The 60,948-nt window shown below is 38.8% G+C and overlaps 2 protein-coding genes across 2 annotated transcripts; both read right to left on the minus strand.

Moving 5' to 3' along the window:
* Positions 1 to 31,563: 31,563 nt before the first annotated feature.
* Positions 31,564 to 41,995, minus strand: foxo3a (forkhead box O3A). Its single transcript, XM_079833924.1, has 2 exons — positions 40,690 to 41,995; positions 31,564 to 35,324 (listed from the first exon to the last, which is right to left on the minus strand). The coding sequence occupies exons 1-2, from the start codon at positions 41,242 to 41,244 to the stop codon at positions 33,954 to 33,956; spliced, it is 1,926 nt and encodes a 641-aa protein (XP_079690050.1). The 5' UTR covers positions 41,245 to 41,995; the 3' UTR covers positions 31,564 to 33,953.
* A 2,711-nt stretch (positions 41,996 to 44,706) lies between these two features.
* On the minus strand, positions 44,707 to 60,668 carry afg1la (AFG1 like ATPase a). The gene is made up of 13 exons (XM_079833751.1): positions 60,545 to 60,668; positions 55,365 to 55,582; positions 55,177 to 55,228; positions 54,965 to 55,066; positions 54,426 to 54,556; positions 54,180 to 54,279; positions 52,560 to 52,618; positions 52,307 to 52,389; positions 49,873 to 49,943; positions 49,556 to 49,656; positions 49,330 to 49,470; positions 49,135 to 49,251; positions 44,707 to 45,190 (listed from the first exon to the last, which is right to left on the minus strand). The coding sequence occupies exons 1-13, from the start codon at positions 60,651 to 60,653 to the stop codon at positions 45,065 to 45,067; spliced, it is 1,410 nt and encodes a 469-aa protein (XP_079689877.1). The 5' UTR covers positions 60,654 to 60,668; the 3' UTR covers positions 44,707 to 45,064.
* Between the last annotated feature and the right edge of the window lie 280 nt (positions 60,669 to 60,948).

The following is a 60,948-nucleotide window of genomic DNA, read 5'->3' on the forward strand; positions in this document are numbered from 1 at the left end:
TCTTGGTATGCTGAAGCATTAAGAGTTCCTTTCGCTGGAACTGAGGGGCCAAGCCCAACCCCTGAAAAACAACCCCACATCATAATCCCCCCTCCACCAAACTTTACACTTGACACAATACAGTCAGGCAAGTACCGTTCTCCTGGCAACCGCCAAACCCAGACTCGTCCATCTGATTGTCAGACAGTGAAGCGTGATTCGTCACTCCAGAGAACACGTCTCTACAGCTCTAGAGTCCAGTGGCGGCGTGCTTTACACCACTTCACGGTACCACGCTTGAATTCACTGAGCACCTGAGAGCGACCTATTCTTTCACAAATGTTTGTAGAAGCATCTGCATGTCTAGGTGCTTGATTTTATACACATTTGACCATGGAAGTGATTGGAACACCTGGATTCAATGGTTTGGAGGGGTGTCCCAATACTTTTGGCAATGTAGTGTAGGTAGGTAAACTGCCGTCCAAGGCCACTCCCACCAATCTGCTATGGATACGCTTTTTCTTCAGTAGGAAATACTACTTTAACTTTCATTCTTTCATAACTTTCATCACAGAAAATCTGAAAAACCTCTGTTTGTAGTCAACATTTCAAACTGAATGACCACAAACAAAGTGTTTAGGCCAAACGGAGGGGGAAAGTGAAAGAAACTGCCCTTCTTTCATAGTGTTCCATTTTACCAAAAGACTAGACATGGTATGAAAAAATGTCCAGTGATAAACCTACCCTTACAATAACTGTTCTATTAATAACCATCAGTTGAACTAAAGTAGGTGGGGATACAAAAATGCGGAAGTATAATTTTTTATGAAAGCCCTGCAGCGGTCAAAAGTTTTTTTTTTTTTTTTTATCCGGCGGACTTTTGCTGACAAATAAATGTGAATTTCTCTGTCCAGGTAACAAAGACTGAGTAAATATTGACATGCACTACCAACATTGTAACGATACACTTTTAAGTTGTGGTGTAAAGGTGAAGTATCTAGTTTCCGCGACACTAGTGGCATTAGAGGAATTACAAAAATACAGCATGCTTCCCCCAACTCAAACATCACAATCAAAGCTCTTATGGGTGCTTGTAAAGGCATATCTCAAACAGGTAAGACTAACTTTTAATAAAGTAGTGTATATAGGCTAATTTCAATAAAAGGTCTAACATACTAGGAATATCTGTAGCTGTGTTGCCATGTTTCCTGAGTAAGCAAATAAGTAGGCGAACACTCTATTTAGAGCAAACGCAAGCATATCACTAATAATAAACCCATCCAACGTATCTGCACCAGGCGCATGTTTTGACATGATGAGCCACAACTGTTTAAGGCTGTCTACAGTCTACACTGGACACGTCAAAGTAAACATTATAAACTGATACATCTGAACGGGTGCATGATGATGATGTATGGTATTGCGTCCATTGTAGCGAATAGTATCACAGTGACCCCTTCACTTTGACATATCCATGACCTGTTTAATCTTTAAAAGTTTGCTTGTAATTCTGTAACCGAAGCTGTAATGCATCAGTCTTGATCCCACACCAGCTAAACACCCTCTGGCTCCGCCTGCTACAGAAGCCACGCCCCAAACTCTTGCTTTAGGTCGAGCTGGAAAGAGAATGACCATTTCGTTTTGATGGTGCCTGGGAGGCTCAATGTTTACACTTTTAAGGGAAGACAACCCCAAAAATGGCAAACAAATAGTAATAGAGTTAAGAGAATGTATTTTAACATTAAAAAAATCTTACTTTACCTTTAAATATGCAAACACTTTTTTGGGCCCCTGTGTTTTAATGAGAATTCGGACTCTATGCCATGTTTATTAGTCACAGATGCATTTCTCACCTTCTCCTCCAGAGCTCTGAACATGAGCAGCACTTCTGTGTAATGAGGGATGAACCACAGGTTTACTAGTGTCTTTCCATTGGCCGATAACAGTCTTCTGGGACGAGGCTGAAATGTCCTGAACAGCCAGAAGCAGTTTTAATTTAGAAAGGCATTTACATTGTGAAAAGTAATGACCATTCATTCCTTCATTCATTCAAGAATTTACTTATGCATTAATGCATTTATTTGTGCATTTAGTTCTGCATGCATATATGTATTTTTTGTGCATCCATTTATGTATTTATTCACTTGTGCAATGTTTTGCATGCATTTATTTTGTCTATTTTCCACATTTTTAACGATACGAAATCGATCAAAATGATGAAATTTACTTTTACATTTTATTTTTCTGTTTCTTTGACATCCTTTGAAACTTGATTGTTTTTCATTCACTATTAAGCGGAACTAAAATGATTTGTTAAAGCTGCAGTCCATAAGTTTTGTCTCTTTACCTTTTTGTCTGTTTGAAACCTGCAATTGCTATTATTTGCGGTTATTTGCAGAATTGCGGAATTATTGTTATTTGCGAAATTATCGTCTTTACATGGGTTGTGCATCGGCACGGCTCCTCAGTGCGGATGAATCTAATGTTTTGAGGAGTGTGTCATTCATCACAGCACCGGTGTGGATACTGTATTTCAGAATCACAGATTCTACGTCTTGGAAGTTTAACCAAAATAAGAATTTTCCCTGCAAAATGTCATCGGAAGAAGCAAGTAACATGTCTGCCACTTTTGTTCTAACCAAATGAGAAAAAAAGCATTACAATTAATCGTGTTACCAATGGTAGACGTACAGTTTAATATTTTGCTTTCGAATATGGAGAATCTCCAGTTGTCACTGATAATAGTTGTTTGGACCTTTCTGGATTACAATCCGCCATCAAAATGATACGTTTAATTATTCCAGCTGCTGTGAGAAAAGGCTATAAATGATCTGCCACCTGCAGCACCTGCAAAAATTGATTTTGGGTCATTTTTAACCAAAAAAGGTTACAGTCTGCAGCTTTAAACTATTTATATTTGTCTACAAAACTAAATATTCAAGCATTTAAGCAAAATGGAACACATATATTCAGAGTGCCTAAAACGTTTGTCTAAGATTCAACATCACATTAAACTGGAACATTCTGTATGCATTTTCTTCTACATGTTTCACCTTGGATCAGGACACAATCTGTCCTCTGACTGCAGGTCTGATCTGGTTTCATTGGGTGTTCCCATCACAAAGTGATTGTCACGGATGTGCGGCACCTCATGGAGCAGCGAGGTGAGACTGTGGCAAAGTGCAATAACCTGCCCTCGGACACAACTCACAGACATGCGCATGTTAAATCTGAAAGAGACACATAGTCACTGCTTGTGCAGAGAATTCTGTAATATAAAGTTTTGGGGGTCATTTCCTCCTTTTATAGAAAATAAAGTGTGGACTAAACATACTTGTGACAGAACTCCAAAATCAGTTTCCTCTTGATCCTGGCAACTTCTTCCTATTGAGAGAAGAATGAAAGAATGAGGAACATTTCCATTTATTGAACAAATAAAATCAGTTTCCTATTCGTGCTTAGTTTACATACAGAGTTTAGCTTCAGCGCACTCATCTGTTCTTTTTTTTTGATAAATGCATTCAGCATTTCATCTCGAACTCCCACTTTCTCCAGCTGAATGGACACAAAAGCACCTGCAAGCCTGAATTACAACAAACATTTCACATGGTGATTCTATACTCAGTTAAAACAAGTCCTAACGTCTATTTTGGAGGAAAAAAATGATATCTTTTATTATATTTATTAAATTATATTTTGCATTATGAATATAATCAAGAACTGCAAGAACAGTAATTTCTGTAATAAACATAAATTACAGGCAAAAAACAAATACGAGCATAATGATAAAACACTGTAAAGTGTTTAAAATCAGAATATCTTTTGCATAAAATCAATGCAAAAAAACGTTTTCATTTTCTTTATGCATGTAGACCTGTTTCTAGTAGCTGAGGCACGTCTCCTGTTTTCAGAGGAAGTAGATCCCTCATGCTGCAGTGGCAGGTCTGTATCTGAGGACTGCTCCAGCTTCTCTGTCTTATAGCACAAGGACGCTTGTTTAAGCGCTCCGATCAGAGCATTCTTCTGAACCACCTGACACACCAGAACCACCTGCAGGTTCTCCAGGCTGGACTGATTCATGAGCTGATGCACAGAGACACAAGGTCAAATGATTGACATGCGGGATAATTATAATGTGCATTACAATTATAAATCATGTGATTACCTGTAGAACTGCTTCATTAGATTGAAAGCTAAATTTGCCAATATGACTCTCATCAAGTTCCTGAACACACAGAGGCAGGCTGTTTGGGACAAACCTATGAAACAGGAGGGGATAAGCTAAAATCAACTAGATTTGACACATTCTAAACAAATGGTGCAAGAAGACTTATTAATGATATATTGAGAAATAGTAATACATATTCGAACCTTTAAAACAACCACTAATTACAGCATTTAGGCTTATACGCATCAAACCTTACACACTACACTGTGTTCAATTCATTGATAATGAGCATGACAGGTCAATATTAGTCCTACAGACTTTTACCTGTCAGCATTCTGTTTGTCGTCCTGGAGGGCGGTGATGAACACGGGAAGTTGCTTTGGAGTCTCTTTCCTCACAGCAAACTCAAACTGCACCGGCCGCATGTACAAATGAACATCGTCAAAGCCCATCACCCTGGCCAGTGATTTATATAATCTAGAGTGACATGACAGAAAGCAAAAGACATTCAGTTGAGGTTTAGATCATTTCAGCTGTTTTTTCAGTCATCATTTGAAGGAAAGATTAAAAATATATCTAATTGTGTATATATATATATATATATATATATATATATATATATATATATATATATATATATATATATATATATATATATATATATATATATATATATATATATATATATATATATATATATATATATATATATATATATTGAATTCAGGTTTTCCAATCACTTCCATGGCCACAGGTGTATAAAAACAAGCACCTAGGCATGCAGACGCTTCTACAAACACTTGTGAAAGAATGGGCTGCTCTCAGGAGCTCAGTGAATTCAAGCGTGGTACCGTGATAGGTTGCCACCTGTGCAATATCACGACTAAATATTCCACGGTCAACTGTAATGGTATTATAACAAAGTGGAAGCAATTGCGCACAGTGCTTTGTTTGGCCTTCAGATTAGCTCAAGAACAGTGTGTAGAGAGCTTCATGGAATGGGTTTCCATGGCCAAGCAGCTGCATCCAAGCCTTACATCACCAAGTACTATGCAAAGCGTCGGGTGCAGTGGGGTAAAGCACGCCGCCACTGGACTCTAGAGCAGTAGAGACGTGTTCTCTGGAGTGACGAATCACGCTTCACTGTCTGACAATCAGATGGACGAGTCTGGGTTTGGCAGTTGCCAGGAGAACGGTACTTGCCTGACTGCATTGTGCTAAGTGTAAAGTTTGGTGGAGGGTGGATTATGGTGTGGGTTATTTTTGGACAATTTCATGCTCCCAACTTTGTGGGAACCGTTTGAGGATGGCCCCTTCCTGTTCCAACATGACTGTACAAAAAGCAAGGTCCATAAAGACATGAATGAGCCATTTTGGTGTGGAGGAACTTGACTGGCCTGCCCAGAGTCCTGACCTCACCCCAACAGAACACCTTTGGGATGAATTAGAGCGGAGACTGCGAGCCAGGCCTTCTCGTCCAACATCAGTGCCTGACCTCACAAATGTACTTTTAGAAGGATGGTTAAATATGATTAAATATTCCCATAAACACACTCCTAAACCTTGTGGAAAGCCTTCACAGAAGAGTTGAAGCTGTTATAGCTGCAAAGGGTGGGCCAACTCCATATTAAACCCTATGGATTAAGAATGGGATGTCATAAAAGTTAATGTAAAGGCAGGCGTCCCAAAACTTTTTAATTTAGTTAAAAATTAGTAGGCAATTTAGTGTATATATAAATATATGTTGGCTTCAAGCTATTTCTGCCCCATCCTTCATTGTGGAAATAAAGGAATGCAGTATTTTTGCTTCCAAGTTTTAATAACTGGAATTTATCAAGGGAAAAAAGATCAAGGAAATTTGAACTGCTCAGCAATATTGTTTTCCGACTCAACTGGGCCAGGTGTTCAGTTTCTGACGCTGATTCAATGATGCGGTGACGGAGTGTGATGAGCTCTAACAATGTGCAGAACATCTTCAGCATTAACAACTGTCTGTCTTTGCCTTGTTTCTTCTCCTGTTCCTCAGCAGATCTCACAACGGACATTCCCAGCTCTCTGACCAGAACAGGATCCTCCATGAACCCACCTGAGAACAACTGAAACAATACAAAACACTGACTATATCAGATTCAGGCATCTCTTAAAGGAGGAATGAACAAGTGAACATTTAACACAAAATTTGATAAATAATGCAGAACAACCTGATTTATTTCTGTTAGTTGATAAATCGATGCCACTTGCTGGATTGAAAATGCAAAACCAGTTTTGCAAACTGCTTTAAGTGTTTATCTTCTTTGCATACTTTTAAAGGGGTCATGAACTGCATTTCATTTTATTTATAATGTTCTTTAAGGTCCACTTATAATGTTGGCAAGATGTTTAAATAAAAAAAAACATCCTAATTTGGAAGTAATTGACTATTTTCTATCATGTTTTTGACCCTCTCGTCTCTTTCAAACACTCTTTTGATAGGCGTGCCGCATTGAAGAATTGGAAGTAAACGCCCACTGCTATTTTGTTCACTGCAGTTTTGCATATTAAAATTTTTAACCTCACTGCCATTACACAAGTGGAATTGTTTTGAAAACTTCCTATGTTCGGTATACATGTTTGACCCAGAGCCTGAACCCGAATCAGAAGACAAACCAAAACCTCAAATACCATGGATACTTCAGTTTGGCAATTAATGAGCTTTATTTATATTTATTCCTAATGTATTGGTAAGATGTTGTCACACTGTAGTTCTTATATTCACTGTTCATCAGTTTCTGTAACGTGAAAATAAAGTGAGTACATATCAAATGATCTGTAACAGACAAGGCAATAGTGACTCATTGTTACCCACACTTGCGACATTACTGTCGGAGCCAATATAGTTGGATTTATAGTATACGTCATACTGAGACAAAATTTTAAACGAGTCGTTTTGGGAGCTTGGTTTCTATAAAAAATTCTGAAACTTACAAGATATTTTTATAGCACAAAGACCTCTTATATGTCAAAAGATCAAGGAAAATGTTATTTCTCAATTCATGACCCCTTTAAATAAAGCATGGATTTTTTTCTTTAAATGCATTCATTTAAATAAAAATATAGTGAGAAATATGACAGTATTGCAGTATTTTCATCAATACAATAAGATTAATAAAGTACTTCAATTTCTTTTACTTTTATTTCACCTCTAAACATTACAACAAGTTTGACAGTGGCATATCAGCTTATTTGAAGCAACAACAAACAACAAAAAGACACATACGTCTCTCTGGATCTGAGAACTGTAGGTGGCACCAGGAGCGGCAAGCATGTGCCAATGACGCAGGGCCATTTTCAAGAGCCTTTGCTCAAGTTTGACTCTCTGAGATGGTGTTTTCGCTCTGTGCAGCTCAAATAGTTCAGTACAGGCCCGTTCAAGACCCTCGTACAGCCGAGATGCCAAACACAATGAGGGGTGTAACTCCAAAAAATACACACTCTTCAAAGAAGGCCTGCAAAGAAGGCACAAGGAGACACCCTAAAACAAGTGTTTTTGCCTTTCATGCTTTTAGATATATATTTAAAAACACATTTGCAATTAATTTTGTGATGTATCCCTTAATGTGATGTCATATTTAACAAGGATAAAAGGTCTGCAATGTTCTTATCCATGCATTAAAATGATGCATTTGGCAGATGATTTTATCTACTTGACTTAAATATTGCATTCAACGGATAAATGTTTTTAATGAATGCATTCCCTGGGAAATCGAACACATGACTTTGGTGTTGCTAGTGCGATGCTCATTATTTAAATGACATTTTAATGAAAATGACAGGAATGACATGTATTGTGCTAAATAAGAAACAAGTATTAAAGAGGCCATATTATGCCCTTTTTCAAAGTCTTGATTTTGTTTTTGGGGTCTACTAGAATTGGTTTTCACGCTTAGATTTTTTCATTATTTTTCACATATTTGACATTGTTGCAGCACCTCTCTTCCCAGTCTGTCAGTGACACTGGCTCCATCTGAAATCACATACTCTCTTTCTTGATAAGGTACTTATTTTGAATAAGTAATTACTTCACGACCGCTAAAAAAGTATGTTCTATCTAGTATGAGTGTGTGTTATATGAATATAATCGGACGTACTACATTTGCCATACTGTCATTATCATGTGACCTACCAGCATCAGTTACGTCGTTCATAAACCCTCTCCGTGGCCTCATGGGATAGTAAAGTGTCCATCCTATGCACACTTCAGATCTCGCAGGAAGTAGTAGGTCCTCCGGGTACTCTTTTATGAGTACTGTGATTTCAGACATACATCTTTTGTCACATAATGTTTTTCATCTACTATATAGTAGGTAAGTATGCAATGTCAGATGCAGCCACTGTTCAGTTCCTGTCTCTGTGAAGTCCCTCCTTCCAAAAAGCACAATGTGCTCTGGTTGGTCGGCTGGTGTGTTGTGACTGGTCAACCGCTTCCAGCGTGTTTAAAAAACGTCATGCCCCTTTCAACACACTAGTAACTCAACTCAACCAGGCCTCGCCCATTTATTTTGCGTATGTCTTTGGCAGGAATTATTTAAATGAGAATTATCGTGACGTACATTCCCGGATGAAAACTCAAGACTACAATCAGGGAGTTCTGGAACAGTGAGCACTAATATAATATGCACTGAAGAATAACTTTCTTTTGTAGTGACTTTGAGCTTTGTAACTTTGCAGACCTTTTACATGCTCAAACTGCAACATTACACACTTTAGTGTGAAAAAGTAATAATAAAAAAGATTTTTAAAAAAAGAATAGGTCCTCTTTAATAAAGTAAACAGTGTAAACATTTTGATCTGTACCTGCTTCCACTGACTGATACCAAATGTTTAGGGATGTAGTTTGGTGGCAGGCCGTATTCGCTAGGACAACCATTCTGTCCCTCCCTCCATATTCTCTCCAGATACTGCCGTTGCTCATCAATCTAACGTTCAGAAAACATCACAGAATAAAAATAATCTGACATTTTGGGTGGGTTAGACATGATTAAACAGCAAATGCTTGGTTACCTGATTGTTCAGCATTAGTTTGATGAGCTGTTGATGGCTATGGAGGCAGACAATTGTGTCCCTGTAAGCTTGAACAAAATATCCAGCAGTAAAATCAATCTGTGGCCTTCTGTGCATGACGTCTGTTATGACCTGAGCCAAACTGAACTGTTCCTCTGGATCTGTGACATGCTGATACGCCTCCAAATAGCAATTCAAGAGCTGTGAATACAAGACGGCATTTTATCATTTGCATACACTTCTGTTAAAAAATGTGGGGAAAATAAGTCATTTGAAAATATATAATATATCATTATATTTTTAGCAATGATACGAAATTGTGAAAGTGACAGTAAATAGATTTATATTCTTTTAAACTTTCTGTTCATCAAATAATCTTGGAAAAATTTATCTCAGTTTCAACAAAAAAACAAAACAAACAAACATTGATAATAATAAGAAATGTTTCTTGAGCAGCAAATCAGCATATTAGAATGATTTATGAAGGATCATGTGACACTGAAGATGCTGAAGATTTAGATTATATTGCAAATTATATTGCAATAGAAAACAGTTATTTTAAATTGTAATAATATTTCACAATATAACTGTTTTTTACTGTACATTTTTCTCCAATAAATGCAGCCTTGTTGAGCATCTTTCAAAAGCATTAAACAATCCCAAACATTTGAACGGTAGTGTACAGTATCATTAAATCTACACTGAATTGCAGTCACACATCACATACCTGTATTTTGTGCTCCAGAAATTCAGTTTCACATGTCCATATGTCTAAAAGTACAGCCAACCGATCCACATCCATTGTAGCCAAAGGGGGAAGTTCTCCTCCAGATCCATCAGATGCATGTGATTCTGACAGAACAGCATGACATGACAATTTTGAAACACAAATTGCAATCTAAAGGTGTCTTTAAACTTCTTAGATATGGCAGCTGTGTCATCGTACTAAAATATGAGCCGCCTCTTAACCCTCTTACTTTTCCTCACCCTCAGTCACCTGACATATCACCATCAATTCCCAAACGATAAAAAAACAGTCCCAACCTACATTGTTTTCTTGTTAAATATCCTTTATCACCTGGAAATTCTTCTGATTATCAAGTAAAATTAGCTGTCATAAGTTTAGGTTTTAATGTTTGCAATATAAGTGAATACAAGACAGATATATAGAACATCCTACTTTTCCAGCAATATATACTATATAGCAAATCCCAGCTGCGTGTTTTTATCATCACAAAATGTAAACTATATAATGGCACAGCTCTATATAGAGTTGGATATATATTATATCCAATCTTGTCTGCATACATATACAATACACTCACGTAAAGTGATATATACTATATAGCAAATCTCAACTGCCTGATTTTTTTATTTCCTTGCAAAATGCAGCTATATTATTGTCTGGCTCTTTATATAAAGTTGGATATATTAGTATGCCCAACTGTATCTGCATACATCCTGTACAATACACTCACATAAATCGATATATAGGCTATGTAGCAAAACTGCTTGATTGCTTGTATCATTGCAAAATGTAAACAATATGAACACCCACCTCTAATTTGCTAAACGCAACTATGAAGATATTAAAATAGTTCACCCAAAAATTTAAATTACCCCGTGATTTACTCACCCTCAAGCCATCCTAGGTATATATGACATTCTTCTTTCAGATGAATACAATAGGAGTTACATAAAAAAATGTCCTGGCTCTTCCAAGCCTTATAATGGCAGTGAATGGCAGCCCAAAATTTTAAGCTAAAATAAGTGCATCCTTCCTTTATAAAAAGTACTCCACGGCTTCGGGGGGGGGGGGTTAATAAAGGCCTTCTGAAGCGAAATGATGGATTTGTGTAAGGTATTTAAAACTTTATGAAGTAAAATATCTGTCACAGATCAGCCAGACTCTCTCACATCCTTCACATAAGTATCACAATCACCCGAGTTCTAATCACCCGCGTCTGCATCCAATCACCTCATCACCACTCACCATAAAACACCAGCACTCACCTTCAGTCAGTGTCTGGGCTCGAACTAGGAATGATCCACTTACCTGTCCTCCACAAATCTTCCTGTGTGATGACTCCCAACGACTCTTACCAACGCGTTGGTTTCCTGGAAAGCTTCTGATCAGTGTTAATTTTGACAGCAAACTTTGATTCAGTTTTTAGTCATGGTATTTTGACTAAAATGCCATTTAGTTTTAGTCATATTTTAGTCACCTGACTTGTTTTTAGTTTTAGTCGACTAAATATCTTAAGATTTTAGTCTACTAAATCTACAGTAGATTTAAGTCTCCTAAAATCTAATGAGTTTAGTTAAATTGTAATACATTAAGCATTTAAGCATTACATAACCGACTGTCACTTGAACTGACATTTTGACATCATTTTGTTTTTGACATTAAAAATACACGAAAGAGAGCTCAATTCACTTTTTTGTTTGTTTTTTAAAAACATCTATATCTAGTTTTTATAGCTTTGTATTTCTGTTTTAGTTAGTAGGCCATATCAGGTTAAGCTAAAGCTTCAAATAAGTTTTTTTTATTTTTTATTTTTTTTTTCAGTTAACATTTATTTAATTTCAAGTAATTAAGTTTTTTTATGGTTTTAGTGAACTATAAATGGACTGCATTTATATAGCGCTTTATATAAATAACCCTGATACTTTATTGAAAATGTGTCAAATACTGGTCTTTCCTCCTGACTATAAATTAAATGGGAATAGTTTATTGTGCAAGCAAAAACGAATATATAATGCGTGACTTTTAATTATAAACAAGCTCGAAATACACATTGACTCTTAATTTGAAATGTCTGCGCCTTGCTATTGCAGTTGCAGGAGCTCATTCAAGTTCAGATGAGATAAAATATGCATTGTTACAACCGTCTTAAACATATTACTATATAAGCATCGTAAAGTAAACATTGTCATTATTCATCAGCATTAGTTCATAAATAATTGCCTGGCATAACTGTGCACTATTCATTGATTGTTAACCGCTCTGGAGCGCTGTATTGGGGATGCTTGCGCCTGTAGAACGCGCAAAAGCGCTGTGTTTTCAGGCAGTTACATTTTCGTCTCGTTTTTATTTGTTAACGAAAATGACACTAAGTTGTCGTCATAGTTTTTGTCATCAAACACTAGTTTTTATTTAGTTATCGTCTCGTTTTCATCAGTGAAAAAGGTTGTTGACGAAAAGTATTTGTCAACGAAATTAACACTGCTTCTTATACTCCAGCCGCTGGCTATCCCGGTACTCCTGAGCTCCTTCCTTGGCCGTAAGACTGATTCCACTCTCCAATCCTCACGATCTCACCCTTCACTGCCTCGAGTTCCCAAATAAAGTCTTCCTGTGTTCATTATTAACCTTGTCCAGTGTGTGTATCCTGACAATATCTAGCTTCCAGCAAAACCCATCAATTTACTTCAGAAGGCCTTCATTAACCCCCAGAGCCGTATGGAGTAGCCTATGTTTATGAGGATGGATGCACTTTTTTTGGGCTTCAAATTTTGGGCTGCCATTCACTACTATTAAAAAGCTTGAAAGAGCCAGGACATTTTTTTGTTATATAACTCAGATTGTATTCGTCTGAAAGAAGAAAGTCATATACACCCAGGATCGAGTCGAGGGTGAGTAAATCATGGGCTAATTTTACTTTTTGGATGAACTATCCTTTTAAGATATTATAAACATTAACATCACGTTTTTCTGTAAAGTTAGTTTGAAACAGTGTGTGTTGTAAAAGTGCTATTCAAATAAACTTGACTTGAATTGTGTATGCTATTGGAAAATGAGTATAATTGGGGTTGGGGTGGCATCTGCCCTGACCTTTACTCCTCTGTATGAAATGAGATGCAGTGAGCAGCAGGTGTTGCTCCAACTCTTGAAGATCCACCAGGGCCACGTCATAGATGATGTAGAGACCCCGCTGGTCCTGCGTGTGGATGCAGCTCCCATCTGTGCTGTAGTAATCATGGAGGTTTTCCACCTCTGGAAACTCCATAAACTCAACACAGTGAACCTAAAACAGAACCGAGATTTACCCTCTCTGCCTTTCACATTACATTGGTTTATTTTTTCCATAAAATTCACTGGGTGAATCTATAAGTAAGGAACCTTATGGTCAACCGGACTGTTGTAGATGAAGTGATTTGATCCAAGAGCTCCAGTAGAGCCATCGTGTCTTCTAGCAGCATTCATCCAGCCCGTCTCCTCCATAATTCTCACCAGATCTCCTCCGACCAACTCCAGACCCGCGGCGTCCATCACCAGAGTCCTCTCCACTGACCGCAGGTAGTTCAGCATGCTCAAACAAGTACGCTACACAAACAAGAGACCAGGACTCAATAAAACACTGTATTTTAGTGAGTAAAACTCTTATATGAGATAGCAGGAGAATTAACCCATGCAAAACAGGACTGTGATGGTACAACCCTGGTATTAAAATGGCATATTTTCAGAAAAGCATTTAAAATGTGGCTCCAGGGAAAAAAAAAGTTTCTTAAAGTAGGGTTAAACTAGTATAATTGGTGCTTTTGTAGGACAGACCAATACCTCTCAAAGCTTTCACATCTTTTATGACAGTTTTTGAATGTGTTTACCTTGAGTTCTCTGATCCTGAGGTGTCTCAGGTAGATTAAAGACTCATAAGCTCCTCTAACTGTTACAGGCTCCTTGGCACCTTCTTCAGCATCTTCATCCTTCTTAAGCAGAAAATCACTGCTGCTTTGACTAGAACAGTTAGGAGGCAAAGAGCTGTTAAAGGAAACTCTAACACACATTACAGACACTGTTCAGAATTTGGAAAATTACCCTTTATTCTTTTTCTCAGAGTGTTTCTGATCTGCATATTTAGATAAATGAGAAGTCTGTCCAGTGGCCACCTGGAGGGAAAGAAGGAGAATAATGTGAACACAAAAAAAAAAATAGACTCATTGCTTTGACGTTAATAAGATATATTTGTATTTTTGTGTATGGAAGCAGCTTGTTTCCACAGGAAAATAAAAAGGTAATTGTGAGTTTATATCTCACAATTCTGACTTTATTTCTTGCAATTCCGTGTTCATATCTCACAATTCCACCTTTTTGTTCCCACAACTCTGACATAATTTCTAGCAATTCCATGTTTATACCTGGCAATTCTGACCTTGTTCTCTCAATTTTCAAGTTTATTCAGTGGTGGCAAAAAAAATTATTAGAACACTTGGCATCTGGGAGTCATCTTATTGGGCCTGGATTTAATTTTAAGAGGAAATTAACCAAAACAACTATTGCCGGAACTACCTGCGACGGAAGGAATCTGCTGGAACATTGAAAATGATGGACTGGCCCCCCTCAAAGTCTAGACCTCAACCCCATCGAGCACATTTGGGGCGAGTTGGAAAATAAACTGGACAGATCTATTGCACATTCAAAGGAAAGCCTTTGGCTTCAGTTGCAGTTGGGATAAGTTCTCAGAGGAAATATATTGACACTATGCCAGAAAAATGTGCTGCAGTAATTGCGGATAAAAACAGTACGACTCACTTGATCAGATATTTGATGGTCAGACCAACCATCTGCATGTTTTGATCATGTTTCGAAAGCAAAAAAATCTTTATTTTCAGATCTGTCAGGTATTCTAATAATTTTGGCCACCACTGTATATCACAATTCTCTTTTTCTCGCAATTCTGAGTTAATATCTCACAATTCTGTCCTTTTCTAGCATTTCTGTTATTTCTCGCAATTCCGAGTTTATATCCCAACTCTGACTTTTTTTGCAATAGTGACGTTATTTCTCGCAAATCCGAGTTTATATCTCACAAGGAGATAACTCACAATTGCGAGAAATAAAGTCAGAATTGTGAGATATAAACATGCAAGTTATAAAGTCTGAAAAAAAGAGATGAAAAGATAAATTCAGAATTGTGAGATACACTATATTGCCAAAAGTTTTGGCTGCCTTCACATGCACATGAACTTTAATGACATCCCATTCTTAATCCTTATGGTTTAATAGGGAGTTGGCCCACCCTTTGCAGCTTTAACAGCTTCAACTCTTCTGGGAAGGCTTTCCACAAAGTTTAGGAGTGTGTTTATGGGAATTTTTGACCATTCTTCTAGAAGCACATTTGTGAGGTCAGCTACTGATGTTGGACGAGAAGGCCTGGCTCACAGTCTCCGCTCTAATTCATCCCAAAGGTGTTCTATCGGGTTGAGGTCAGGACTACACACCAAACTCGCTCATCTGTCTTTATGGACCTTGCTTGCTTTGTGCACTGGCCATGTTGGAACAGGAAGGGGCCATCCCCAAACTGTTCCCACAAAGTTGGGAGCATGAAATTGTCCAAAATGTCTTGGTATGCTGAAGCATTAATATTAACTGGAACTAAGGGGCCAAGTCCAACCCCTGAAAAACAAACCCACACCATAATCCGCCCTCCAAACTTCGGCCCCTCACCAAACATCGGCACAATGCAGTAGGGCAAGTACCGTTCTTCTGGCAAACGACAAACCTAGATTCATCCATCTGATTGCCAGACAGAGAAGCGTGATTCGTCACTCCAGAGAACACATCTCCTCTGCTCTAGAGTCCAGTGGCGGCGTGGTTTACACCACTTCATCCGACGCTTTGCATTGCACTTGGTGATGTAAGGCTTGGATGAGCTGCTCAGTCATGGAAACCCATTCCATGAAGCTCTCTGCGCACTGATCTTGAGCTAATCTGAAGGCCACACAAAGTTTGGAGGTCTGTAGCTACTGACTCTGCAGAAAGTTGGCAACTTGTGCGCACTGTGCACCTCAGCATGTGCTGACCCCGCTGAGGAAATTTCACAACTGGACTTATTGCACAGGTGGCAACCTATCACGGTACCACGCTTGAATTCACTGAGCTCCTGAGAACGACTCATTCTTTCACAAATGTTTGTAGAAGCGTCTGCATGCCAAGGTGCTTGATTTTATACACCTGTGGCCATGGAGTGATTGGAACACCTAAATTCAATGATTTGGATGGGTGTCCCAATACTTTTGGAAATATAGTGTATTTACTAACAACTGAGGCATGAAATGATGCAATATTGATGTGCGCATGTCAAGTGTATCCCTTCTAGTCTTTCCCTCACGGAAATATACGGATTGGCTGTACACACAAAAACGCAAGGGTGTCAGATTCAGATTTATCCACTCTGGGACCCAGTTTCAAAAATATCGGTTTCATGCTCCCAAAACGCCGGATCCGTGTGGACGAACCGCTGATACGGTACAAAACTATAACGATACAGCTAAACGCATCTCCGTGTGGACGGGGCCTGAGAGAAGTCCGAAGAAAGTTGCAATTATCTTTTTTATTTTGTATTTTGTGGCGGAAACAAGCTTCCCTACTTGTGAACAATGTGCAACAAATAATTGTTGACAACAAGACCAGGAACGTGTATTTAAAAAGTGAAGATTTAATGTTGACTTAGAGAATATAATTTAATATTCACACATATGTTCACCTGAGGCATGTTTGTTGTGTTATAAATGCGTCTCCATATATCAGAAGTTCCTTTGAGAGTTGCTGTGCTGATGGATGAAGGATTTGTGGGTTTTTCTGGTTGACAAACAGATGCACTGTACTGATTCAAAGCATCAGTCACTTTCTGAAGATCTGACTCCTTTAGAAGAAAGTGCAAAACAGAACCAGTATAGTAATGTTGGAGTATAGTGTACCGTTGGTTAATGCATTGGCTAATATTAACTAACAATGAGCCATGCATTTGTTGCAGTATTATTTGTTAGTTAATAAAAATACAACTGTTCATTGTTAGTTCATGTCAGCTCAGGTCCATACAAAATAATATTTACTGATACAACTTTTGATTTGATTAATTTATAAGTAAACAATGTAATTAACATTTTCTAAAATTAATACATGCTTTAGAAGTGTTTCATTGTTAGTTCATTTACTGATGTTAACAATGTTAACAAAATGGTATCTAATTGTAAAATGTTACCAATATAATGTGCTCTGACTAACTTCAGTGCGATTGAACTAATACTGACATTAACCAAAGAAAACCTGACAAAAAAGTTTAGTATATATGAAATAATTAATATATATGAGTGGCAAATTCAGCCGTTCACCTCCAGGAACTTGCTGTGCATCTGGAGAAGTTCATCCATTGATCTGAGCTCCTTGAGTTTGGCTATTTGTTTTTGTTGCCAAGGATCTCGCTTTGGTTTCATCTGTGTGTTTCCCACAGGAGGCACAATAGAGCTTAGACATCATATTCCATCACACAGTTCATGAATTATCACATATAAAAGTACTGTTGGCTTGTCTCACCTGTATCTGAGGAATCCAGTTGGACTCTTTTCTGAGCGCCGTGTTCGGACTCTTTCTCCCAAACTTCCTGTCTGCTGCTTCAGTGCTGTCGTACTGCAAGAAGGTCTTCATCTCCTCCTGATTTTTAAAAACACTCGGAAACAGGTAACTAACCTACATAAAATAGAAACAAATCACATTATAAACAGTAACAATTTTCATAAAGCTACAAGAATTCATCATGTTGTAGAATTAATTTTAAGATCTTTTAGATATCATTGACGTAAGTTGATTACCAAACTAAAAAGCTCCATTTCATCTCCAACTGTCTTGATGGTGCTGGAATCATATTGGATGTTGTAATGTGACAGGAGGAAGTCCAGTTGCGCTTTAAAATCCTCTATATTGGTCGAGTGCAAAGGGACCTCTGACATTGATACAAATACCCCTGATGGGTAAAAAACAGAGTAGCTAATCAATAAATGCATGACATGTAATAATATTCAGTTAAAGACCTTTATCTAATGTATATGTCAACTTGTTTAAGGAGGACCTATTATGCTTTTTAAAATTTTAAACTTTCTTTTAATAATAATAATTTGTTACATTTATATAGCGCTTTTCTAGGCACTCAAAGTGCTTTACATAGAAGGGGGGAATCTCCTCAACCACCACCAATGTGCGACGGCAGCCATATTGCGCCAGAACGCCCACCACACACCAGCTAATTGGTGGAGAGGAGATTGAGTAATGAAGCCAATTCTGTATATATATATATATATATATATATATATATATATATATATATATATATATATATATATATATATATATATATATATATATATATATATATGGGGATGATTAGGAGGCCATGATGGACAGGGGCCAATGGGCAAATTTGGCAAGGATGCCGGGGTTACACCCCTACTCTTTATCGAAGGACATCCAAGGATTTTTAATGACCACAGAGAGTCAGGACCTCGGTTTAACGTCTCATCCGAAGGACGGTTTTAGTGTACGATGTTGCTGTGAGCATGAAAAAGTTACAAAGTTACAAAGCCACTCGATAGATAGATAGATAGACAGACGGACGGACGGACGGACGGACGGACGGACGGACGGACGGACGGACGGACGGACGGACGGACGGACGGACGGACGGACGGACAGACAGACAGACAGACAGACAGACAGACAGACAGACAGACAGACAGATAGATAGATAGATAGATAGATAGATAGATGGATGGATAGATGGATGGATAGATAGATAGATAGATAAAAATGGGTTCATTACCAGAAAAATATGCAGGAGATGTTAAATCTACAGTGTTGGACATCTGATCCTCATTCCACTCTGTCGAAGGGAGATAATGAAGAACCTAAAACCAACATATAATAAAAATTGAAACCAGATTGTCCTCTAGTTTACAAACTTCATAGACATTGAGATGGACGTGTCCTCCGTACACTATAACAAAATATTTGATGTAATGTTCAACAAATTACACCGAGTTCGAGGAAGTTAATAATTTATAGCATAAACAACACAAACTAAAAAGAAACGTTGTTCCAATTAATTGAGTTGTGGCCCCAGAACCAGCTATTGTTATACATTTCAGTAATAAACAACAGTTAGCATAGCACATGCAGTAACATTTACTGTAGCTTAGCATGTAAAGGAAACTTAATGAACTATCACAATCATTTCTCAGTGTAGTGTATATCTCCATGAAGCCATCCACAGCCTAACCATGAGAACTACTCTTCAAAATCATACAGATAGCAGAAACATAACCGCATGAAGCACTAACAGGTCTTTCCCTTTACTCAAAAACACATAAAATAACACTTAACTTGAACATTTAGTCTCCTCGTCCAGTTCTATGCAAAGTATGCTAACTAGAAATCCACTGCCCAATTTTCAAAGTTATCAAGTCAATTTCATTGTTATATTTATTTGGGTTGCACTTTATTTTAAAGTATGTGCACTTATAGTGTACTTACCTAAGAAAGTGTTGGTTAATATAAGGTAACTACATGGGTTAAGGTTAGGTTTAAGGGTAGGTTCAGGGTTAGTACCTAGTTATTACCCAGTTATTATAATAGGTACATAATATGTACATGCGGAACAACTTACACAATATTTAATTGATATAATGATACAAATTATTACTGTATGTCAACAGAATTTATCAAAATAATGTTTGCAACTTAAAGGTTGCAATTAAATAAGTAAATTAGAATATTTTAAACATGCATGATACCATGCATTTATTTAAAGCTGCAGTCTGTAAGTTTTTCCTCTTTGTCGCCATCTCTGTTTGAAACTTGCAATTGCATTTATTTGCAGAATTATCATCTTTACGTGGGTTGTGCATCGGCACGACTCCTCAGTGTGGATGAATCTGATGTTTTGAGGAGACTGTCATTCATCTACAACCCCAAATCAGAAAATGTTGGGACAGTATGGAAAACGCAAAAAACAAAAAAAAAGAAGTGATTTCTAAATTTACTTTGACTTGTATTTCATTGCAGACAATATGAACAAAAAATATTTCATGTTTTGTCTGGTCAACTTCATGTCATTTGTAAATATGCATCCTTTCCTGTCATTCAGACCTGCAACACATTTCAAAAAAAGTTGGGACAGTAAAGCATTTACCACTTTGTAATGTTGCCATTCCTTCTCACAACACTTAAAAGACGTTTAGGGACTGAAGACACCAAGTGATGAAGTGTTTCAGGTGTAATTTTGTCCCATTCTTCCTGCAAACAAGTCTTAAGGTGGGCAACAGTACGGGGTCTTCGTTGTCGCATTTTGAAGCGACACATTCTCTATTGGAGACAGGTCGGGACTGCAGGCAGGCCAGTCAAGTACCCATACCCTCTTCCTCCGCAGCCAGGACTTTGTAATGTGTGCAAAATGTGGTTTTGCATTGTCTTGTTGAAATATGCATGGACGTCCCTGGAAAAGAGGTATTCTTGAAGGCAGCATATTATGCTCCAAAATCTCTATGTACTTTTCAGCATTAATGGTGCCTTCACAGAAGTGCAAGTTACCTTTGCCAAGGGCACTGACACAACCCTATACCATGACAGACCCTGGCTTTTGGCTTTTCTGGATGACCCTTTTCTTCTTTGGTCCGGAGCACACGGCGTCCATTCCTCCCAAAAAATACCTGAAATACTGATTCATCTGACCACAGTACACGTTTCCACTGTGTGATGGTCCATCCCAGATGCCTCCGAGCCCAGAGAAGTCGACGGCGCTTCTGGACACTGTTAACATAGGGCTTCCTTTCGATACAGTACAGTTTTAACTGGCATTTGTGGATGTAACTACGTACTGTGGTACTTGACAAAGGTTTGCCAAAGTAGTCCTGAGCCCATGTGGTGATATCGCTTATAGATTAATGACAATACTTGATGCAGTGCCGCCTGAGGGATCGGAGATCACGGTTGTTCAGCTTAGGCTTGCGCCCTTGTCCTTTACGCACTGAAATTCCTCCAGATTCCTTGAATCTTTTAATTATGTTATGAACTGTTGAATGTGAAATATCCAAATCTCTTCCTATCTTTCTTTGAGGAACATTGTTTTTAATCATTTCAATAATTTTCTCACGTATTTGTTGGCAAACTGGCGATCCTCGGCCCATCTTTGCTCCTAAAGGATTAGACCTTTCTTGGATGCTGCTTTTGTACCAAATCATAATTACAATCACCTGTTGACATCACCTGTTTCAAATCACATCATTATTTAACCATTTTACCTCATTACTAGCCCTAAATTGCTCCTGTCCCAACTTTTTTTTAAATGTGTTGCAGGTCTGAATGACAGGAAAGGATGCATAATTACAAATGACATGAAGTTGACCAGACAAAACATGAAATATTTTGTGTTCATATTGTCTGCAATGAAATACAAGTCAAAGTAAATTTAGAAATCACTTATGTTTTTCTTTTTTTTTTGCATTTTCCATACTGTCCCAACTTTTTCTGATTTGGGTTTGTACCACCCCGGTGTGGATACTGTCTTGGAAGTATGACTAACAAGTAAGAACAAGTAACATGTCTGCCACTTTTGTTCAGACCAACTGAGAAAAAAGGCATTACAATAAATCGTCCTACCAATGGTGATTAAATCTAATGATCACTTAGCTCATATCACATCAAACTGCAAATTATTAATATTGTTCATTCAATTATTGCTCAAATTGTTAATGTTAACAACATCAGCATTGTGTGTACACATGAAGTGTGTATTAGTGTAGATTTCAAATCTTTTGTTTTTGACTACGGGTGAATCTCCAGTTGTCACGGATGATTGTCGCTTGGACCTTTCTGGAATACAATCCGCCATCAAAATGATAAATTTAATTATTCCAGCTGCTGTGAGAAAAGGCTATAAATGATCCGCCACCTGCAGCATCCTCACATTCGATACTACTACTAGCCAGACTCTTTTTTTATACAGACGTGAAGTAATGATGCAAAGACAAACGGCAACATGCTCAAATTTCCCGCGGAAAGCTACCAGTACAACTCAAATTATAACACATTAGGTTACCGTTGTGAATGGGGCGAGATAGAAGGAGATAGTTTTGAACACTGGCTGGTTGTGTACTTGCTGAAAATTAGATTTTGGATAATTTTTAACCAAAACAAGTTATGGACTGTTATAGGTAAGTTATAGGTAACCTGAATTAGAGTGTATTTGCACTCAGAATTAAAGAATTCTGAATTCTTACAACTATTAAATTTTTTGGTTACATTTATTTAAAAAATATTATTTAACATCACCAAACCAATCTATATCTAAACCTTTTATACCAACAAAACCCATTTTAGTGGTTAAATCCTGAATGTAACAATTGCACGTTACCACTTTTTACAATGTTTGGTAACACTTTAGTATGGGCAACACATATTTATTGATTGTTGGCCTCAGTAAACTCCTAATTTATTGCTTATTAATAGTTAGTAAGGTAGTTGTTGTAATGGTTAAGTTTATGTATTGGGCAGGATAAAGGAATGTAGAATAAGGCATTAATATGTGCTCTATAGGTACTAATAAACAGCCAATATGCTAGTAATATGCAAGCTAATAAGCAACTAATTAATAGTGAGAATTAGATCCCTAAACTAAAGTGTTACCCAGTGTTCTTATGTATTCTCTCATGCAGAAAGTTGTAGATGCTTTTGACAGAGTGCAGATGGCAAATAAGCCACTGTAGGTAAATGATGACATCTTCCTGTGTGACCACAGCGACGGGGCTCTCCACACCGGCCAGGACCTTCTCTCTGGACACGGCAAGACGACGTGCCCGGAGCACACAATCCTCAAATTCACCGCTTAAATGTGTGATCTGTTTCTACACAAAGCAATGGGGACAGGATAAATAGATTCATTTTGCTATTGAATGCATGAAAATATTCTAAAATGCAGAATTTAGATTACTTTATATTGAGGATAAAGTTTCTCCAAGACAGTGGAATGGCGACCGAACCTCCTCCATCTCAGCATCAGCTGGTATTTGCACCGTGCCAGTTTATATGTTTGATCTGTGTAAAACTGTAGAGAAAGAAACCAATATTTTCAGAAATGTTTTTAATACAATATTATAAATGTGTTAAGTCCCGTGTATTTATATATGACTTCACACAATACAGATTCAAAGCAGCTTTGCAGTGATGAACAGGAAAATAACAGAATGATGCAAACTCAAATTGTGCCGCAAAGCAGCTCTAAAAAAATTCAACAATGCCATTATTCAGCTCATGCCAGTTCAGTGTTGATTCAGTTCAGGTCAATAATTGTTTACAGTTCATCAGTTATGAAAGAAGCAGAATAAAACAGCCCATAAGCGACCTGATGCAGCAGTAAGGGCAGACTGTCAGGTGTGTGCTCTTGTGTCAGACAGCTCTCCATCTCTCTCTGAGCCACTTCTGCTTGTGACACGACAGGCTTTGTGGACGAAACCTAAAGTCACAGGTCATTTACAACAACAACAACAACAAGAGATGTCAAATAAACAGATGCAAGCACATGATGCAGGGGCTTAAATAACTCAAATAACTGTACAAACTCACTTGAAGCGCTTTGAGGAGCACCTGCTGCCTCTCCATACGAAAGTAAGACACATCTTTTGGAATATGGACAGAGCTGAAAAAGTTGGCAAGAGTAATATTTTGGTCTATTGGTCTATACGAATGGTGAATCAAGTTCCGTAGCATTTTGTTGTAGAAATTGAAAATAATCAAAGATATTTGAAAATGAGCAAAGACATTTGCTTTACTGTTTCAACTCCCATCTTTCTTACCACAAGGGCCATTTGGTGTTGATAGCCCTCAAGGCCTGTAGGCTAAAATGTGTGTCACACCTTTAGTACAGTGGGGGAAGTTGTAATTATCTGATTGGTCAGTTTGAATGTCTCACATTTGGGTTGTACTCACATGGTCAAGGAAGGGATAAAATGAGATTGCAACAGTTGCTCTGGCTCTGTTACTCTCTGGCTCTCTCTCTTTTCTTGGGGCCTGCTCTTTGGCTCTTCTCTTTGATTCTCTGGCTCTTCTTTTTGCTGGGGCTTCTTTGTTCTGACTCTCCCTCTTCTGTTTTCTAAAGTCTCTCTCTCTCTCTCTCTCTCTCTCTCTCTCTCTCTCTCTCTCTCTCTCTCTCTCTCTCTCTCTCTCTCTCTCTCTCTCACTTCCTGTCCCTCAGGTAACATTCTATACATGCTGGGTACGATTAATGGTATACATTTTTTATCATCTCATACATCTATTTTGTAACCATTTTAAGTGTAACCATAACCAGATATTGTCATTAAACCCATTTCAATCACAAATACGGTGCTAACTAGTTTTGATTTGGTATTAACTTTAACGTGCTAAGCACCCTCAAACGCAAGCAAAAGCACCCTCAGTTGACACTGTAATAATATTGGCAAAACAGATTTGCAACTTTGTGTCCAAGCTCTGGAGAGCATCAAATGCATCTATTTAAAGGTGAACTATGTAGGATTTTTGCAGTAAAATATCCAGAAACCACCAGGCCAGTGTTATATATTTTGTTCAGTTGAGTACTTAGAATATCCCAAATGTTTTCAACTATTTGTAAATCGTGAGAAAATTGCTATTTTAACCAAGGAACCGGGACGTGTGAGCTATGCGTGTGAGGGAGTCGCCTGTCGATTGCGTCATATCTGCGTCACCCTCGGTCTCCGGTTTTATTCAGTGAAACCCTTTACTCTCACTGCAGTGAGAACAAGTGTCATAGCAGCCGCCGAGCGAACGTCATAACTTCCTTTTCAACACACTCAGATATATCTAATACGATAAACAGAGTTGCGTTACCTCAAACTCATGACTGGAGAAGAGGAAGTGCCGCCGGCAACCGTGTCATAATAAAAGTCCCGCCAGCGACTATGCCATAATAACAGTCCCGCTCTTCAATCGCTCCTGCGGCCTTGCTCAGCTCCACAACACTCGGTCCTGCTCTGCTTCACTACAGTAATGTTAATAATCGCATCCATGAACATGATTTCTGCCCGAGTCCTATCCTGACTGTTTTCCACCGGCTGTGAGGTGAAGACCACATGTCCCGAGATTCTGCGCTCAAACGTGCCGTCATCAAACTACGCCTTTGTTTTGAACAGGCGACCTCTAGTGGACGGAAAAGTTACATAGTGTAGCTTTAAAGCGTGTTTTTGCAGCGGTGAGTAATGTAGCCAATCACAGATAGTTGTTGCTCTCTCAAACGCGAGAGAATAAAAGTTTTTATTCAGTGCTGAGTTAATGCAGGCTCGCGAAACCTCTCATTAAGAAAGGCAAGACACGATGTAAGTAAGAGATGTATTGTTGACAACTTCATTTTTATAACGCAACTTTGTGAGATCAAGATGAACTGACAAAGCAACAGCATTTTAGTGATCGTAGCGATCTTGTCTAGAAATCTAGACGCACCCTAGCGGCAGCAAATATAATTTGCAGCCAGGGCGTCTAGCAACTCTCCGTTGGCTTGCGAGCTGGAAAAACCAAACTCTAGTCAGGCCAATCACATCGTGTATAGAGTCGGTGGGCGGGCTTAACATAATGACGGCAGAGTTACCGCGGTTCTGTGTGCTACTTGAAAACAAAGCAGCTGGCGAACAGCGGTCTTTCGAATCGGTTTTGGCCCAACATCTTGATGTGGGTCTGGCTTGTCAGGCTATCGACGGCCAATTGCATGCTGCAAAGTTTCGGAATTGACATCTTAATACAAATGCCACTCTGCACGAGACAGAAATATCCTCCTGACCCAGATTAGAGGACATTATATTTTAGTGAATTTCTCTGACAACATACACAGTTTTAAGTCTGGATATTCTTATGAAATATAAGACATTCTTATGAAAATATTATTACACGTCTTTTTACATGACATATTGTCCCAAAACGCATTAATATGCAAATTAGATACAGTGTATAGATGCATTGCATACAGTAGAATGGGAATGGCATTTATGGCCATGTTTACACACATACTGAATAAAGCAAAATGGTATATCAAATTATTCTGTATCTTTCATAACATTGAGAATCCTCTTTATACAAAGTTTGGATTAAAAAAAACTTGAAACATAAGAATTGATTGGTGAATGAAAAAAAAACAACTTTGTTTTTCTATTCATGTCTTTTAATTTTCTCAATAAATGGGTTCTGGTGTCCTCTACAGAGCAGAGGATATAGCATATAACATAGGAATTTAAAAAATATTTACATTTGTTTTTTATGCTCCAAACAATAATGACCGGGGAAAATAAATAAATTCACAAAACCTTTTTTTCTGGTTCTCAGGAAGATGACATGTTAAAATAGTAGCGCATCAAAGCAATGTAAAGGCAGGCTGATGGATTAATAGACAATTTGTAGCAAAATATTTTTGAAATTCCAATTATTGGTAAAAGGGATGACTTGTAATTACATTTCTCACTGTCCACTGCTATGGTGGAGCCGTTCTGCATCTGCACTTCACTAGACCTCAGTAATTCCAGAAGCACCCTCAGGGATTTGATTCTGTAACCGGGCCTGCTACCCCGTTTGCAATACAATAACGTCACACTATAGCAACGCTCTCCCATATATTTTGCTATTGTAACTGCGTTTACTCCGTCATTGGTAGGCCTAAGTAGCAGTGGGTGGTAAATAATAGACAAGAAATGTAAATTTTTCTACGATCTTGCTGATAACGTTTCGTTTGTCATTCTGCGATCCTGCAGCCTGTAACTGTAACAACCCTTACAATGTGAATTAACATTAATGTAAAGTGTTACATAATTAATGATTATTATGAATTAAACCATTAATAATGTTTATTAATGACTCATGAATGAAAGTTATAGGAGTTAAAGGGATACTATCCCATCAACTGTTTGGTTACTGACATTCTTCAACATATCTTCTTTTGTGTTCAGCAGAAGAAAGAAATTCATACAGGTTTGGAACAACTTGAAAGTGATGACAGAATTTTCATTTTTGGGTGAACTATCCCTGAAAATTCTGTCATCATTTACTCACCCTCAAGTTGTTCCAAACCTGAGTTTCTTTGTTCTGCTGAACACAAAAGAAGATATGTTGAAGAATGTTTCCAAGCAGATAGAGCAACCATTGACTACCATAGTAGGGAAAAAATACTATGGTGGTCATTGATTGCTCTCTCTGCTTTGTTACAAACATTCTTCAACATATCTTCTTTTGTGTTCAGCAGAACAAAGAAACTCAGGTTTGGAACAACTTGAGGGTGAGTAAATGATGACAGAATTTTAAGTTTTGAGTGAACTATCCCTTTAAGAACCCGATATCAGTGGTCTTACCTGTAGGATTTTGAGGATATTTTATGTAAAATCTCATTGTCCTCGATCTCTGTCCTCAGTGCCTGAATCTGAGCGGATAGTTCCTCTTGCAGCTGCTCCACCTTCACTGACGAGCCGAATATATATGTCTGCGACATCTTCAATTCACGATCCAGTTTGTGCTCAGAAATTCATGCAGTCGCTCGTACCTGACAGCAGTAGAGCTGACTGTATTCGATGCATGTAGATCAGTCTATGATTCAGTAGACAGGAAAAAAAGCTACAAATGAGCATAAAAAGAACTTTATAAAAGTGGCATACGTTCCAAACTTTTGCTCCAGTGTATCAGTGTTTGCGAAGTTGCTATAGAGACACCAGACGCGGTAAATCACAGCATCACATCTGACCCAAGCGAGGCAACTTTCTTTGTTTGTTAAAAAACACATTAGGTGACACACACACACACACACACACACACACACACACACACACACACACACACACACACACACACACACACACACACACACACACACACACACACACACACACACACACACACACACACACACACACACACACACACACACACACACACACACACACACACACACACACACACACACACACACACACACATATATATATTCGAATCTTCAAAAGAATAAGGAGTATTATAGCCTACTATTATTTTCCATTAGCATTCCTTTGTGATATTAGCATCTTTTAGTGCAAAATAATATTATTGTGATAAAATTAACTTGTGTGAATGTAGTTGTCATAAATTAAGGTATTTGGAAACTTTGAAGATATATGAAGATATTATATGAGTCTACATGTATATGCGGCTTTTAATCTGCAGAGGGCGATGAAAACTAAGTCAACCGACTCACTTTTATTGTGCTGACACAAGCATAGAGGACAGACCTGTCAGGTTTACCTGAAGTCCTGAACACCATCTTTTTTATTTATTTGATTTAACATGAAATAGTCCTTATACTATCAGACAGACAGAGAGACAGAGAGACAGACAGACAGACAGACAGACAGACAGACAGACAGACAGACAGACAGACAGACAGACAGACACAGACAGACAGACAGACAGACAGATAGATAGATAGATAGATAGATAGATAGATAGATAGATAGATAGATAGATAGATAGATAGATAGATAGATAGATAGATAGATAGATAGATAGATAGATAGATAGATAGATAGATAGATAGATAGATAGATAGATAGATAGATAGATAGATAGATTTAAATATCTCATCTAAGATATTTAAAAAGGTTGTCACTTTAAACCTATACAGCGAGAATATTTTCAATCATCGATTCTCAATGTAATTGAATAAAACAGATCCACCTTCTCTGGATTTAAATAGCTCAACATTCCAAGTTGACTTGGATACAGAAGCGCCGATTGGTTCGTGACAAAAGCAGCCGGTAGCCAATGAGAGATCATCACCAAGGTGCCGTCCCACCAATGAGTGCGCAAGGACACCGGCCACATTTTACAGCTATTGTCACTAGGGGGTTGTTTTCCTCCCTGCAGAGAGCAGTAAAACATTATGAATGATTTTCTTAACACAATCAATTCCACTGATTGTACAGCGCGTATGAATGAGCGTGATTGCTACATGTGCATGAATACACACCAATTTTGAAAAAATATCAGCAATCAAACACAACAACAGGCGCTTCATCTTAAGAGAACATTTCATAGATTTTCAAAAGACGTCTCCTTGGTAACCATAGACAATCCGGATGCCCTTCATAGGGGGGAAAAGCTAGAAAAAGAAAAAAAGACTGGCAAAGGTTTGAACCTTCTAGGCTGAAATGAAACTGTCCAGACACCAACAATCTCTTTGTGTCATTCACAGACTTTGTCACTTTGTGAGAGTCTTTAGAAGCCATGTGAACCTTTTGGGGTAAATTATTTGTTATCTGAACGCAAAACACTGTTCAGTGTAAATCAAACCCCTCAGTCAATAAGAGTGGTTTACTGTCTAGAACAGTGTTGGAAACATGCTCTGAGGTTATTTTTAAAGTGTCAAAACTGAGGCGTAACAGGAAGAAAATGGGGTGAGAAATCTATGTACATGATATTTGAGCAAACATCCGAAAACCAAAAATAACGTTATGGCCTTTGATAAACATGTTTAAAAAGGCACTTAAGCCAAATAACCTAGAGCATAGTTTGAACTTGTTCTTTTTTAAGTGTATTTTATCTGTATGGCCTCGGAGAGTAAACAAAGTTTCATTAACGCTAGGGTCTTTGGGGTCTATTCGGACTCCATTTGATGTCTCCCTAATTAAAAAAAAAAAAATCCCTTTATCTCAGAGGCATGAGATTTTGTGACTTTTTTTACATTATCTATCTAAGCATACACACACACACACACGCCTGATTTGGTTGTTCTGAAAAACAAAACAAAAAAAGAATTTATTTAGCAATAAATATGAACATTTTCACACAGAAATGATCAAATGTCTGGTTCTAGAGCACAAATGCAATGCGGAACAAACATGCTCTCTCTCTCTCTCTCTCTCTCTCTCTCTCTCTCTCTCTCTCTCTCTCTCTCTCTCTCTCTCTCTCTCTCTCTCTCTCTCTCTCTCTCTCTCTCTCTCCCTCTCTCTAATTCAATTAAATTGTGCTTTATTGGCATGACAATTGTTGCAATATATTGCCAAAGCATTTCTAATTTTACAAAGAATCAACATACATGTACATACATTAGATAATAATAATAATAATAATAATAATAATAAATATATATATAATTTTCTTTTTAAAGTAAAAACAATCAACAATCAATAAACATTTAGAATTCTAGGAACAGTTTAGATTTCAGTGTGTGTGTTTGTGCGAGTGTGTGTATAGCGCATCACTGATTGGTTGACTCCTCCCTCTTTTTGTGACAGACATTAATGTATCTTGCTGCTTGTGGGATACAATCTCTTTTTCACCTAATAAATTTAGAAGTTTTGTTTTATTGTTTAATTTTATGAAGTCAGGGCAAAGTATTTCGAATTCTTGATAAAATGTGTTTCTGATTTGTTCATAGTTTGGGCAGCTGGTGAGGAAGTGTGTGTCACACACACACACATCATTTGTATAGAATTTGGCAAACAAAAGCAGCCACACATGCAGAAAAAAAATGCAGATATGAAGGGGTGAGACCTAACACACACAAACTCCTGTTCATTTCTGCTTATTGCTATTGTTTTTATTTACATTATATATATATTAGGGCTGTCAAAAGATGAATCGCGATTAATCGCATCCAAAATAAAAGTTTGTGTTTACATAATACATATGTGTGTGTACTCTCTTAATTATTATTTATATATAAATACACACATTCATGTATATATTTAAGAAATATTTGCATGTAAATACTGTATATACATTTATATAATATATATAAATATAAATGTTTTATATATAAAAATAATATTTTTTTCTTAAACATATACATGCTTGTGTGTGTATTTATATATAAATAATAATTAACAGAGTACACACACACATATATTATGTAAACACAAACTTTTAATTTGGTTGCGATTAATCGCGATTAATCTTTTGACAGCCCTAATATATATATAATTTCTTATTCTAAAATGTGTAATTTTTACATTTGGTTTTGAAGTAAACAATTTGTGAATACAATCAAACTCTTTTTTGTGTGGCATTTTTAGTTATATTTTTGCTAATGTATGCGGCATTATTGCAAAAATACACTGTAGTTGGTGTAGTTGAGTAATTTTGTGGTAAATGTTTTAAAAAAGAAATAGTACCACATAACCCCCAAAACACATCATAAATGTATAGTAGAGAAGTAAATGAAATAAAAAAATATTGTTTTTTATTTATACATGTAAATGTGTGGGGTCCGAAAAGAATCCAAAGACCCTGAGTGTAACTAAAATATAAAAAAATGAGAGGATGTTTGCCAACAAGAGATCAGTATTGCACTGAAACTGTTAATTACTGATTTAAAAGTCTCTGCTTTGGCCAGTAGCTGTGATTAAATTAATACATTCACTTGGAAGAACAAAAATGTCCAGATTAAATGGTACACAAATGTTCAATACATGGCTTCAGTCTTTTAGGGCACATTGCATGTTTTTTTTGTGCAAATATCTAGTGATCAGTTTGACCAGACAGACGCACAAGCATTAAATAAGTTAATTATTCTACAACATAAAAATAAAGACTGGAGAAATATATTGTGTTATACAAGCTTTATTTACATGCACCTTGCCTTGCACTACCTTGTTTACATTATCCAAAATGGAAATACACAGGTAAAGTCAAGCAAACATTGAGTGGATGCTAACTAACGGCCAATTGTGGTGTGAGGTGCTACACACGCAGATTTCGTCTTCACAATTCATGTTAATTCCTTCTTAAAGATTAAATTCAAGACGACGGAAAATTGTATGATGATGATGATGATCCTACCCAAAGATTTTGAGGATGCCATTTATGATGCTGAAACGGATTACACATGTAAAACTAACAGAGCACAATCAACTTTTTATAGTCATCTTAAATTCTGTCACTCCAGCTGATTATAAAAAGCAGATTATTAAATAAAAAAATCAGTGCTTAAAAGAGGCTTACGGAAATTCTGGGTGTGAAACTGACCTTAACAATAGGTACATTCGACTGTGATGTTAAAACAACAATAGGTTACAACTACTGAAACGCCTGCAAGTTGTCCCTGAATGGCACTACCATTTCATCAGACTGAATAATTGCATTATTTTGCAACAGCCTCAAATTTGGTTGTCTGGCATGTTCAAGATCAACAGTGAAATACAGTACAACGTAGGTGCTTTCTTACATAGCTTATCCATATACTACAACATGGCTGCCTTTCATTTTAAAACAATTAGGATGCTTAAAACACGCCGCCGTCACAACTGATGCACACTTTCTACTAGCACCAGCCATTGTGTAAAAAAGTACACATAAATGCTAAGAAAGTAACATGCCAGCCATATGAACTGACCCAACACAACTTCACTTAGCACCAAATGCTCTTAGCTTAATTTTCTTCCTGCTACAAATACACAAACATCTAGTGGTCCTTAATCAGCGTTCCCAAATGTATAATTGTTAATATATCTCATCTCTAGAATGAATCCAACATTTATGTGTAAACACACGCACACATATTCAGTGTACAGCACATACACATATGTACTATGGGCCTCATTTATGAAATACAAGTACAACAGAAATCTATGAATTGCACAGAAATTAGTAAACCCATTCTTCGGTAAATGGTTGCATGCATGTATACAGACAGACTGTACAGTATATGCACACATAACCACTAAATCGCACTGAATGTAACAATTGAAGTGTCTAAATTGTTTAACTTTAGATTTTAAAAACAATTTCTACAGCAATGACTTCATGAATGAGGCCCTTTGTGTGTGTGTGTGTGTGTGTGTGTGTGTGTGTACACATACAAAAATACAAATATATAGCTCATAATATAATTCTAAAATGGTTGACATTGGAAGTGAAAGCAGTTTATGGGTGATTGAGATGCTCGTGTCCAAGAACTCAGAGCAGGATAAATGCACAGGTTTTGTTAGGAAATCCATGGGAAACACTGACAAACTAGCTTCATACAGCAGAACACTAAATACATAGCTTATCATCATAACATAGTTCACTTTTCCGAAAAAGGATACATTATGATCACTGGTTTCACAAAAACACAATAACTTCCCCGGTTCAGTTTTAAGAAAAATAATTTGAGAAACGGATGGATTTTCCATGGCCATTTTTCGGACAACAGAAACATTCTCAATAGTTTGTATTGTAAACAGGCCATTGTTGCTATTGTCCTGCAGAGGACAAGTTTGGCAAAAGGCAAATGTTTGTTTCAATGTGAGGACTAGAAAATCTATTAATCTTGATTACGGTTACAATAAATTACAACAAACTAAGGGCACCTACAGACTAGAGTTGACTTGATTTCAATTGGGATAACGGATCACGACGACAAAGGAAACGCAAGGGTCCGCCAAAGTGACACGACCAAAAGTTGAGAATATCTTAACTTTCACTGCAATGCCAGTCGCAGGTACTAGAGAATTCGAGATTCTTGCTTGGTTGTCAAACGGATCCAGCTCTTTCCACACTCTCAAATGCATTTGTAAGAGCTTTCTCTAGAGTGCAGGCACCCTCATACACAGTGGTGGGTTTTTAGGGATTTTTGTATTCTAGATGGACTAAGGGAAGTACTGTTATTCAAGGCTTCATATATAGACAACCTTTTATTTATGATACTGCACTGATCAATTCCAGCAGCGGAGTTCATTACCTTGTCACTGGCAATTAGATTAACCTGCAAGCACTTCAAGGTTAAATTTGCTGAAACACTTCACAACGTCCTTTAAACCAGCCTCAATCATGACGATACAAAACATACAGCCACAAAACTACAACACCGACTGGGTAAATCGTTGACGTTAACGCAAACTCATTCCAATGGATGTCAAATAGCTTTTCTACAGCATAATGTACAGTTGCATTACAGTGGACAGTTGGCTCAAATGCGGTGTTCTGCCCATCCCTACATTCCTGGGCCCGGCCGGATTAACCTGGTACCCAGCTTTGGGAGGAGGTTCGTTTGGTTCTGGAGAAGCTCTCCGAAGTCAGGTTAGCATTCTGAGAGGAGATAAGATGGGAATCGAAGCTGAACTCCAGGCCATCGGCATCCATCAGATCGTTGCGAGTGATGGTGTCCATGTCGCAATCGAAACTCCCACTTAACGCCTCAAGATCCAATTCAGATGGGAATCGGTCCTGAGACGCCAACTGAACGGAGGAAACGCTGCCATTGAGACCTGCCAACAACGAATCAGAGGAGTTGAGCTGCATAGATGTGCTTCTGAAGGGAGACACTTGGAGATGTTGCTTCATCAAGCTTTGGTAGTCTGACTCGCTGCTGGAGATGCAGTTCATCCGCCATCCAGATGGCGACACCTTCTTGAGCCCTGCTTGTCCTCCAGGCCCAGCCTGGTTGGACATCATGGGATCATTTCGCAGCAACAGCGCACTGCGACGGGCATTCTGGGAGGGAAGGGAGGCACTGGCTTGTGACATAAGCGGGTCAGACTGGGTAAGAAGGACATCGCTGCGACTGTTGGACTCGGAGCTGAGCAAGTCCTGCAGACTCTGCTCACTAAAGAGGGAACCGCAGGAGAACGTAGCCTGCTTGTTTTCCTGGATCGTTTGCATTGGAGACTGCCTCAGGACGGTGACGGACGGAGGGCTGAACATGGAGTTAGTGCCATAGCTGCCAGAGGGAATTGCCAGACTGCTCCCGGAGCAGCTGAAGGTAAACACAGGGCTTCCCTGTAGGTTGGCACCACTCTCATCTTGACCCGGTGACTGGGAAGCCGTCAAGCTGATGTTGTCTAGAAGGTCGTCCATTAGGTTATCCGAGAGGCCGTCATTGAGGTTCATGGTTCCTGCAAGGTCAGCTAGACGGGGCAGTTCGGTCAGCCCAGTGGACGGAGACATACTACTAGGGCTGGAGTACAGCATGGGCGACAGGGGAGAGTCGTCATCAGGAACTTCGTCCATCTCGAGGTTGGCCAGAATCGGAGAAAGGCGTCCGCTTAGGGTGCTGGCGTTAGAATTAGTGCGAGAACGGAAATCCGTCCAAGCATCGAGCTCATCGCTACTGCGGGATGTCGGGCTGCCGGTCCATTTGGACAGGCTGGAGGAACTCTCTGAGCTTCCGTCCTGAGTAGCCTGAAGAGCTGCCTTTTTCTTTGCGGCACGGCCACGGGCGCTCTTGATGAGCTTATTACTGTTGTCCATAGACACTGCGCGTCTCCGCGGGGCTTTTCCCCCTTTTCCGCCATCAGGGTTGACCATCCACCATGAACTCTTTCCTGTTCCTTCATTTTGGACCCGGACAAAGCGACTGTGGAGTGACAGGTTATGTCGAATTGAGTTCTGTGAAAAGAGAAGAGTAGATGGTGAGCTGTGCATTAGACATGCTTGAAACATTCATATACGGCTTGTTTTAGATCCCTCAGCTTTATTCTTTACCCAATTGGCCATTAAAAAGCAGAATAATGGCCTAATGTTCAAAGAATCTTGGAATCAATAGAGCACAAAGCTGAGTGAGGAACAATGCCACTTTGACTTGATTGCTTCACCCAGAGATTGAGGAGTCATGTGACATCTCTGACCAATAGGGTCCATGTGTTTTGTTAAAAAGAAATAAAGCATAACTCCAATTACATTCAATGAGTTTACATAAGTTAATCAATTCAATCAATCCTAATTTCCATGTCAATGCTGTTGCGTATATCGAGTTTGTTGAATTAGCAACTAGGCATTTGTGGTTCCAATAGGGGTTTGTAACCATATATTCTGTGCTGAAATGCAATTAAATTCAATCTTATTTGGCTAATTCTCACTTTTAACAAAGAAACACTAGTCCAAAAGAAAATGCAGATAATAGAAAAAGGGCTGTGCCCATTTGAATTTCTCACACTGTTCAAATTGGTCTGGGCTCTGTGGTCAAGACCAGTCTGCAAGTAAAGCAATCCACTCAGCACCATCCACTGGGCATTCGAAATAATTGGTCTGCGCTGTGCAGTTCAACTGGGTAACTTTGAGTGTTCGAATTTTGGCATTTCACATACGCTCTGAATACACATTTACAAACCACCCTATGCAAGCCTGATACTGTATGTGAAGCTGTGGATAAGATAAGATTTGCTGACCAAGATTTTCTCAAGACAGTAATATTACATTATTCTAGTCAAGCTACGCATTGATCAATCCATTTTTCCAACGGCAGAGAAAGCAGAACGATTTATGGAGAATTCCTCCATCATATACAAAGTTGCAGTGCAGTGAAGCTGCATTAATGTGGACTGCAGCACAGAAGGTACAGCAATCCATAATGCAGCATCAGGAGATGTGATAAAATTCACAAGCGAGACATGGTTTTCCTTTTTGGTGAATAGTCAAGCAGTCGGAAAATGGTGCGAATTTACCAATGCTGTGCCTGATACAACTTGAAGAAAGCTGGACTCTACACAACATTGTCCGGTGAACATCACTTTACTGACCTTTGAACTTCTCAAAGAGTGAATGGGCAGACCTCATGCCACTTCACTTCCATTAATGCCTTTGCTTCAAGTCTATTACTGGACTTAATCCGACAACAGAACTTTTCCTATTCTAAGGAGAACATGTATCCCAACACATTCGTAAAGTACATAAGCAGTTCTACTTTTTTGCTTTGTTAAGCTGGCTAACTGAATTGATTGGATTGAGAATCTAATCTAAGACACATGCATTGGACTGTTTGTTGACAATCATAGCTACTTCCATTACAAAACAGGCTTACAATGAGAGCACTATCTTCAATGACAAACTCAATCACTAATCAAACCATTCATGTTTGCTTATGCAATTACAATAGCAATCAAAAAGCATTTCACACACATTCTCTGTTTATAATATTCTAATGTTTATTGAAAATTATTAGCCTAGAAATCTAGACGCACCCTAGCGGCAGAACATTTATTTTGCCGCGAGTGTAGTCTAGCAACTCTCGGTAGACCTGAGAGCTGGAAAAACCAAACTCTGGTCAGGCCAATCACAGCGCGTGTAGATTCGGTGGGCGGGCTTAACATAATGACGGCATGTCACGGCAGAGTTGCGGAGGTTCTGTGTGCTACTCGTAAACAAAGAAGCTGACGAAAAGGCGGTCTTTTGAATCGGCTTTGGCCGCGACTCTGGAAGACTTGGAGCTTTTCTTTGAGAAAAGAACAAAGAACGGCACTGAAGTCATTCTTAAGAAAAGAAGATATGTTTGAAGTTTTGCCGACCGGATACGGCAAAAGTCTATCAACTAACGTTAGCTCGGCTTCACCTTCTTCTTTGCGCTGGTTGGTTATGGCGCTATCAAATTGCGTGCAGAGGGAATTTGTCAGGCTTGTCAGCCTAGAAAATTATAGTCCAAGGCTTCAAAAAGAAATCAAGATGAAGTAGTGATGTTCTGACCTAAGGATGGAGGAAAAGCATCTCCTGAAATGGCAAATAGAGTTACAGCTCTACTCAATCATCTTAAAGTTAAGCAATTTGAACAAGGGCACCAGCGCAACAGAGAGAGCACACCCCCATTGGGCACTAAATCTGTAAGCTTTGCATTAAGTTTAGTTGATCATTAACCATCTCAAACCATCCTATGTGTATATGACATTCTTCTTTCAGACGAATACAATTGGAGTTATATAAAAAAATGTCTTGGCTAATGCAAGCTTTATTATCGGCAGTGAATGGCAGCCCTAAATTTGAAGCCCAAAAAAAGTGCACCCATTCTTTATAAAAGTACTCCACGGCTCCAGGGGGTTAAAGCTACACTATGTAACTTTTCCGTCCACTAGAGGTCGCCTGTTCAAAACAAAGGCGTAGTTTGATGACGCCACGTTTGAGGGCAGAATCTTGGGACATGTGGTCTTCACCTCACAGCCAGTGGAAAAGAGTCAGGATAGGACTCGGGCAGAAATCATGTTCATGGATGCGATTATTAACATTACTGTAGTATGAAGCAGAGCAGGACCGAGTGTTGTGGAGCTGAGCAAGGCCGCGGGAGCGATTGAAGAGCGGCACTGTTATTATGGCATAGTCGCCGGTGGGACTTTTATTATGACACGGTCGCCGGCGCCACTTCCTCTTTTCCAGTCATGAGTATGAGGTAACGCAACTCTGTTTATCATATTAGATATATCTGAGTGTGTTGAAAAGGAAGTTATGACGTTCGCTCGGCGGCTGCTTTGACACTTGTTCACACTGCAGTGAGAGTACAGCGTTTCTGCTAAATAAAACCGGAGACCGAGGGTGACGCAGATATGACGCAATCGACAGACGACTCCCTCAAACGCATAGCTCACATGCCCCGGTTTAAAATAGCAGTTTCTCACGATTTATAAATAGTTGGAAACATTTGGGATATTCTAAGTACTCAACTGAACAAAATATATAACACTGGCCAAGAGGTTTTTGGATATTTTACTGCAAAAATCTTACATAGTTCACCTTTAATAAAGGCCTTCAGAAGCGAATCAATTGATTTGTGTAAGATAAATATCCATAATTAAAACTTTATGAAGTAAAATATCTAGCTTCCGGCATTCTGTATTCAACTCACGAAGAAAGTGTAACGCCTCTCGCAGTTCAAAACGCTTACGCTACGTCCGATGTCGCGTCAGATAGGCTTTTTTCGTAAGTTAAATATGGAAGGCGGTATGGCCGACGCTAGATATTGAACAAAAGGAAGCCTATTTTTAGAACCTTTATGATTGCATTGTGATAATTTACACTTTTTATCCTCATTACTGCAATGTGGGAGAAAATATTCTGTTAAATTCTGTTCAAAAAATAGCACCATGATGCATACTTACAATTGTACAAATGCACTTTATAATTTAAATAATATCACTTTTTCCACATTACAATGAAAAATTTGGTTAATAATTATATATAATGGTTTTAGCATTAAGACTGAGGCTTGATCATAAACCTGTAGGCCACCAGAACCCCCTATTTCTTGTGGCATTATGCAGTCAAAAGGTAAATCAAACAAAGAAATATATATCAGATATCATAATTCACCCCAAAAGAAGAAAACAATTTCATCAACAAAATTAAGTCTATTTTTTAGAGCCTTGATTATGCATTGTGACAATTAGCACTTTATCCTCAACTGCAAATTTGGCAATGTGGGGGAAAAAAATATTCTGTTAAATTCAACAAATACCACCGTGATGGATACTTACAATTGAGCAAATGCACTTCTTAATTTAAATAGTAGATCACTTCTTCCACATTACAATAAAACATTTGGTTAATATTGATATATAATGAGGGTTTAGCATTACGGTAAGGAAGACGTGATGTGAAAACGTTCTTAACGGTTGAGATTCACGCTTATAAAATGCTCATATTTGTAACCCATTAGATTAAACGGAAAGTCAGAGTGTGTGAATTTAGCAATGAAAACCATCTTAAATATTCTGTGGTGTCTCATTCTATTGAATTAAATCCACACAATTTATAAGAAGGATAACTATAACAAATGAAAACAGGGACTGAAATCATCTGAAAGCCATGATGCAGTCCCTTTTGAGCAAAGCACCACTCAGAACAGCACTGGAGCGCTGCCAGTTTACACACAATGCTGTATCTCAGAGTCAAACACCAAAGCTCTTCACACGTTGCTACACACTGACCTACATAGTTTCCAGTCAGCTGATTGCTTCTTATGCTGTACCCGAGATCCAATAAGAAGTGGAGGTGGGGACGAAACAGCCAATAGAAACCCTGACACTGACGATATGCCCATGGTTTCTCTTTTTTTCCTCATTCAGTGGCAGGCAGATGCAAACACTCTGCAGGATGGCTTTATCTGCACTGAACACGGTTGACTGTTCCTACAATCTGATTGGTAGTAAGAACGGACCTCTTTTTTCTTTTTTTTTGGAATTACCAAAATGTATGTTTTAGCAAATAGAAAGAATTTAAACATTATGTTTGGCTGACCGACTTGCATGTTACTATGAACTGCTATCAGAATGACTGTTTTCAAATAAAACATTGACTCAAAACTGGTTCAAATTATGCATATTATATACATATACATGGGCACGGCTTGTTTGTGAAGGTGCCGAATCCTTCTAAATGTAATATCTGCACAACAGCAGTTCACCAGCCTTACATCTGCAGGATTGCACAGGGATTTCCTGAGGTTTTTCTCAAATCCTGCTATACCAACAGCATTCATTGATTCCATGTTTTTCCAGGCCAAGCTAATCCCTGAAATCAAACGGGGACAAGAGATGCGAGCATTGCAAATGCCAAAGCTCAAAAAAAGAGAATTTACAATGGATTCATGGAAGTGTGATCATATTGATGATACAATAAATGATTATTGGAAATGATATAGGTAGTGTCTATGACTACTATTTTTGTTATCAAGCTTCAATGATGAGGCAATGGGCCATTTAAAAGGTCCTCTTTATCAATGGCACCTTTCGCAATTTATCTGCCGTTACGCCCTTTGGCATGACTGTAACTTAATCAGCAAACCACACATGACATGACTAGTAGTCCACATTTCCAGCATCTGTGCCATTTTACCACCCTGCAAAAATATAAGCATTGTTTTTATATAGCACTGTATTACAAAAGATCTACCTGCCACACATGGATATATACTGTATATCTAGGACATAAACACTCCTGAGGCTGATAAGCAAGTCAAGGTTAAAATCCAGCCCGTCTCTTTGACCTGACGTACCTTCCATCCTGCAGAGCTGTTGCTGTCACCTTTGTCCTTGAAGTATGGCACATTCCGGACCATCCAATCATAAATCTGGGCCAATGTCAGCCTCTTCTCCGGCGTGCTCTCGATGGCTTGAGTGATGAGGTCTGCGTAGGAATAGTTTCCCCAGGCGTTCCTGCGGGCAGATGATTTTCTGGGCTGCTGAGGGATCAGACCATTGATGCTGGAGTCAGGCAGAGCATGTTGGGAAGAAATGGGAGAGCCATAGGTGCCTTTATCCCTGACAGCAGCACTGGTTTCTATGGCAGGAGCAGCAGCACTCTCGTTTCCTTCTGTGACACTGACAGGCTTTGAGGCGCCTGTAATGTCACTAGATGCACAAGCATCATCAGTGCCATTTTCATCCACCTCTTCCTCGGGAATGATTCCCACATCTGCTGGTTCTGCTTTCCCAGCATCGGACTCCGGTCTGGGCAGAGGCCAGGTGCAAGACCTGGGCCTTTTTTGGGGCTCGAAATCAGGGTCTATGTCGACGTCCACAGCCGAGGGATTATCTATCTCCTCTGCCATATTTCCTCGACTCCTTCAAATGAATGATATATGGACGGCTTTTCTGAAAACACAACAGCAGCAGTGCCCTCGTGCATGCCATTAATGGATCACTTCTAGGGTCCACATTTCAATGCGGGACACTTCCAGGGTCGAATTGATGTTGTGAGAGGTTTAGGAATATTTACAAATGCGTCCAAGTGCATTATGTACACTTACAACAGATAGACGGATTCGAATGTGAATCTCGCTCGATTTGGTTCGTTTTAGGAGTCCGTATGACAACAAATAAACCACCGAAAATGCTCCAAAAGCTCGTTTAATGAAGCTTCCGTGGTTCAAACGCATAAAGGCTGTAACAGAGCGAACGGTCGAATTTGTTACATTGTTGCACGACGTCGCGCTGCGAACGTGTTACATTGTAACATTACATCACAATGTGAAAGATAGTAACGTTACTTTGTTTCAGAACGCAGCTGCCGTCTTAGAACATCTTTGATTTAAAGCGATCCGAAAGGCTGTACGTTCGCGAACGTGTCCTCAAATGATCAAGCCATACCTCCACATCCGTCCCTCTGCAAATCAACTCGAATGAGTCCTAACAGACACACGGTTTTTCCCAATAAACCTCCATGATCCCTGTTCCATGTCGGAGCAGGACGTTGCGTCCCGCAACCCGGGCAATCCAGCACTGCCAAAGCCCCTAATGCGCTGCTGCTCCGCTGCAAACTAAAGAAAAGAACAGAACAGTAACACACACAGATCATCCGCCCCCTGGAACCAGTCAGAGGAACTGCTTCTTAAAGGGCCGGAGAGCAGAGCTGGAGCTCACAAGCCACTGCCACGCACGTCATCTGCATATTACACAGATATGCCATCACAACAGCGCTTATTTTATACACACTCTCCAATAAAAAGCTTCTAGACAGACTAAGAGAACAGCAAAAAAATGCAACAAGATGTGTTCAGTCTCTGAAGAAAATGCGACAAGGGGAATCTCAAAATCGGTCAAGAAAGCAGCTAACCCCCATAATTCATTTCATGACAATTATCTGCTGCAATATGCTTATTTTCAATTAAACTCTCTCTCTCTCACACACACACACACACACACACACACACACACACACACACACACACACACACACACACACACACACACACATTTGTATTATATATATATATATATATATATATATATATATATATATATATATATATATATATATATATATATATATATATATATATATATATATATATATATATATATAGGCTATACATCGATCAGGCATAACATTGTGACCTATTATTGTGTTGGTCCACCTTTTGCTGCCAAAACAGCCCTGACCCGTCGACGCATGGACTCCACTAGACCCCTGAAGGTGTGCTGTGGTATATGGCACCAAGATGTTAGCAGCAGATCCTTTAAGTCCTGTAAGTTGTGAGATCCATGGATCTGACTTGTTTGTTCAGCACATCCCACAAATGCCCGATTGGATTGAGATCTGGGGAATTTGGAGGCCAAGTCAACAGCTCAAGCTCGTTGTTGTGCTCCTCAAACCATTCCTGAACCATTTTTGCTTTTTTTAAAATAATATTTGCTTTGCAATAATCATTTAAAATAATAATAATAATAATATAAAAATGTATTTGAAAATAATATTGTTTTGTATAATACTATAGACAAAGTCACTTGATTGAGATTTATTTTTGATGGAATAATTACTTTATAATGTTATTGCAGTCTTACACACATGCTGTACAGTTACTCTGAACTGTGCATTAATTTGAACAGTGACATATTATGGGATGGCTTGACGCGGCGCAGGAGATGCAGAGAACTTGATCTTGACCCTTAAGAAACTTTAATTAGTGCTGTCACATAACACATCTACTTCAAACTGAATTAAAAACTAAATGAATAGCTAATTACAACATTGAAATAAAACTGTAAAGGGTGTACAAATACTATAAAATCATGAAAATAAATAATTGGGAATCATGTTGAAAAAAAACTAGTGCACATTTAATTTATCTATTATAACTTTTATGTTGGTTTGGTCATTTGGCTGTTTCCTGATTATGGTCCAGAAATTTGTATGCCCTCTTCAGGGAACACAGGATTCTGATGCTCACATGCGCACTGTTGGTGCTTTCGGTGGTGGACAGGGGTCATCATGGGCACCCTGACTGGTCTGCAGCTATTCAGCCCCATACACAACAAACTGAGATGCACTGTGGATTCTGACACCTTTCTATCAGAACCATAATTAACTTCTTGAGCATTTTGAGCTACAGTAGCTCGTCTGTTTGATCGGACCACACGGGCCAGCCTTCGCTCCGCACGTGCATCAATGAGCCTTGGCCACCCATGACCCTGTCGCTGGTTCACCACTGTTCCTTCCTTGGACCACTTTTGAAAGAGATTGACCACTGCAGACGGGGAACACCCCACAAGAGCTGCAGTTTTGGAGATGCTCTGACCCATTCTTCTAGCCATCACAATTTGGCCCTTGTCAAACGCACTCAAATCCTTACACTTGCCCATTTTTCCTGCTTCTAACGCATCAAATTTGTGAACAAAATGTTGACTTGCTGCCTAATATATCCCACCCACTAACAGGTGCTGTGATGAAGAGATCATCAGTGTTATTCACTTCACCTGTCAGTGTTATGACTGATCAGTGTATACATATATGTATGTGTGTGTGTGTGTGTGTGTAATTAAAATGTGAGATCGTTAGATCTTTTTCGTTAGAATTATATTATTGATATTAAGCAAATGTGTATAAGATGGTGACTCTCGTGGCAACCCGCTCCATGTAAAATAAAATGGCTTTTATCAGGCTCTGGCTGAAGTCTCTCTCACAGAATTTTACAGGATTTAAAACATATTTAAATCTGTAATACTATAAGAAGTCTTAAAATTAAAAAGAGAGAGAAAAAAATAGGAACAGTAAATGAATAATGACTTGGTGCATTACAGTAATAAGAATGGCTTCCCATGCATTGCTATGCAGTTGGTTTTCTAAGTGATCACAAAATAATAATACGATTTTGTTACATTTATATAGCGCTTTTCTGGGTACTTGAAGCACTTTACATATAGAAGATACAAAAGTTAGTGAAAGCACACTTCTCCTCAACAAGCCACACAATCTGAGGTATCATTCATGCATAATGTTTGCTACAGACAAGATAAACACCAAAATGTGATGCTTACGATTATGGATTTGAACAAACCCCAAATTATAAGTATGACCTTGACTTAGCAAGTACCACCAATGAATGAATTCATCTCTCAGGTCTGCAGAGCAAAGGTCCAAGTTACCATGTCTCCCTCCTTAAACTTATACATGACTAATAATATTCTCATATTATGGCCACAAACAATAATGAATTAACCACATTGCACATACCTGCAGATGACCTGAAACAGAAGCACTAAAGAAAGCTTCAGAACAATGAGACAATAACAATAAAAGTTAAAATAATTTTTAATGCATACATTAATCTTAAATAGGTTGCATATCAGCAATCTGACAACTATAGGTTGTCAATAAAACATTTTACAAACCAGAAAGGCAGTCTGATTTGAAACATACAGTATCTTTGGCAGATCCACATCCAGATTCTTCCAACAAACCTGCCCATCTTTCAAGACCAAGTCCATATTTTCATGTGCGTTTATAAAGTGCAGCATTATACTATATAGTTCTGATTAAAATACAATCTTCACCAAATCAAAATGGAGTTGATCCCAAGACCTCACGAGAGGCTGAGTCTTATGATAGTTGAGATGGCTGCTGTATATGGAGTTAGTAATGATAAAAGCCATTTAAGAGCTCCGTTCTCCTGCAACCCAGTACTCCTCTGTCTGCATTTCAATAAGGCGAGATACTGTCCTCTGGAAGGCGAACACCTCCTCCTCTCCCGTGAAGATCGCCAGCGAGCTTCCTGCATCCTGACACATTAAAAGAGCTAATCAAATCACTGCCGCCCATCGATGTGAAGAGATCATCAACACAGGCAGGTTCAAATATTTGTTTCTAAAGTCGTCTATCTTTAAGACCTTTCCGAGGCTCATGCAATGACATTAACAGTAATTCTCGTTACTCCAATATAATTATATCAGGGTAAATTACATTCCGTAACATGATATATAGATATTTTACCATTAAAATACTGTTGTATAGCAGTAATGAGATTCTTTGAATTACATTAAAGGTGGGGTAAGTGGTATTTCAAAACTGCTTTGAAAAAGTGTCTCGGGCCGAGTACCAAAACAAACTTATAGCCAATCAGCAGTAAGGGGCGTGTCTACTAATGACAGGGAGAAGAGAGCGCTCAGTGCACGTCATAATTCAAAAGACACGACACAGGACAGACATTAGCCGAGCGACGACAGAAGGAGAGAGACGGCAGATAAAAAACAAATGCGGAAGATGTCTGTGGAACAAAAGAAGGCTTACGATCAGGCAAGAAGTGGGAGCCGTGAATCGTATTTCCGGACTATTTTTTTCATAGCTTGGCTGGTCCTGCGACTTATAGTCAGGTGCAACTTATATATGAAAATGAATTCATACTGACTGACAAGAATAAACATTTAGCTACGTCTACAGCTGCGAGAGGGCGCTCTATGCTGCTCCTGTGGCCTACCCCTGAAAAAATTAACTGAAAACTGAAAAAACTGTTAACTGAAATATTAACTTAAAGACAACTGAGAAAGACTGAACACAAACAAAATGTCCCCCAAAAAGAAAATCCTTTTCTGCAAATTACAAACTGCAGGTAGTAAAATATGCAGCCGAAAACGGTAATCGAGCAGCAGAAAGAAAGTTTGGAGTGAGTGAGAAACTTGTGAGGGACTGGCAAAAAGCAAAGGTTACTTTAACTGTAATGAAGAAAACAAAGAAAGCTAATGGCGGACTGAAAGCAAGATGGCCAGAGCTGGAGGAACGAGTCCACAGATGGGTGCATGAACAACGCTCTAACAGGAGAGGCTCAGCTGCGTGAGACAAACGCCGGTGTGAAGCTGGCGTTATAGTCCAGTATAATGCGACTTATCGAGTCCAGTGCGATTTATATATGTTTTTTTCTTCTTTATGACGCATTTTTTGACTGATGTGACTTATACTCCGGAGCGACTTATAGTCCAGAAAATACGGTAAATATCGGATTAGCTTTCCAGTGCTGGAGAGAACTCAAGGAGCGAAGGCTGAGGTTGCTAGCCTGACAAGCCAGACCCACATCAAGATGTTGGGTCTGGGAACACACCATAGGGCTCAATCCGAGGGGCGGGATAAACGGTTGTCTTTTAAATTCCCTCTGCATGCAATAGGATAGCGCTGCAACCAACCAGAGCAGCGAAGAAGGTGAAGCGGAGCTAGTTGATTGATAGATTAAACTTTTGCCGTATCCGGTCAGCAAAACTCCGAACACATCTTCCTTTTTTAAGAATGACTTCAGTGGCGTTCTTTGTTCTTTGTTCAAGCGGCCAAAGCCAATTTGAAAGACAGCTTCTTTGTTTACAAGTAGTACGTGGAACCGCCGCAACTCTGCCGTCATTATGTTAAGCCCGCCCTCCGACTCTATACACCATGTGATTGGCCTGACCAGAGTTTGGTTTTTCCAGCTAGCAAGCCAACGGAGAGTTGCTAGACTACCCTGGCTGCAAATCAGATTTGCTGCCGCTAGGTTGATTCTAGATTTCTAGGCTACAAGGTTGCTTTATTTCATTGATTTCGTTTTGTTTCACAGAACTAATATGTGCTGGCTTTTGCTTGAATATATTCGTGTGTCATGTTCGCTTGCTTGCGATTTGTGATCGTATTGTCGTTCACTTCAGGGATGATAATTACCCATTCATTTCCACACCTGGAGCGTCTAAACCTCCTCACTGTCTGTTTTACAGCATCAGCTCCCAAAGTGTGTCCGAAAAGTAAGATAATATACTCCTAATATGTCTGTTTCCTTTGGATCCTCTTTTCCAAAGGAAATATAAAGGAGATACATTCCTCTAATCTAGTCATTATTGTAATATTTTAGTTAGTTGGACTGTCATGCTCACGCTATCGAGTTGTTCATGAGAACTGTGTGTTTTTGGGATGACTTTTTCACTGAAAATTTTTCAGTTTTTCACTGAACACGCATTGCTTTCACTTATTGATGACATCATATCAGCAGATTCCGCCATAGTCGTTGCCTGGGTTACGTATGTGTGGGGCGGAGCTATCAAAATAGGGGCGTGTTTGTTTTGGTGATTTGAAATCAACATCGGTTACCAGAAAGCACTTAGCACAACTTTAATGAAAAAAAAATGGTGGGATATATAGTATAATAAATAGCACCGAAAATAGGCTTAATTTTATTTGAGCAAAATTAAAAATTTTTAGTTTGCGGGATGGAATTTGGTCAAAACATGTTTTACTGTTCAAAAGTTGTCTTTTAAATAAATGAATACTTTTGTTCATCAAGGATGCATAAAATTAATCAAAAGTTACAGTAAAAACATTAATAATGTTACAAAAGACTTCTATTTAGTAAATGCTGTTGCTTTTGAACATTCTACTCATGAAGAATCCTGAAAAGAATGCATTACAGTGTCTATAAAATATTTAACAACACAACTGTTTTCAACATTGATAAATAATAATAAGAAATGTTTCTTGAGCAGCAATATATATATACACATGCATACAGATCAGGCATAACATAATGACCACTGACAGGTGAAGTGAATAACACTGATTATCTCTTCATCACGGCACCTGTTAGTGGGTTGGATATATTAGGCAGTTTTGTCCTCAAAGTTGATGTGTTAGAAGCAGGAAAAATGGGCAAGCTTAAGGATTTGAGTGAGTTTGACAAGGGCCAAATTGTGATGGCTAGACGACTGGGTCAGAGCATCTCCAAAACTGCAGCTCTTGTGGGGTGTTCCCGGACTGCAGTGGTCAGTATCTATCAAAAGTGAAGGAAGGAACAGTGGTGAACCGGCGACAGGGTCATGGGCGGCCAAGGCTCATTGATGCACGTGGGGAGGGAAGGCTGGCCCGTGTGGTCCAATCAAACAGACAAGCTACTGTAGCTCCAATTGCTCAAGAAGTTAAAGCTGGTTCTGATAAAGAGGTGTCAGAATACACAATGCTAAATCCACATTGCAGTTTGTTGCAAATGGGGTTGCATAGCCGCAGAACAGTCAGGGTGCCCATGCTGATCCCGTCGACCGCCGAAAGTGCCAAAAGTGGGCATGTGAGCATCAGAACTGGACCAGGGAGCAATGGAAGAAGGTGGCCTGGTCTGATGAATCACATTTTCATTTTGATTTCCATCACCTGAATGGCCGGGTGCGTGTGCGTCACTTACCTGGGGAACACATGGCACCAGGATGCACTATGGGAAGGCAGTGTGATGCTTTGGGCAATGTTCTGCTGGGAAACCTTGGGTGCTGCCATCCATGTGGATGTTACTTTGACATGTACCACCTACCTAGGCATTGTTGCAGACCATGTACACCCTTTAATGGAAACGGTGTTCACTGGTGGCTGGATAATGTGCCCTGCCACAAAGCAAAAATGGTTCAGGAATGCTTTGAGGAGCACAACAAAGAGTTTGAGGTGTTGACTTGGCCTCCAAATTCCCCAGATCTCAATCCAATCGAGCATCTGAGGGATGTGCTGAACAAACAAGTCCGATCCATGGAGGCCCCACCTCGCAACTTACAGGACTTAAAGGATCTGCTGCTAACAGTCCATGCCTCGACAGGTCAGGGCTGTTTTGGCAGCAAAAGGGGGATCAATACAATATTAGGACGGTGGTCATAATGTTATGCCTGATATAGAATGCACAAAAATATTTTTCTTTTTTAATTTTTTAAAGAATGTAAATAGGAAATGATTTGTAAATTACCCTTGAAATGCCCAGATCATCGAATAAAACATGAGTGTCGTGAGGGTCATGATCGTCGTGATGTTCATGAACAAACAGCTCATCTAATGGAGCCTCTGCCTTCAGCACCACACGAACCTGTGGAGATATTCCACCCAACAGTCAGAGGTTCCTTTAAGACCTTCCAACAACCATCACAAGCTTTTCACGACTTACCTTGTGCTCATATAATGCGTCAATGAGAGTTATGAAGCGTCTGGCCTGCGTCTTCTTGTTCAAATTAAGCAGAGGAATGTTTCGGATGAAAACTGTGTCAAACACAGCAGACATCTCCAGGTAGTCACTGGCTCCTATAGGCTAAGAGTAAAAACAACACAATACTCATTGATTCTAGTTCATTTTAATGACTGAATGTGAGTTGGCATGGAAAACTCAAGCTTACCCGGTCACACAGCTCCTCAAAGGTGCAGTCTGCTATGGTCCCACATGCTTTGTCAAGTGTCAGTATTCTGCCATGTACCTTTAGAAATCTGGGTCGGGTAACTGTGATAAACAAAATCAACCTGAATCAAGATTGCATGGCTGGTAAAAAATAATAATAATTAGGGCCAGTAATTCGCAATTCATTTGGATGCAGTTATTTTGTGACACATATGTCATTAGAAATTATTTTGTTAAGAGTGTTTTTATTGATACACCATCAGTTACTAAACAAGACTGTTTTGTGTTATTTAGAAAACACATCAGCAACCAACTTACTGTCATTCTGTTTAAAGGCCATCTCATCAAACAGTTTATCAAGTGTTGCATCAACATCGGATTCACTGGAACTACATTAAAAAATAAAAAAATGTAATAAATAATTCATCACTTTCTTTATTTACAGATCCTTGGTCAAAGCGCTAACACTCACTGTTCAGGCAGAAGCATGTCATGTTTTGGATGTTAAATACTTTTTCCCATTCCATCTTAATATAAAGAGACCAATATAAGAAAGCAATTCATATGACAATATTCAAAAAGTGGCCCATGGTCTCATATAATTTGGATAGTTTGAAGACAATTATTATTTTTGCAACCCTGTTTGGTAATGCTAATGGTGCAAAAATTACACTTTATTACAGCTTTAATATGCTTCAGGAATCAAATTAAAGATGTATGTCTGTGATTAAAGAAAGAGTCAACTTGCATAACTCTTAAAGGATTAGTTCACCCCAAAATGAAAATTTCCTTATAATTTACTCACCCCCATCTCATCCAAGATGTTCATGTCTTTCTTTCTTCAGTCGAAAAGAAATTACGTTTTTTGAAGAAAACATTCCAGGATTTTACATCATATAATGCTTTTCAATTGCAACCAAAATGCTGAAGGTCCAAATCAATGCAGTTTCAAAGCGCTTCGATGGGCTCCAGAGGCTCTGCGTGATCCCAGATGAGGAATAGGGTCTTATCTAGCAAAACGATCTGCCATTTTCTAAAAAATAATTAAAATGAATACATTTTATTTTAACCTAAATTGTTCATCTTGCGCAGTTCTGCAAGATGCTAAGGGTGACGTAATCACGTCGGAAAGGTCACGCTAGACGTAGGCAGAAGTACCGACCCGTGTCCGTTAAGTCCACGAGACCGCAGGGTGTCCCATTTGTCATTTAAGGGCTCAGAAGGGTGCTCGCGAGCGCCCCCTTTGAGGACGATATGCGCCCACGATGCGAACTTCTGCCGACCCTGCACTGGTGCGAGCTACGCAGCCGACTTCTTCCCGGCAGTCAAAGCGGCATTACGTCGTGAAAGTGTGGACTCAGAGGAAGTCCGTGAGGGTTTAGTTTTTTTTTTGTTGAAAATGACTGATCGTTTTGCTATATAAGACCTAGGGCTGGGCGATATATCGCATGACATTGTTAGGCGCATCTCGTCAGTAAAGCCGGTTCCTTAATCACCTGCTTTCAGATAGAGCGGCATTTACTACACAGAGCCGTAGTTCACTGACAAGCTGAGCCATATCGCCTTAATTATCGCAGGCGATACGTCCGTGATAATTAATGCGATATGGCTCAGCTTGTCAGTGAACTACGGCTCTGTGTAGTAAATGCCGCTCTATCTGAAAGCAGGTGATGGCGATTTACTACTAATTAAGGAACCGGCTTTACTGACGAGATGCGCCTAACAATGTCATGCGATATATCGCCCAGCCCTAATAAGACCCTATTCCTCATCTGGAATCACGTAGAGCCTCTGGAGCCCATCGAAGCGCTTTGAAACTGCATTGATTTGGACCTTCAGCATTTTGGTTGCAATTGAAAAGCATTATATGATGTAAAATCCTGGAATGTTTTCTTCAAAAAACTTAATTTCTTTTCGACTGAAGAAAGAAAGACATGAACATCTTGGATGTGATGGGGGTGAGTGAATTATCAGGAAACTTTCATTTTGGGGTGAACTAATCCTTTAAGCCGGGCACAGACTACAGGAGTTTCAGGCAGATTTATGCCCGATTTACCCCTCCAAACATTCAGAAAAATCACGTCCAGGGCATCAGTCGGTTCTGATGTTCTCCCCAGGTTATCTGGAAATGCGAGGCGTTTACAGATCAAATCTTAAACCTCCCGATCTGCTCGTGGACATATTGGGACTGCCCCGACGATATCAAACATGTTTGATATTTAGGATTTTAAATTGGGATGATTACGACGATGATTACGCCAGTACTTCCAAAATAGCCAATGAGAGACAAGTCTACAAGGAGACGGAAGGGACGGAACTTTTGAAATGGCGACCACGAAACAACAAGCAGCTGACAATGGAGATGGCGGAACGACTGGTCGAAATGTGGCAACAACCACAATGTCCCCTCATATAATGTCTACAGCAAGTTGCCGCGACACAGTCTCCATTTTGTTTTCATCCACTTCCACGAGAGATCAAGTGAGGTGTTAAATCTGGCATGATCTTAAGAATATCTTGTAGTGTGTGATGCGCCACGATTTTCAAATATTGTAGTGTGTGCAGGTTTGAGATTTGAAAGAAGAAAATCTGTAAAGATTCTCCGTATCTGCGTGATGCAACCAGATTTCACAATCGGTTAAGATTTAAAAACTCCTGTAGTCTGAGTCCGGCTTTACTGAAATGATTTAAAGTTCATCACTAAACTAATGCAGTAACATCTCATTTTGTACAACATAATGAATTTACTCACAGGAAGAAGAGTTTTCCAGCTCCAGGGCGATTTCTTCTCCGATAGTCTATTCCAGAATCCAGACGTAGTGTTTGGCAATACTCCTGTTTAAAAGACATTTGATCACATGTAGTACTTCCAACTGAAAATAACAAAACCCAATTTTTTTTTGATTGTATTACCATATGTTCAACAAGGCCATTAAGTACAGCAAGTAAGACCAATGAACACTGCGCTAAGTGCATTATATAATGAACGATGCAGAAGTGCTTACCTTTAGCACCGCTATGAATGGGACAAAGTTCACCCTCTGCAATCCATTTTTGTACAGATCTGTGTAAAAAAAAATATTGTTCTCAGTACAAACGGGAATTTGAAAGCCAAGAGTTATTGAAAGAAACTGCACTTCTGTGATGCTAGGACAGTCACTAGATATCCATCCAAAAATGCAAATTTAACTTATGCACAGAATTGTAATATAGTATAAAATATTTGCAAATAAAGCTCTGTTTCCATCTGATGTGTTCTCTTGAAGAAAATAGTCACTTCCTGGGAAATTTGCACAAAATGTCTTTAATAAAAATGGAAGTTGCTGCAATCGGGGAAGCCAATGTGGCTCTTTTTTCCTACAGTACATCATAAATTATAAAAATAAACGCAATAAACGCTTCATGTTATCTTGCGTTCAGGGGGTATTCCAGAAAGCAGGTTATGTGACAAACCCGAGTATGTTTAAGAGTAAGTAAGCAAAATAACTTTCGTTTCCAAAAACAGGCAACTTGTAATTAGCCATAGCAACTCACTCTCTGAAGATAACCTGCCCTGGAGCAGCTCATGTTCCAAGGTTAGTTTGCTTAAGAGGTATTCAGATGTGTGTAATATAATTAATATAGTTAAATTATAGTAAAAAAAAAAAAAATTGTTCTTTAGTCAGTTATATAATATACAACATTATATATTAATTCTAAAGCACTTATAACAAGGTAATGTTAAATGTTAATTAAATTCAAATATATTTATTATTTTTGTATTGTCATCTTACACATGGATCTGCATTCAATTAATTAGCATCAAACAAACAATATAATCCTAATTATTAAAAAAAGAGATTAAAAAAAATAAAAAAAATTGCACAACCACCAAATAGGTGGCGATGTGCACTAAGTTATGTAAAACGCCATTAAACAAAAGAAGAAGTTGAATGGCAAGCTTTTTCTTTAGCCTGTTTCCATGGCGAATCATCGATTCGTTGCTCTGTTGAGGATGTCTTGTCTGTTCACGGTTAACATACTCCGAGTTGTCTGAACTTACGCACTGACGCGATTTTGGCACCAGCATACCTCGAGTAAGCCAGGTTTGGGTTAATCAACCGAGAGTTGAAGGTATTTATGGCGGTAGGTTAACCTTGCTTTCTGGAATACCTGATGTTTGGGAATGGGAACAAAATCATTTTGATGTCAGAATGACCAAACCAACATTTGAGATGCTGTGCGATGAAACTGATCCGCTGGTTAGTCCTGTTGTCCAAAGTCACATGAGATCTTTTGTTGCACACTGAGGGATTTATTTGGTAAATGTGTTTTATTCGTAGTTAATGCGCATGTTTTCTCATTGGATTAAAAAAAAAGTTTTCCGCCTCAAACATTTTTCGAATTTATGTGCATCTTGGCATTCCCATCCAACGTTTTATGCAATATCTCAAAATTGGCATAAAAATAGGTGGGTAGAAACATAGCTAATGGTGGTTCATAACTCAAACTGGAACACGCAACACACTTTTTAGTACAAGCAACTATATCACCCACATACCCGGATGAACGCATATAACACCGACGTACACTCCAGTGACAACATATCAATATTTTGACTCTTTTCTGGATTATTTGCTTCTTACCATCGGGTGGCCGGTTGGACGTGGCAACAACTACAACCCCATTCCGGAAGAGGTTCTCAAAGAGCTGCTTAAGGATCATGGCATCTGCAATGTCAGTGACCTAATGAACAGAGAAAGCAAAAGAAACCTTAAGTCAATACTGATGACTCTCTGTACCAGCTTGATTGTCACTGCATGGATTTAGCTGGATAAATGGACAAAGCTTGATAAGATTGCACTGATACAATTACAAAGTGAAACATTCACCTGGAACTCGTCAAAACACAGAAGGCAGGCCTCCTCACTGATCTCATCAGCAATCGGAGCAATGGGATCGTACGCCTTTGCCATTTTACCCACTTTTCTTTTGGGTAAACTTTGCTTGAGCCGATGGATTCCTACATAAACATGACTCTATCTGAGTGAGAGCAAATAATGGGAACTTTACTATTTTGGCATAAGTTTAATCATACATGGGCCATTTTTGGGCTCCAGGAATACTTCAGTCCCTCAAACATTTTTTAATATGTAATAAATGATGGACCTTGTGTCAATTTCTGGCTTCAGCTTAAAAAAACATTGAAAATAAACCATATGAAAATAATGCCCATATCAGACAACAATGGAAAATAGCTTGAGGCAAGGAAAATGTGTTGTGCTGGCAGTTAATGGGTAGTCATAAAATGTATTAAACAAATAGTTATAGTAAAAAACAATAAATAAATAAATATAAAATGACCAGAATTATCAGAGCACAAACAAAGAGAGTACGTTTTAACAGGAGTACATAGTCATAACAAACTTACGTTTATGTACATCCAACATGAATCCATGAAAATGGACCCTTTTTTTCTTCTCTGTCTCTACATGATTATAAAACATGTCCATAACCATAGTTTTTCCTGTGCCTGTAAATTATGAAATTCACATTGATAACAGAACGGAGCAATTTATTTCCAGTACGATAAAGTTTATCTGACACTATGTGAAAGCCACGACATAACGTCGCAAAACTTACCAACGTCTCCAAATATGTAATAACCTTTTGGTGGCTTTTTCTGGGAGAAGAACTGTTGCAGATGTAAAAGAATCAAAAACATACACAGTACAAGTTAGAATTAGATAATAAAAAAAAAACACTTTCACAATATCTACAGGATATATTTTGGCGGATACAGGCAGGCCACACAACTTTGTGTCGTTTACCTTTGAGAAAAACGATGAGCGGTCATTGCTGTACCCTCGAAGATTCTTTTGCATCTGATCCAGTTTTTCCATAACAGCCTTTTGCTGCAGATCTTCTCGTAACTGTCCATCTCGAATAAGACTGTTGTAGTGCTCCAAGGGTCCGCCAAAACTGCTGCTTGGAGAGGTCGTGGCGCTGGGCTCTTCAACCGTCTGAGACAGCACACTTGTGGCAAGCCCTTCAACATAGAAATTGAATTAAACAAGAGTTCATGGGTTGCACTTTATTTTACAGTATGTGCAATTAGAGCGCTCTTATCTAAGAAAGTGCTTGTCACATGTCTGTCTTGTCTTTGTGTGAGCACATGGCTGGTATTTGTCATTGCTGGCCATGTGCTTTGTCATGTTTGGTGTGAGCACATGGCTTGTTGTCACTAGGGTTGGGTACCATTCACATTTTAACCTGTATCGGTATCGGTACCGGTACCCAACGGTACCTTTTTTCGATACTTTAGGGATTTACATCAATAACTATAAATAACCTGTAAGTCATTTATAGAAGTGTTATTGACATTATGCCAGAGCTGCCCTGGTCTCTGTCTGACATTGTCTGTAGGCTACTAGGTACTTAAATTTAATTAATAAAAACAACCATATTATTTTTTTCTTTTTAATTTCATTTCTATGAAAAGATTTCCCACAAATTATGTGTTGTGTATTTTCTGGTAATCAAATGAAGACATAAGACATTCATTTAATTTATCTTTCAATTTAATTAAACTTTTTTTGTCAAACAAAGCTGCACAACTGAGCTTTATACGGTTAAAATTAAAACATTAAAACCGAAAAATTTTAATTTATTACTTAAAAAATAAAGTTTTGATTATTATTATTACATTTGTGTTAGTATTATTAATTGAGACGTATCTAAATTCTACTGTACAGTGATGTATTTGTCAAGATAAACCAGACTTTTATTTTGACGTGTTGCCGTTCCTTTGAGTTTCTGTGTTTATATGACGACGGTAGTTTTTCTCAACGGTAAAATACTCATAAAGTGACTCTCAGTGGCTCTGGAGATGACGTTCGTGCGTTCATGTCTTCATATGAGACGGCAGAGATGGAAACACGCGACCGTCATAGTGATCGAGGGGCGGCAGTGGCTCAGTGGTTCATGTAGGTTGTCTACAGGTTCCACCTGACCAAGTGCCGAGGTGTCCATGAGCAAGACACCTAACCCCAGCTGCTCCCGACGAGCTGGATGGCGCCTTGCATCCAGCTGAAACCACCGTCGGTGTATGAATGGGTGAATGTGAGGCAAAAATGTAAAGCACTTTGGATGACCGTAGGTCTGTTAAAAGCGCTATATAAATGCAGTCCATTTACCATAGTGTGTGTGTGTGTGGTAAACTGCGCTTCTACGGCATTCATTCGCACAGAGACACGCAGGATTCGTGTAAATAGTCTTTTTTGTGGTTTAATACTGGTCTATATCACCACATGCGTTCTCAGGTACTGAAATTTGGTACCGATTGATTTAACATGAATCTGTACTTGGTAGTACCGACGTAATTCGGTCGGTGCCCTTAAAATTACAGAGTTCGGTACCCAACCCTACTTGTCACGTGTTCCTTGTGCCATGTGCTCTCCTGTCTATTGTCTTGACCCCACCCCTCTTGTTATCTGATTATTGATTCATTTGCTCCACCTCTCCACCTGTTTCGAATCACTGTTCAGAGCAGTGTTGGATCTCAGCAAAGCGCTGAAACGTCAGTTTCGCGTCAGCTATCCCTATGGTTTTCCCCCTCGTGGGTGTTTTATTATTAAATAAACACCATTTCTTTCTGCATTTGAGTCCTCGCTCCTTTTCACCCATACCCACCCTGACATAAGAAGTGGTGTTTATTTAATAATAAAAATATAAACAAAACAAACTAAAACTTACAAGACACAAAAATCTGGGAAACATGAAGCCAACGGGAAACACATGAAGGGTAATGCCGAGTTCAGACTGCACAATTTTCAAACTCGTCGGATCACTGCTCTTTTCACACTGCATGACTATCTGGGCCAGCATTCAGTCACTGCTGTGTTCACACTGCACGATGGAACGCGACAGGGGGTTTCACACTGCATGACTGTACAAGAGGAAGAATCGCCGACAGCTCTGTCACGTCCGCAAACTACGTTTCAAACACACGCGAGAAGTGAGAAGGAAACAACGCAAGATCACACGAGCGTCAGACTGGAGTTCTCGCGCGAGACTGGAATTGTTATTACAAATATAGACTGCTGTGCAGAAACTTGTGGTCCAAATTGTCTGTGCGCTGATTTGCAGCAAAAGGAGACAAAGAAAAAAGATAATGGTGGAGGAAATGGTTGGGGAGACAGAGGGAGCAATGATTGTGTTCTGCAAGAGAGTTTGAGGTAAATAAATATTTTTGCAATGTGCTACTGTTGCGGCTGGTCAAGCAAATGTTTGTGCTTTGTTTCTGTTTGATATAATTGTAAATATATCTAATAAAATACTGATATTGTGGTCTATAACTCCTCCCCGAACCTCCAGCTGCCCTGTATCTTGCTCTCTCATTGGCTGTCGGTCATCACCAATGTATTTTTCAGTCAGAACACATTTCACACAGCAGGAGTTTGAATCACCGACAGGTCCAGAAATCTAGCATGCCAAATATCTCTCGTCACTCACGTGCACGAGCACCGATTTGCCTATGATTTCGGGCATTTGTCTGCGATTTTGCAAAACCTGTCAGTGAGTCAACATCGGGGCTAAAATCGGGCAGTCTGAACTCTGCATTACAGAAGACAACGATCCAACACAAGACTGCAAAAACAAAGGGATTAAATGGGGAATAAACAGGTCAGGTAAAGAGGGAGGACGGGTGTAGCAAATGAATCAATAATCAGATAACAAGAGGGGTGGGGTCAAGACACTAGACGGGAGAGCACATGGCACAAGGAACATGTGACAAGCCGTGTGCTAACACCAAACACATGCACATGGCCAGCAATGACAAATACCAGCCATGTGCTCACACAAAGACAAGACAGACATGTGACAGTGCTGAGTAATATAAGGCAACAACATGGGTTAAGGTTGGGTTTAGGGGTAGGATCAGTGTTAGTACCTAGTTATTACCCAGTTATTGTAATCACTATAAGTACATAGTATGTACATGCGGAACAGGACTGTAAAATAAAGTGCTACTAGTACATGTGTTGATCTGCCTATTCATCTGCCTGTCTATTTCTCTTGCTTATTTGCAAATATTGAAGGAACACTGTCAACTTTCTTCTTATTTAACATCAGTTTTGGATAGACTAGTTGTCAAAAAGTTGATATCTCCTTAAAGCCACAATATGTAATTTTTGCCGCTAGAGGTCGCTTATTTAAAACAAAGGTGTAACTTGATGATAATTGATTTTGCGGAGCTTGTATTATGCCACAGACGAGCACTTCTGCTTCTTCCACTCATGCGTATGTGGGGTAACACAGCGCTGTTTTATCATATTAGATACATTTGAGTGTGTTATGCTATAATGCTACTCTGTGCGTTCACTCGGCGGCTCTGAGAAACTCGTTGCACACTGCAGTAAGCTAGATCGATGTTAGGCATGGTAAAACATGGTACTCGCGGTAAATCAAGAAAACCAGATTTAAACATATAGCTCAACACAGTCTTATTAAAGGTCCAGTTTTTCCTGTGTTTTTGAAGCTTTGATTGTGTTTACAGTGTGCAATATAACATGTGTTCATGTTTCACGTGTAAAAAAAACAGTATTTTTCACACAATTTACTTATCTGTATACTGCTGTTTTCACTGTCCTAAAAACGGCTTGATGATTTTCTTATTCTATGAAGTCCCTCCTTTAGAAATACGTAATGAGTTCTGATTGTGCCAGCGGTTCCCGTGTTGTGATTCGACAGCAGCTTAGCGCACGTTGCCCGGAAAGGTCACGCCTTTTACCATAACGGGGAGATGTATGCACTCAAACTACAGCCCCTGAAGGCCAAACAAAGGTGATTTGACTCCGGGATGAAAATAACAGCATCTGGACGACATGGCGACAAACGCACTACAAACGCAACCGAACGCAACACTTCCTCTTCTCCACGTGGGAGAGCAACAAGACCATGCCCCCTTTTTTACGTATTCTTGTGGGCGGAGGTTAGTCAACAAACTGTTCTACTGACGTAATTAAAGCAGGAAATACCAGGATGTAGTCCAAACCGGCCGTTCGCTGGAGGCTTTGAAAGGGAACTTCAGTTAAATAAAATATCTCGCTTGGCATTGAACTTTGAGCTTTATAATTTTACAGGTATTATTTATGCTCTAACAGCAACATTACACACTAACTAAAGTTTGAAAAATGGGATCACGAAGAACAGGACCTTTAACAATGATTAGTTTTCTGTTGCTCAATGTATCCCAACAGTTGCTCACCTGTCTAATAAAACACATCATATGTTAAAGCATCTTTGGTGTGTCCATGGTTTCTACAACATAAAATTGAAATCGAGGGTAGCTCTGGTATGATGTCATTGATAGGCAACGCATGGACACGGTCCGTGTCCTGGTTAAAATGTATTATTTCTCTGGATTTAAATATTCTTGGAATCATTTGGAATAATGTAAGTCAACAAAATATATAACACTGTTCTAGTGGTTTTTGGATATTTTAATCGAAAATCGTACATAATGTGCCTTTAACTAACTAACTTTTTAATCAATAATACATTTTTCAAAAGTTTAAGATTTTTCCCCCACATATGTTGGTTTCAAACACCTAGTTTCAAACAGTTTTAAACTATAACTTATGTAATGTCCTACAAACTAAAATTATAATATTATCATCATTTCTGTAAAAAAGCTGAATAAAAAAATATGCGTAAACAGAAAAAAAAACCCACACTTGACAAGAGTGAATTTCTACAACATACAGTTCAAGAAGACTAACGTTATAAAGACGTTATAAAACCGTTATCAAGACGAGTATTATAAAATGTCTGGTTGGAGAGTATTATAAAAATGAGTATTTTAATAATATATTTCTCTTTGACTCTTCTCTCATAGGCCACTGTAATATAAAACACTGGTGTTCCGGTATTGTCAGTGTCAAAAGCCAACATAATGACATTTATCATAGAAATATTACTGTCATTCAGTTGTCGTGAAAACTCTTACCTCTTCTAATACAGCTGATAATACTAGGCAAAGTTGACTTCGACAGAAGCTTGTTTTTCATACAGAACTGAAGTCCAAGAGCCACCAAGAACGCTTTACCGGCTGCCATGATGATTCAAACTGCGAAAGCTTTATTGAAACTGCGCTCTGAACAGTGGGAATGGGCGTGGCTTCGTGTAAGGGGCCGTACGATTAATGAATAATTAATTTTTGACGTGCCTCTTTGCTCCATCCACAAATAACGTCAGACAGAATGACCTCATTTATATTTATAAGCTGAGACAGCCTTCTCATGTCAATCTAAACATGCGTTTAAAATAATGCAGACGTTAGAACCGGAAAAAAACCCGAAAGAGAATGATCATTTTCACATTTTGTTACACAACAGCTCATGTTAGTCACTA

The sequence above is a fragment of the Gobio gobio genome (genome assembly GCF_949357685.1).
Source record: "Gobio gobio genome assembly, chromosome: 13".
In the NCBI taxonomy this organism is placed as follows: domain Eukaryota; kingdom Metazoa; phylum Chordata; class Actinopteri; order Cypriniformes; family Gobionidae; genus Gobio; species Gobio gobio.

What these genes read in the sequence shown, in the direction of transcription:
- afg1la (XM_079833751.1), bottom strand. Translation starts at nt 60,653, where the DNA reads ATGGCAGCCGGTAAAGCGTTCTTGGTGGCTCTTGGACTTCAGTTCTGT. An exon ending in TTACATATTTGGAGACGTTG is followed by an intron (nt 55,067 to 55,176) that starts GTAAGTTTTGCG and finishes CATAATTTACAG; the next exon opens with GCACAGGAAAAACTATGGTT. An exon ending in ATGATCTGGGCATTTCAAGG is followed by an intron (nt 45,191 to 49,134) that starts GTAATTTACAAA and finishes TTAATGTGTCAG; the next exon opens with GATGCAGGAAGCTCGCTGGC.
- foxo3a (XM_079833924.1), bottom strand. Translation starts at nt 41,244, where the DNA reads ATGGCAGAGGAGATAGATAATCCCTCGGCTGTGGACGTCGACATAGAC. An exon ending in ACAGCTCTGCAGGATGGAAG is followed by an intron (nt 35,325 to 40,689) that starts GTACGTCAGGTC and finishes CTCTTTTCACAG; the next exon opens with AACTCAATTCGACATAACCT.